This window comes from Brassica napus, chromosome A4 (genome assembly GCF_020379485.1).
Source record: "Brassica napus cultivar Da-Ae chromosome A4, Da-Ae, whole genome shotgun sequence".
In the NCBI taxonomy this organism is placed as follows: Eukaryota; Viridiplantae; Streptophyta; class Magnoliopsida; order Brassicales; family Brassicaceae; genus Brassica; species Brassica napus.
The window spans coordinates 11,109,327-11,177,432 of NC_063437.1; the positions used below are offsets into that span (position 1 = coordinate 11,109,327).

The following is a 68,106-nucleotide window of genomic DNA, read 5'->3' on the forward strand; positions in this document are numbered from 1 at the left end:
TTATTATATGTGTATATATACTACTAATTATAAAATTAACGAATAAGAAATAAAAATTAAGATAAACACAATTTATATATATTTACGTTAAATATATATAATTCGAAATATTTACAAAATCAAATTTAATTAAAAAACACTTTAGCAAATCATTTATTAAAACAAAATTATATATATTTACGTTAAATTATTTTTTATTACATTAATATATTAGAAGTTTCATTCATCTCTTAAAATATTATTGAAGATTATTTTTTCCTACCATGTAAACCAAATGCCGGGTCACACTTGATTGCATGTCTTTACGAAGTTTGCATGCTTTAAATTAACGAGTTTTTATTAAATCTAAACCAGCTTATGTACAAGTCATCGTGTTTACTGGTTCGACGACGGATCTAAACTTGATATAAAAGTATTGTTCTCATCTAATTGAAAATAATTTATTTTAAAATAATAGACGCACTGAGTCTGATCAATCCATATTTTTTTTTTTGTAAAAAGTAATCAAACGATTAAAAATATAATTACATGATAATAATTTTTTGTGACATAATAAATTTTGTAACATAATAATGTATAACAAGACTAAAATACTAATTCATATCATATATTTTTATCAACTGAAAAATAACCCGCGCTTTTAAGCGCGGGTCAAAATCTAGTTTATTTTATATTATTGTGTTAGAAAGTTGTATTATATCGGAAAAAAAAATTGTATAAAATTATATAATTTATGAATTAGTTTATTTAAATTTTTATATGTATACTCTAATGTAATGTTCTCTTAGACATAAGCATTTTACTCAGCTATAAAAGAATGCTTAGAAACCAACATGAAATACAAGTTTTGGTCCGGGATCGGGACAAAGTACCTATTGGATTTTTTGGACCCGTGGGTCGAGGTTCAAGTCCGGATATCCAAAGTATCTGAAATGTTTTGTGGATATTATGTATATTTGGGTATTTTAAATATGTTTTCAGTATTACATATATCTTAAGTTTCGGGTACACATTTTCGGTTATAGTTTCGAGTTTCAGGTAAAATTTCAAAATTTTGAAAATCTATTTCAGGTACTCGTATAAAACTGTGGATATTTTTGGTTCATCGAGTAAGATTCGAGTAAAATTTTGAGTTTTTTAAGTATTTGAATATTTTTGGATATTTGTTTGATTTTTCGGGTATTTTTTCGTATTTTGAATTTTTCGGTTCATTTATAATCCGTAAAAGACAAAAGAAACTTAAAACATGTTCATTAAATATTTCATTAGTACTATAGTTTAAATAACTTGTAAAACTAAAAGGTATTTTTATCTTGTACTATTTTTTTAACAGTATTGATGGTCGGTTGGTTACATGAAATATATCTTATATTGGTTCGGTCTAGACATAAACTTTAAGTTTAGTATATTATATATTTGGTATTGACAAATACGAATTTGAATTGTATAAAATGTAAATTTTGGTTTATACGTAACCGGTTCAGGTTACTTATAGATTGTCACTTGTGTATATTATTTGTAAATGAAGAAGATAAAAATGGTTTGACCAGATCAAAGGATATTCTGATAATTTGTATTCAAGCAAGAAGTGATAAAGTAGAAGTCATGTTATGATGATGGCGCTGTCGCAATCAGTCTTTCTCTTCCTGGTAGCAGAACGAATAGGAGATCCAACATGACTGTATTAAGCCTGTCGCACTGAAAATTGGAGAATTTCCTTTCCACTTCTTGAAGCAGAGAATGGACCGGTTTATAGTGGCATTTCTATCATTTCCATTATTTTCATCGTATGTACAAACCCTTTGTACTCCTGAAAAATGACCAACTAAACCGGCTTAATTAAATACAGTTCATATGATTTGTCTACACTCCTAGTCTCGTACATGTTTTAGGTGTTATAATAGAGAAGGTGAGAATTTGATTTTGATTTTCTTATGTAACTGTTACCGTGTTTTTAGGTAAAATTAGATGAAGACAAATCCATTAATAAACAGAAAAAAAAAGAATAATAAAAGGTAAGTTTATTAATTACTCCAATGGCATTCTATTGTAAATATTGTGCAAGTCTAAGGGGTTAGTCTAATTTTGTACAATTCTTTTAATAGATTAGATAGATTTTGTACTCAACCTAATGTAATTTTTTTTTTATTTATTTAAATATTTAAGGTGTTTATATTTTAACAATTGCATTTGAAATTTGGTTAGGTTTTTTCTGAAGTTTGAAAAATATTATCTTATTTTCATTTTAAATAATATTTTCTACATTTACATAGTTGTTAGTTGCTAATTTAAATTAGTTTATGTGTCTCGTCTTAACAACCACTTCTTAATCTTACCATCAAGTTTTTGTTTAAATTTTCCAAGAATTTAAAGTTGTATTTTCGAAGCACAAACAAATATTTCAATAAAAAAATCTGAATTAGAATTAAAAAAAAAAGCTGACTTAGAATTTAACCGGATTTGCGATGTATAACTATATCCGAACTGAAACTGAAAAAAATCCTGAACTAATTTAAACTGAAATTTAAAAGTTCATATGAATTTAAATTTCAGGTTTCCAAAAACAAAAGGACTCGATTAGACACCCAAACGCACATGCTAAGTCATAGCTACTAAATTAAAGCATTGTAATCTATTGGTAAAATCAACACTACTAAATTATTATATTTTAATTATATATAAACTCGTATATTATTTGCATGTAAGACATCTGATCCTGAATATTAAACAAAACTGTATTATTATAATTAAGAGTATCTAATATTTATTAATGAAATTTCTAAACTTTCCATTAATAAATGGAAAATTTGTCTCATAGAATAACAAAGTCCAATAACAAGATTGCAAATTGCAATTTGCAATCGGTAAAACGTCAAACAGTATAATGTTTATAGAAACCATTTTGACATTTTTTTAAATAAAGTGTTTTTTTACCAAACACTAAAATAAAATAAAAAAGTATCCTAAAAACTCGAAATAGTACGTGCCTTGAATGTTTAAAGAAACAAGAAAATATAATAAATTGATTTTAATATCTTACCAAAGCTGATCAAATTATGTTATGCACATAAAAGAAAAACCATCACAACATTAGCTACCAAAAACCATTTAAGATCTTGATTTTTTTACTGTGAAGCTGTACTATGTTTAGAAAAATCCATTACAACAATAATATGCCATCAACCTCAAAAACCATTGAAGTTTTTGATTTTTTTACCCACTCGAAAAAGTAACTTGCAAAAAGCTACAAGATGATAAAACCAATACTCCTGATTCCTGAAGACAAAATCCCAAGGGGAGCTTCTAAATTAACTGACAAAAAAAAGTATTCAGAGATCCTAACCTCATTTTTTTTCTTCTTTTTTTTTTGTGTTTCCCACGTCTTAGGGGCCGTTTGTTTCACCATTTGTCATTTCCATTCAAATGATTCATTTGTATGATCTATTCAAATGATCCATTCAGATTTTTGTGATTGTTTGTTTGTCCATCCACATAGCTCATCTAGATGAATCATCTAAATGGATCTTATGTTTGTTTCTTTATTTTCATTTCCATTCAAATGAGTTTAGCAAACAAATTACCAAAATACCTTTATGTTGATTTAATCATATGTTTGACATTAATTTTAACTATATTACATTTAATTATTTAATTTAATATATTTACATTAGAATTATTTCAAAATTAACGAGTTTTCTTTTTTGCGGTTTGAGCGGGAAAACAAGATTTTTCGGTTTTAGCGGAAAACAAGATTTTTCGGTTCTGGCGGGAAAACGAGATTTTCGGTTTTGGCGGGGAAATACAAATTTTCGGTTTTGGCGAGAAAACAAGTTTTTTGCGGTTTTGTCGGGAAACACGTTTTTGGCGAGAAAACACGTTTTTGCGGTTTTGGAGGGAACCACGTTTTTGCGATTTTGGCGAAAAAAACGCATTTTTGCGGTTTTGGCGGGAAAATGCGTTTTTGCAGTTTTGGCGGGAAAACGCGTTTTTGCGGTTTTGGCAGGAAAACATGTTTTTGGCGGGAAAACGTATTTTTACGATTTTGGCGGGAAAACATGCTTTTGATGTTTTGGCGGGAAAATGCGGTTTTGCGGTTTTGGCGGGAAAACGCAGTTTTAGCGGGAAAGCACATTTTTGCGGTTTTGGCGAGAAAACGCGTTCGGGAAAACACGTTTTTGCGATTTTGGCGGAAAACGTGTTTTTGCGATTTTGTCGGGAAAACACGTTTTTGGCGGGAACACATTTTTACGGTTTCGCGGGAAAACAAGATTTTTCGGTTTTGGCGGGAAAATACAAATTTTCGGTTTTGGCGAGAAAACACGTTTTTTGGTTTTGGCGGGAAAACATGTTTTTTGGTTTTGGCGGAAAAGTACGTTTTTGCAATTTTGGCGGGAAAGTACGTTTTTGCAATTTTGGCGGGAAAGTACGTTTTTGCAATTTTGGCGGGAAAACACGTTTTGCGACTTTGGCGGTAAAACATGTTTTTTTTGTGTTTTGGCGGAAAAATGTATTTTGGGGTGTTGGCGTGAAAACATTTTTTTTGTGATTTGTGCATGAAAACATGTTTTTCGATTTTTGCGGGAAAACACGTTTTTGCAATTTTGACGGGAAAATATTTTTGTGCAATTTTAGCGGGAAAATGCGTTTTGGGGTTTTGGCGTAAAAAATAGTTTTTAGCACGGGAAAAAGTGTTTGTAGTTTTGTCAGTTTTCGTTTGTGACAAAAATGATTTTATTTTTAGGTTTGTAATTTGTGAATTACATTAGGAGCATAATAGACTTTATACCATTTTGAATGAACCATCTCCATTCAAATGATCCAAATTGGTTCAGCTGAATGGACTTTAAAATTAATCCTAAATTTCCAAAAGTCATCCAGATGATCCATTTGAATGAATTGCACTTTTAGTGCCTAAACAAACAAAACTCTCATATTCATCCAGATGATCCATCTAAATGGAGAAACAAACAGGCCCGAGTACTTAGAAGTACTTCTCCAGCTTCTTAATGATCTGGTTTTGATGAAAAAAGCTAAGTAAGCTCCGAGTCAGAAGCATGACCAGTTTGTACTCTACGTCTCCTTGGACTTAGTGGACTCATTGGACTCAAAGGCAATCGACTATCCTTCCTCGTTTTTATGCTTCTTCCAAATGAACTCAAGGGTAATGCTTTTGGTGATGATCTTGTTTTTACAGGCGAAGTTCCGGTTGATCTCAACTTTGTTGACGACCCTGCGTTGATGATTTTAAGAGAAATGTAGTGTTATCTTATCTATCAACTTAATACAGAGTTGAAAAAACAGAGGTGGAATAAAAACAAACCTAAGCTTGGACTTTTTCTGAGCTTTACCAATTCGTCACTGTTCTTTGAAGCTGAGACCTTTTTGATGGGAGCTTCTGAGTAAACTGATCTTGTATCCGAGTATTCAGATATTGTATCTAAACACAAAGACTTTGTATCTCTTATTATCACGGCATTAGGTGGATCTTCAACTTCTGATTCGCTTGCCTCTGTACTACTGCTTTCTTTTGAGTTTGTTGGATTCATTTTCTCTCTTTCCAAAACTCGGTATGAGTATAGCTGGAAAGGGATCTGACTCACCGACGCCATGTGGGACCCTAACTCACCTGGGAACTTTCTCAAGTACCTTGCTTCCAAATCCCAACAGTCAACTAGTGGAATTTGAATCTGAGGGTGACCATGGTCCGGATTCACAACTAGGAACTTCTTGATGTAGCGTAGTATCCTGCAGATGGAAGAGAAGTTGGGACGCTGGCTCGGTTCTGAGTGCCAACACCGTTTGATCAGACTAACGAGGTACTTGGGTGAAGGGAAAGGGAAAAGAGGTCTCTCTCCCATTCTAATGTTGATAGCCATTTGCTCACCTTGAAGATGACTATCTTCAAAAGGTACTTTACCTGTTATCAGCTCAAAACAAACCATCCCAAAGCTGTACACATCAGCTTTATGCGTCAGCTTCGATTTCAGAGTTTTTGTTCCTTGCTCCATTTCTGCTAGAACTTCAGGTGCATACCATATCACAGGATCATGAGTGCTTGCTCTTGAGGATGAAGAAGACTGAGATTTGACCGAAGATAAACCAAAACAGGAGATTTTCGCGTGGAAATAACCTTCGGTGTGGCATCTCTCTTTCAATAGAATATTCGTCGGGTTTAAATCTCCATGGAAGATATCATTCCCATGGAGATACTCCATTCCTCTCGCAATCTGCATCATGATATCAACCACGACGGAAACAGAGAAGAGATATCTTCTTCTTGGTCCGCAATTCTCCTTCATGTAGCTCTGCAAATCTTTGTGCATTAACTCCATAACCAGAAAACATTCTTTCCTCTCTTCGTCATAGAATCCACACAGGTACTGATGTATATTCGGATGACAAAGCGCTAAAAGAGATGAAATCTCAGAACTCAACGGCTCAAGATCGTTGAAGAAGTGTCTCACAACAAAACTATCACCAAACCATTGAATCTCCTTGTAATGTCCGTCTCCATCTAACCTCCTTTTCACCTGGTAATCCTTTGAGACGACAAGTATCCAGCTCGGAAACAGTTTACCGTTAAACTGCTCCAAACCGGTTAGCTTCTTCAAAAGCAGATCAGCTAAGCGCTTCTCCGTCTTTCCGATCTCGTTGCTGTTTGATTTCCTCTTTTCTTGCAATGCCTCCACTAGTTTCCATCTGTCTTCTCTCCACGAATTCTCGAACCTGCTGCAGATATCCTTTGGAACCAGATACTGTTTCCCAAACCTCCATTGAAAGAGCTTAGGATCATTCCACTCTCTATCGTACTTTCTCGAGATCACAACTCTCCTTCTCTCCATCTCGCTCGGGTCGAGGCCCGAGATCTCTCCCGCAGCCTCGATCGCTTCGATGACCGCCGGGAAGTAGCAGAACAAGTTGTGTATGTGAAACTCAACACAGTCTTTGTTCTGATGAAGATTGATTACTTTGCCCCACCAGTCACTGTTGTCCATGCAATGCTTGACGTATAACTCTCCTTCTTTAAACACTCTGTAAAGCTCTCTTAACGGCTGTTCAAGGGCTTTCCATTTGGTGTGTTTCTCCTCGAGTTTTAGATTCTGTCTGATTTCTTCGGCAATGGTGGTGAAAGCTAAGCTGAAGATTTCTAACAGCAAACAACATTGTCTTTGGTTGATCAAGATATCGTCTTGTAATACCATGAGAGCATTTAGACTTCCAAGAACTTCGCCGATTTGTCTGAACTGCTCCATTAGACAAACGTTGTTGTAATAAAATCCTCTTTTATCTCAAAAACCCACAAGAAAATACTCCAGTAGGCTTGAGATTTTTTAACGCTGTAGAAAAATGATAAAGAGTTTGAATTACATCACACATTTACACAGCAGGTAAGAACAAAATGAGACCAATGAACATTTAGATATACAGATAAAAAGTACAAGGGTTTTGGGACTAAACCTGAAATGAAGTTCCTTTAATGTTCAAGGGTCGATTAATCAAGCATAAATAATCACATCATACAAGAAACGAATCATCATGGACAATCTTCGACCTGGTCATCCAAAAAAACAATCTCCAAAAGGAAAACCAACCGTTTATAAAATTTTGATAAAATGCTATAATCACCTTTAAAAAAACTCTATTCATACGAAGATTCAGAGGAGAAAAAGAAACTGAAGCAACCGAAGATATACAAAGGGAGATTATTTTCCCCTAATTTTTCTTCTCGTCTGCTAAGATAATCCCTGATTGTTTTCTTTCTGCAGCGGTTTCCGAGAAAATTTAAGGGAAAAAATTGCAGGAATATTTAGGAAATGTTCTTATTGTTTGGCAGGTTTGTATTTTTGATCGTTGAAAACATGTTAGCGTGTTCTCGGGAGTCCAAGATATGATAGTTTTGTTATACTAAATACAATATAGTTTTTGCGTTGTGGCCTTCACGTTGTGTAAATAGCCACCACGTCCGGTAGATTATTAAGCCGTGATTAGTATATGAATATTGATTAACGTGCCACGTAATTGGATTATTATGTTTTTTTTTTCTTCAACTCGTTGACGTCTATGAGGAAGTTTCTGTGTCCACGAGGACCAGGACTATACAAAGACTTAGTAAAAGTCAACTAATCAGCATTTGATACCTTCCGCCTTTTCCATCAATTAGTCTTCTCCAGAAGAAATCTTTGCAAGGACCAGGTACTCATGGCTTCTTCTGCTCTGACTTACTCAAGGAGAATCCACGTCTTCCCTAACTTCCATGGCCCAGATGTTCGTCGAACATTTCTCAGTCATTTACACAGAGAATTTGTGAGCAAAGGGATCGTGGCCTTCAAAGATAAGGAGATCGAAAGAGGCCACACGATCGGACCTGATCTCGTACAAGCGATTAGAGAATCGAGGGTCGCCATCGTTGTGCTCTCCAAGAATTATGCTTCATCTGGCTGGTGCTTAGATGAGCTGGTGGAAATCTTGAAGTGCAAAGAAGATCAAGGCCAGGTTGTGATAACTATTTTTTATGACGTTAACCCGTCTGATGTTCGAAAACAGCGTGGCGATTTCGGAAGAGCTTTCGAAACAACTTGTCAAGGAAAAACAGAGGAAGTGAAGCAGAGATGGAACAAGGCTTTGACTGATGTCGCTGACATAGCTGGAGAACACTATCTCAATTGGTTTGTCTTTTTTTCTTTTGGTTCAATGAATTATAATGCTTTGATCTTTCTATAGAATCAGACGCTTCTATGGCAGGGGGACTTTCTGAGCCTTAATAATTCATCATATTGGCATGGTTGGAAGACTATCTCAATTGGTTTGTCTTTTTTTTTTTCTTTAATTTATTAGGGAAGATGAAGGGGAGATGGTCGAAAAGATTGCCGCAGATGTTTCCAAGAAACTGAATCTCACACTCTCAAGAGATTTTGAGGGCATGGTTGGAATGGAAGCACACTTGAGGAAATTAGACTCTTTGTTGTGCCTAGAGTGCGATGAAGTGAAGATGATTGGAGTTTGGGGTCCTGCGGGTATTGGTAAGACCACCATTGCTAGAGCTTTATTCGATAAACTCTTTAGCCATTTCGGACTTAGTTGTTTTATGGGTAACCTCGAGGGAGGTCTCAAGAAGAGCATAAGGGGTGTCGATGACTATGCTTCCAAGTTGTGTTTACAAAGCCAATTTCTGTCCGAAATTTTGAACCAAAAAGATATGAAGATACGACATTTAGGTGCAGTAAAAGAATGGCTACAAGACCAAAAAGTGCTTATAGTTCTTGATGGTGTCGATGATCTAGAGCAATTAGTGGTTTTGGCTAACGAGCCTTCCTGGTTTGGTTCCGGAAGTCGGATCATCGTTACTACGGAAGATAAAAAGATTTTGACGGCACATGGTATAAATGTTATCTACAATGTTGATTTTCCATACGAAGAAGAAGCTCTTGAAATCTTCTGCCTATCTGCTTTCAAAAAAGCTTCTCCACAAGCTGGTTTTGAAAAGCTTGCAAAGAAAGCAGCAAAGATTTGCGGTAATCTCCCGTTAGGCCTTTGTGTTGTAGGCTCATCTTTGCGTTGTGCGACCAAATCCGAGTGGGAGCTTCAGTTATCTGGGATTGAAAATAGTCTTGATAAGAAAATTGAGGACGCATTAAAAGTGGGATATGACAGATTGTCGAAGAAACATCAAGCTATCTTTCTCCACATAGCATGCTTCTTCAACAATGAGAATGTTGATCACGTGACAACCATGCTCTCTGATAGTAACTTGGATTTCAGAAATGGGCTGAAGACCCTAGCCGATAAATCTCTGGTGTTTATATCAACTGATGGGAAGATAGTGATGCATTATCTACTCCAACAAATGGGTAGAGAGGAAGTTGTAAAGCACTCTGACGAGCCGGGGAAACGTCAGTTTCTAGTGGAAGCTCAAGATATTCTCAATGTGCTGGCAAATGGAACAGTACGTTCGTAGATACATAATACTCGATACATCATACATGTTGCCTATTTTGATAACAAATTAATTTTAGTCTATTTTTTTAATATATGCCAGGGTACTGAATCTGTTGTCGGCATATCCTTTGATACGTCCAAGATCGGGGAGTTGTTTATACATCGTAGAGCCTTTGAAAGAATGCATAATCTCCAATTTTTAAGAATTTTCATGAATCATTCCAATGAAAACTTAAGCTTGTGCACAATAGAGGGCATGGATTATCTTCCTCGTCTAGAAGACATGGAGTTTCTACCTCGTCTAAGATTATTAGATTGGAGTTCATACCCAGGAAAATGTCTTCCTCAATCACTTCGTCCTGAATTTCTCATCAAGCTTAATATGCCATCCGGAAAATTCGAGAAGCTATGGGGTGGAATCCAGGTTAGTATTTGATACTTATTCATAGAAAAATACCTTCAAATAGCACTGCATCCAGTTTTTGTTCAAAAACTGATACACAGAAGAAAAAAATTTCTATAATAGCATTAATTAATATATACATGAGTTTAAGGTTTAGTGATTAAAATGTAGGATTTAATATTTAGAAGATGATATTAGAGTTATGATTTAAGAGATAGAGTAATTTAGTGTTTTTTTTTCTTAATAAATGCTATTTTGGAATTTTTCTTTTTAAATATCTTTTTTGAGTTGTCAAAAAAAAAAAAAAAAATATCTTTTTTGACAAAAACTAAAAAAGTGATAGTTATGAAATTGCCCTTATCCAAAGTGATATTTCTCATTTGTTGTGGTGTTCGACTTGTAGCCCCTTGTAAATCTGAGGAAGGTGAATTTGAACTTTTGTTTCAAGTTGAAAGAGATCCCAAATCTTTCTAGAGCTACTAATCTCGAGACATTGACATTTATCCAATGCACGAACCTGGTGAAGTTTCCTTCCTCTATTGTGAATCTATACAAACTAACAACGGTGAGGATGTGGGGTTGCAAAAATCTACTGGTTGTTCCAACCGACACCAACTCACAGTATCGTAACCTGATGTGTACCTCAGTATTGAGAAGTTTTCCAGATATTACTAGGAACATCAATAATCTATGGTTCGGGAGTTCATCATTTGTTGGTCGAAACCGCAACAGAGACTTCAAGAGATTACCCCATGTTCCAGAAAGTGTATGGAATTATGAAGACCTAAGCAGAAGTGATATGGAGAGGCCACACACTTTTTTCAACGAAAACTGTACAAAACAAAGGCCTAATGTTGTTGGAAGAGAGCTCCAGAGATTCACAACTCATGTTCCACAAAGTTTATGCAAGATAGACCTAAGCGGCAGTGATATAGAGAGGATTCCAGATTACGTCAGCGGTCTCCATCGGTTACAAACTCTTTTCATCGAAAACTGTACAAAACTCATATCAGTGGAGGGTCTCCCCAGTTCTCTCAAGTTCTTGCATGCAAACGGTTGTGTTTCACTTGAGAGAGTGGAATTCTCAATGCTTTTACGAGATCCAGGTTCAATCAGAGATCTCATGTTTCGTGACTGTTGGAGACTTGATGAGGAAGCAAGAAGAGAAATCATAAATAGTAGGTTTGCCAAATATGTATGCTTACTCGGTATACAAGTCCCCGCGGAGTTCACTCACAAAGCTAGATCAAACTACATAACTATCTCTCCAGGGAATTTCTGCACTGCCTACTCAAGATTTAAGGCGTGCGTCCGGCTTGATTCAATCAAAGATAACACATTTTCTAGTGTAGATTGTTATATAAGAAGCAAAGAAGGTGTCATCATTAACCAAGTCAACTATCTGACTAAAATAAATCCAGGCCAGTCTCCTCAAATTCGAACACCTCATCTCTTTATAATTGGTGATAAATTGTCACACCAAAGAAACAAAAGCCGCTCTGAAGTGGATGTGGATACAAGCGAGATGATTTTTCAATTCACCAGCTCAGATAACCACACAATTAGGGAGTGTGGTGTACGGATCTTCAAGGAGAAGCCCTGCTTGGAAACCGGAGACAACAAAAACGACCGGACTTATGACCATGATATTGATGGAAACTGTGAACCTGAAGCTGTAGGCAACATTAGCAACCAAACAAATAAGGCGGAAGCTGTGGAGGTCTCTCAAGTTGATAATTTGGAAAGCAGTAAACACACAGGTCTTTGGGGGTTACTTAGGAAGCTTGGTCTAGGGAAGAACAGGAAGATGAAAAAGGCAGAAACTCCATTCTGTGCTTGACTCTGCTTGTAGTGAGGGTTGTGATAGTAAGTGGAAAGTTATCATCTGGAGATGAGAGATTGCATATTTTTACTAGTTCATTACTCAAACCTTTTGATAAATAAATAGAAATTCCTAGAGCCTGAGACCTGCACATAGGGATGTTACCGAATATACAGAATGAATGTTATTTTTAAGAAACTACGGTATAGGGATATGGTTTGGTATATAAACAGATCAAACCAAATAAATCGATCAGTTAAAATATAGTAGTATAATTATATGTAAATTATGTAATATAATATATGAATAATATATTCCTAATTTATTTTATTGATATGATCGTCATATTTATAATGTTTATTTTAGTAATTTTATATTATATTTTAAGTTAAAAACTATTCTTTTCATTTTTTATCAAATTAACAAAACATTTTTTTACTATTTTGTTGACAAATGGCTAATATTTAGTTATTTGTTGACAAATGGCTAATATTTAGTTATTTGTAATATTATGAATTACAATTTTTTCTTATTTTTATTCTGTAAAAACTATTATTATTAACTTAATAGGTTTACTAATTATTTTAACTGGTAAAAATATAGTCTATTTAAAACCAATATCTTCATGTTATGTTAAAGCCGATATCTAATCATATGGTATTTGGGTATAAAACCGAATAAACTGAAAATCGACGGTATATAAACCGAACTAAACCAAAGTAAATATAGTTTTAATATGGTAGTTATTTTTTAAAAACCGAAATACCGAAAAAACCATACTGAAACCGAACCAATATCTGAATTGAACACCTTTACATGCACATCAATATTACCTTTAATAATTTTTATATAATTAAAACCAAAAGTTTTATTAATAATATTAAATTTATCTGTTACTTTAGATAATTGATTATAAATTAATATAATTAAATTGTCAAAAATAAAAGCATATTTTTAAAAAAATAATATAAGATAATTATTATATATTGTTTTTATTATAAATTTTAAAAAATTAAGATGGTTAATGTCAATATTACCTTAATAAATTATTATATAATTATAAAAGAATTTTATGTTAATAAATAATAACATTAGATTTATATCTTATATTAGATCATTAAATTAATATGATAAATTTGTCAAAATAAAAACATATTAAAAAAAGATAATTCACATATATATATTTATATATTGTGTTTTTATTTGAAAATAATATTTTATACAATAAAAGTTAAAAAAATTTAGATACAAACTAATTTTAAATTTAATATTAATTATGTAAAAATTGTCAAAAATGGAAAAAAAATATTTTTAAAAATAAGGTAATTCTCAGATATATATATATATATTGTGTTATTATCTGGAAATAATATTTTCTACTATGAAAATTGAAAAAAAAAATTAAGAAGATTATGAACTGCAGGTCAAACACATCATAGTGTTCGATTTATTTTTATATAAGAATTGCAACGACGGTGGCTGGCTGGTTGTGGAGGAGAAAAATGAAAAGCCTTTTGGATTTGAAAAAGGCCCAAACATTTGATAATAGTCGGGCCTAAAATCCCAAATACCCAAGCGACGTAGTTTAACTTTAATGGCGAGAAAGAAAATTTAACAGGGAAAAAGAAAAGAAGCGATGCGAAGAGAATGAAGAAAGAGCTACCAAAAGTGAGACAACTCTCAGCGGTGAACAAGTGAAGAAGAAGAGAGAGAGGAATGGGTACTCCGTGGTACTTTGTCGCACTACTTCTCACTATTCTTACTAGCTCCCAGGTTTCAATTTGTTCGCTCCCTAAATTTTTGTTCTTGGCTATTTATGATTTGAATCTGGCTGATCTGTAACTAAGCTATATCGCCGGTCGCCAAAATCTATAGGAGTATACATTTGATTGTATCTCTGTTGTTGATCGAACACGGATTTATTTAAGCTCACCTTCCATGAATTGATTGGTTCAGTGAGAATGTGCTGTACTCATTGGTACTTTGTGGCACTATTAGACTTGAGATTCGTTTTCGATTTATTTATTGATCTTGGAATCTCCGCGGATCTATTAGTAGTTGAGCTTGTGATAATTGTCGCCAAATCGAATCATCTCGGGGGTTTAAAGCTTGTTAATGGATCGCATCTTTCATTATATTTTACACTGTGAACGTAACACTTAATGCTTGTTGTAGAGAAAAAAAAAATGATTGCTTCATCTGTATTAGCTGAACAGATTCGAAATCAGATGCTTTATTCCTCCTCTTCTCTCACTGTGTAAACCTTATGATACCTCAGGGAATTCTAACAACTCTATCTCAAAGTGATGAAGGAGGTTATAACTACGATTACGCTACTGTTCCCTTTCTTGCCGAAGTCTTCAAGGTTCCCTTTTTTACTTTCTTCTTCTCGTTGTGCTCAGCCCATTTCTCCTTACATCTCTTACTTAGCTTCTCAGTTTTTCTTTCGCTATGCAGCTGATCATTTCTGGCTTGTTTCTCTGGAGAGAGACGCGGTCATCCTCCTTAGCAACTGCGAAGATTACTACAGATTGGAGGAGTGTGCGCTTATTTGTTATCCCTTCTATTATCTATCTCATCCATAACAATGTCCAGTTTGCTACATTGACTTATGTCGACACATCCACTTATCAGATCATGGGTAATCTCAAGATCGTCACCACTGCCATTCTCTTTAGGTACTCTCTTTTCTTTCAAGCTCTCTAAATAAATTGATTCTATGTTCCCTCTCTCTGGAGTAAGAAATAATTGTAATTTATAGGTTGTTTTTGAAGAGAAAATTATCTAACCTTCAGTGGATGGCTATTGGTCTTTTAGCTGTTGGAACTACCACCAGCCAGGTGATGCTGCATACTCATTGTGCTTCTCAACATATTACTCATCTTAGCTGTTTTAGTTCAGGATGATTTCAACTATTCAGTTTGTCTTTGTTGTTTCAGGTTAAGGGTTGTGGAGAAGCTTCATGTGATTCCTTATTCACAGCACCTATACAAGGGTATTTGTTGGGTATTCTCTCAGCTGCTTTGTCCGCACTAGCCGGAATCTACACAGAGTTTCTGATGAAGAGAAACAATGACAGCTTATACTGGCAAAACTTGCAGTTGTATACGTAGGTATCTCTTCCTCTTCACATCACCAACACTTTCTCATGCCTCACATTACTTATTTAACTTACAAGGCTCTTCTTCATTGGGAAACAATGTTATATTCTTTCTTTCTTTCTCTACTTTTACTAGGTTTGGTTCACTTTTCAACGTTGCTCGGCTTATAGCAGATGATTTCAGACTCGGGTTTGAAAAGGGTCCTTGGTGGCAACGCATCTTTGATGGCTATAGCATCACCACTTGGTTGGTAGTTCTGAATCTCGGATCCACCGGCTTACTCGTCTCTTGGTTAATGAAGTACGCAGACAATATCGTCAAGGTAAAATATCAAAACTTGTATCGAGCATAAGAGTTAAGTAAAATAGCCACTTCTTAAACAACTCACATCCACATTTTCTTCTACTAGGTTTATTCTACTTCAATGGCGATGCTACTTACTATGGTAGCATCCATATACCTCTTCAGCTTCAAACCAACGGTCCAGGTTCGTTTGTATATGATTTATATCTCATATCTTCCTTCACGTATAATGTGTTTTGCCTAATTGTTGTGTCTTTCTTTGACTTAAAATCAAACAATGCAGCTTTTCTTGGGTATAATCATATGCATCATGTCACTTCATATGTACTTTGCTCCTCCACAAACGCTGGTGGACTTGCCCGTCACAAACGAAGCACATCCCAAAACCTTAAAGCAAGTTATCGTAGAAGAAAAGACAGATTCTTGATTTATTACAAAACAATGGACCATCTATCAAGATGGTCTTATAATTTTACGTTTTAGTAAATGATGTTCGTCTAGCTTCACCTTCTTGGTAAACAATGATCTTACTATAACAGCACGGTTAAAATTTACTTTTATGGTGTTATTATCTATTTGTTTGTGAATGGTTTTTTCAACTATTTTATATCATCATCAGATTTCCGCTAAACTATAATTTCGTGCAAGATTCCTTTGAATTTAAAATTGTAACCTTATTTATCTCTGAAATAATAACTAAAATTTTAATTATCTATAAACTATGGTTTTGATCGGTTAATGTTAACCAAAAAGTTTGAAACCGGCTAAACAAAAGATATTATTAAAAATATAAAATTTGATGAACTCCACGAGACCGGAGGAGAGGATAGGTCGGCGGCTTTTTAAGGTGTTGAGTGAATCGGGTTGTCGAAAGCGTTGTGCTTGGAAGTTTGTTTGTTCCCTTCGCTTAGAGCCGTTGCTGATATTTAAGGAGATGTTTAAATTACTAAATACTTATTTGGTGTAACATTAGTGATACTAGATCCGTGTCCGCGCTACGCGCGGATTCTATATTATAAACAATTTAACTTTTAAACTATTTTGAATATTTAAAATTATTTTGAATTAATTTAGAGAAAAAAAATCTTGAAATTTTTAAAGCAATAATGCAGGTGATTATAGATGAAATATTTCATTAAAATTTTTAAAAGGAAATTTTCATATTTACCACCTGGTACATTATTCATGTTTACCTTCAATAAAAAGACATTTAAAAAAAAAATTTCCATGTTTACTACATTATTGGTACCATTAATCATGTTTATTTTCATTAAATAGACATTTTCAAAAATACCTTCATCATTAAGAATCAAAAGACCTTGCTTTGTATATATAATAAATAATTATTTAAATAAATAAATAATTATTTAAATAAATAAAAAATTATGTTTTTGAATTATACTTTTTCAAATTCGAACTTTCTAATAATTTTTTTGAATTTGTTTTTTAATTATCTTTTGAAATTTTAAAATTCTTTTGGAAACTACTTTTTATTTTTCTAAATAATGATTCATTTATATATTTATTCGAATCCTAAATTTCATATTCCAAAAACCCAGTATTAAGAATGTGGTATTTTTGGTATTTCCCTTTTTAAAACATTGTTATATTGATAGATTTTGTATTTCAAAATTTTATTTATTTGTTTAATAATTTGATGTTTTTATTTTTTTTATTTTCAATATTTTCTCCATGTATCTTCTTTTCTCTTTCAATTTTATCAGGTTAATTATATTGACAAATATTATTTTATTTTGATATATTCAATTTCCGTATGTTTGACATAATCTATGATTCATTTAAAAATATTTCATGTTATTTCTTCAAAAATTTAGCATAGATATCAACTAATTTTAGATAGTATTTTCCTTTTCTAATTTACTTTTACATTGATTTTTTCTTTTTGATAAATATGACTATTTTAAAGTTGTGCTTTCCTTAGGAATGTTTAAAAAAAACTATTAGCTAAAGCTTTTCATGTTTCTTTTTCAAAGAGCTTCCATATCAAGTTAAATTTCTTATTGATGGTTTTTATTTGTTATTTATTCTAATTTAGTTTGGGAGTATGATTCTCATGTAATCTACCGTAAAATAAAACTTGTTAACATTGTTTTGTTGGACTCTTTTGAAGTTAGTTTCGATAAGTTAGTATATATATCTATTAATTTTTTAGATATTTTTTTTAGCAAAAAAAAAACTTTTAGATATTTTTCTTTTGATTTCTTTGGTAGCATATTTTGAGAGATTGTTTAAAATATCATTAATTAGATACTACTTTAAAGATGATTTTGTCAATGAATCATATTGTGAGAATGGTAGACTTGAACATGTCTTTGCTTGAGTGGTTGCATAGAAATTGGTGAGACTGTATAAGAAGTTTGGTTTCAGGCACGTGAGTAACAGTTGCCTTTCAAGACGTGGACAATGTTTGGGGTGGAAACTACGTTAGTTGTTAATGTGTTTATTATTTAGAGAGGGATGAAAGAGAGAAGTTGCATACATGTTTGTTGTTGCTGATATTATTAGAGCAAGATGAGTAAACCACTTTTGTTAATTCTGCATTTTTCATAAACAAATGACTCCCAAATCCAGTTTTTCATTGCATTAGTCTGATTTGACACCATTGAAAAAAATTGTTTGTCTCTTGATCTCACCTAAAAAGAATCCACAAAACCTTACTTGAGTGGTCATCTCCTTTGGCATCTTCATACGAGTGTGGATACTGTAAGCATATAATAAAACATCAAAACAACTATAACAGATACATATCATTAGCAACATGAGACAAACTACTTTAAACACTTCAAAATTAACCTGCGATTTATAATTTACAATGCATGTTATCGTAAGAGCCAGCTCATTGTTCTTAAGGTAAAATAAAATGCAACTTTATTTCAGAATAAAATATGTTGTTAAAGTGTTTTTGATTATCAAAAGTTATGTCATAAGAGATCTTACTACCTGGGGTTTGTGGTCGAAGAAAATCATGCAAGTAACTACCACCCATTTGCTTGACATTCGTGCTTCTTGTCTGTAGAGTATCGTCAATCTCGTAATAATCAACGAAAGCTGTGTCTTGTGTTTCCAGAGAAACCTAAATCCTCGATTTCTAAATTTACTAAACTATACCTTCAGGTCATCATTTGAGATACTCAGGCTTGTTCTGTCCACTTATAGACTCTTGCAAGGTTTTGCCTGCAAAAACAAAAGGTCCATCAGAAAGTGTCATGATAATATCATTACCAAAAATAGAGTCATGATAACATATGAAGCATCTCAAGGAATTTAAACACATACCAAAAATCATTTCAAGAACATTGTCACTAATTCATATCAATTGCAATTAAGGGGAACAAATTTATTGGTTTGAGAATATGAGGCTGTACCTTATCGTCAAGGAAGAGCAGCTCAACGCCAATGAGCGTCCCAAATTTCACTGGAAACTGCCGATGGAACTATGAAGGTTGATTTTGAAGCCATAAAATCTGGAATTTTTTTTGCTGGCCTATGGAATAGTGCAAGATCGAAAACCCTAGGAATATATATATAATAGAGCTGGGGAAATCGAAGGGGCATCTGACATTGGAATGTTTATTATTAAATAAGGCTTTCAGGAATCTAAGTGGTCGTTACGGAGCTGCTGAACGGTTGTCTTTAAGGTTTTTGGATTGTCTTTAGGAGTTATACCGGGAACGTTAGAGAAGGGAATGGATACAGATTTCATGAGGTTAGATGATGACATGTATATCTTGATGATGTGGCACTTTCATTGGATATAAATATTTTGGGTGATGTGGCATAGTCTATGAGTCTCAAATTTAGTTCCTTTTATATAGTAGGATTAGAGCATTTCCAACCCTCTGCTATTTTGTTCTATATGCTATAATAAAGTAAAATCTAATCCAATCTACTTCTATTTTTTCCGTTAAAGCGAAAAATAGCATTCTTCTATAATAGAAACAAACTTTTTTATTTACATATTAGTTCTTCAGTTTTTTTATAATTATAACTAAAATATATGTCTATACAGAAATACAATTTTTTTTTTATATATAACAACACAGTTTTTTATTACATAATAATTCTTAAATTTTTCACAATTATAAATAACATAAATAAGAAATATTGTTATTTTATCTAAAAAGAACATTTTTATTTAACAAATGATATTTATTTTTATATGTAGCTAAAATGAAAATTAAAATTTTCACATAGATTTTTCATATTTAAATTTAACATAAATATTAGTTAATACAACATGCTCCAACAACTTTGAAAAAGTCATCTCTCATTTTGGAATGCATTAATTAATCATTTATAGGAAAATATAGTAATATTGATGTTTAGATAATGTCTATTTTAAGTTATTATATTTTGTATCATGTATTTTTCTAGTAAAATGGTTAGTTTAAATAATATTGCAATTTTATGAAAAAAAATCAAAAATTACAATGAATGGATTAATTTTCAACAATTATAAGTAAAATGGGTTAATTGTAAAATAGAAAATGAATCTTGTAAGAATATTTTTTTTTAGAAAAAAAAAAGAGAAATACATTAGAGAACATTTCACCTTTATTATAGAATTTCTTTATTATAGAGAGAAAAATAGGAGAATACATTGGAGATGGTCTTAGAATATCAATAATCACAACGCGGCAAAGGTTTGACAAAATCATTTGAAATCTAGTTTTTCCTTGTTATTTTTGTAACTTTCTTGTCACTTGAAATAATCACAACCAAACTAATACCAAGCCTAATCATTGTCTAGTCCACAAATGGTTGTCTTAACAATGCATTTATCAATCTATAGACATAAGATTCTACTTAGGAATTTTGAAAGGTGAAAAAGATATATGTATATCAAATATTTAAAAACAAGCCATCATGATTTCTGTCTTCTGATATTGATCTTTCTGCACAATGCCTCCTGTGGTCTGTTTTTTATTTCTTAAGAAAATTCAAATTATTAGGTCTGTACTATTTGCACATGATGAAAATCAGTTTCACTTATTTAAGAAACAACATTTGCAATACACAGTTTATTAACTTAAAGTTTGAGAAACTCTTTAACATCAGATCCTCGAGGGTTTATGGTCATACTGGCAGTGCCGGTCCTGAGATATTCGAGGTCCAATACGAAACTAGAAAATGAGGCCCTTAAAATAATATAAAAAAAGAATTTAATTCATAAAAAAGCTCAAGTTTATTACATAAAACAATTTTAAAAAGAGAAATTTGTGAGTTGTATCGTGATGACAAGAACAAAGGCAAAATAAAATAAAAACATTTCAGACTATTGTACCTTTGGTATGAGAAGCGAAGCTAATCCAACAATTAAAACAAAATAACAAAGAAGTTGTAAAGAAATGCTTTTTTGTGCCCTTGAAATTCAGTAAAAGAGGCGTGAAAGACAATTAAATTGTGCAGAAAGTATGATTAAGCCTCGAAAGTAATTATTGATATATCAGTTATTTTCCTTTTGTATTCACCATCGTCTTAAATAACATTAAGGATATATACGATTTGATTGTGTTTACATTTTACAACAGGTAAAAATAGGCCCTAAAAATTTTAGAAAATCATGGGCCCCATACAAATGTTTGATAGATATCCCCTCAGAACCGGCTCTGCATACTGGATATCTCAAATGCATTTGATATTTGGAATTGCCTGCAAATATTAAGAAATCATCTCAGATATATATCAATAGGAATGATCAACGAATTAATTATTTAGCTTAAATAAATTATAACTAGCATTTAAATTACTTTTTTTTTTAAATTAACCATAGTGTCCGGCTGTCAAAACCAACCGATTATTCTGTGGATCCCGGCGATGCTGATATTTTTTAATCACCGGTGGCCAATGCAAATCGAACTGCAAGTTACCGTATTGGGTTTTCCCTCAAGCACCACTAGTCCAACTCGATTGGCTCATTTAAAATACTTTTACCTTTGTAAACAATTATTTTAAAAAATCTCACCAAAGTGATGAACTCAGTTTCTTCGAACTTTTTATAACTGCAACATAGACAACATGGCACAAATTGATCACTTGAATATCAATACTCAGTAATAAAAAGATAAGAGTTTTATAACGCTATACAACATCAAAATGGATAGGGATTTAGTATTATTTTTTTGTCTCTTAAAGATAGCTGAAGTTTTTCTTTACCAAATGCTTGAAACTTGAAGATCTCCAATATCAATGGCTTCACAAATAACATCTATAATTACCAAATATTAAAGATTAGCAAATCAATATAATTTTTTTTTAAACACTATAAATCTATTACAAACTAAAAAAAAATTGAATTTAGGCTTCCACTAATATAATTTCAAATGGTGTTAATGATAATAAAAAAACTATCGTCAAGTTTGAGAGATGAATTGGTGAGTGTGACTGAAGTATTGTTGGTGATTTCAAGCTTGTATTTATGGCTTGTAGTCTGTACTTCCCGGTTGCTGATGCAAGTGAGAATTCCTCAATAATCTTCCATACACCAACTTGAAAATGTTTCTTTACGTGAACCATAAAAGTCTTCAAATATTGTCTTGTTTTGTAGTTTTGGGGAATGTGGGTAAGTGGGTGTGATTAGAACCATAATTAGATTTTGTTAATTACAACAATATTAAATTGACAAAACTCATCAGAGATTAGAAAAACTGGAGATGTTTGACAAGAGGATTAATAGTCTCTATCACATTGATGGCTATGAATGCCTTGCTAATAAAGTTTTTATGGCGACGTTCGATCATTTACTAATCTTTAAATTTGTTTCTTTTTCACGTTGCATATGTAGTATGCACATCTGTATGTTGTATATTTTGTTTGATAAATTCTTTATTTGTTTGGTCATTTCAAAAGAGACAGGACCACGCCAAGTTGCACTGCCAGAAACAATAATGAACATGTGTTGCCATGGTGTGACAATGTAACTTTCTCAGAAGTAAGGCAACACAGCTCCATGTCAGAGGTAATGTAGGAAAGGGAACCTCTTCATCAAAACAGAAAGAAAGAAAAAACAAGCAAGTGTGAGCTTTATTGTGAGTGCAGAATGCAACGTGATTAATGCTTTAATAGTAAGCGGCGGTGAGTGGTTGGTATATAGTAACTGTTTAAAAATCAATTTTAAAGTTTTCTTTTAACATATGGGAGTGATATGCATAATGATATTACAAAACCTACACTTTTATGTACCCAACATGATAATTAATATTAATAAAACTAGTGTGGGTATTAATAGTAGCTTTATACATTACTTATGTCGTGTATATATAATTTACTTACTCTAAGTTAAGTTAGACATTAAAGGCCTTCAGGTCTTCGTGTGTCGTTGGTTCCTTTCGGGACTGAATACTTAAGGTCCTAGATATTTGAATCCAACTCGGTACGTATTTGGAAATTTTTGTTCGGGTTCAGGTCAGTTTATTTCGGATCCAAATATGTTTGGGTCTAGTTAAAATACGTGTAAACTACTTATAATTTTTGGGTCTGTAGCTGACTCGGATGGATTTTAGGTATTTAGGAACTGAAAAACTCGAAATACCAATTCCATCAAAATTTAACCAAAATATGTCATTTTTTCTAACATTTTGCAAAATAATTAAAAATAAACTATTAATAATTTAATTTAAAAAATTTTACACTCTAAATTTTACGTTCAAAGTTTCATATTACCTAAAAATAGTTACAAAATATAATGAAGATTGCTAATAAGAAGACATTTCAACTAAATCATAAACTTTAATATAGACAATAGATACATGAATCAGTTCTTATCGAATTAGGTTTATTCAGTCAGAATAAAGATTCGGGTCGACTCGGATTGTTTCTTTTTGGTTCTGGTTTTTGGGGTAAAAAAATTTTAAACCTAATTAAGTACTTACAATTTTTTGGTTTGGTTTCGTGTTAGGTATTTTCTGGTCAGTTCTGATTCGGGGTTTTGTATCCGGGTAAAATGCCCATGCGTATTGATGACCATGATATGTACTATAGTTGTTTTTTTCTTATTTTGGGTCCATTTCTAATACATAAATATCCAGCGATTTTGATTATTTAGTGAAACAATAAATACAATATTTTTTAAAACATATGAACTCTTTCTTCTAGATGAAACAAAAGTAAAATTAAAAAAAAGGATGAAATATCCAAAGTGAAATTCAAAACATCACATATAAATTAATTGACTTTTCGAGTGGAGTGAAAGTATTGGTTTTGTTGAACCGGATACTACAAATAAAACAAATTTAAACCCAAAAAAATTCCCTTATATAATAAGATGATCAGAGTGTTGAAACTTCTCTGTCATGATTCTTTTACAATATCCCACGGGTATTCACACTGATTCCTCGATAAGATCTATAAGTTACTTTTCTTATAATTTATGTCATGAACGTACCGGAGGCATACAGTTCAAGCATTTGCCTATTGGAGGGTTGTTGGATTACTCCTTCAGAAATACCAACTACTAATGTTGAGACCGCAGTTCGGAGTGCTGGAGGAGTGCCGGCACTCCGAACTGCGGTCTCAACATTGGTAGTTGATATTTCTGAAGGAGTCATCCAACAACCCTCCTATAGGCAAATGCTTGAACTGTACGGTTATGCCATCGGTACGTTCATGACAAGGGAGGAAGTTATAAATTATGTAACACATATGAGGATTTCCCAAGCTATTGTGGATCGAGTCTTCAGCCAATTCTTGGCATTCATGCCACCAGCTGCACGGCAAATGTATTTGACTGAGACCGGAGCCGGTCTTGAGGAGGAGGGAGAGGAAGAACGTCAACGAGATGAGTACCAAAGGGGATCAGGTCAGAACGTTGGCACAAGTGGAAGTGGAAGTGATCATCAGTGAGAAGGAAAAAAAATTAATATTCGGAAGTGATCATCCGTGTCTTGTGTTTTATCCGTGTGCTATGACCCTTGTTGATTATATTTTTGTGCGCTTAATAATGTTTTCTTTTTGATAAGTAAACAATCAAATGCGCTTAATAATGTGTGTTCACTTGTATTTTTTTCTTTCTTTGTGTGCTTAACTTGTGTTTAATTATGTTGTAATGTTTGTGTATAATTAATATAATGATGTTTATTATCCAATATTGTGATTCTTGTTTCATTTGAGAGAGAGCGAGAGAGAGATGTGGATTTGATTCATATGATAAAATGAGACCCCTTCACATCTGCATAACATTTTCTGTAAGTGGTTAGAAGAATCCTTGTCCACGATATCTTGAAGTAGCTAGTAATAGTTTTTTAGATTTGGAATATTATGCTATTGATCGATCATAGTTGATTGTGAAATGGAATTTAATTGTTACTGTTGATCGATCATGATTGCTTTTGAAATGGAATTGAATTGTTAGCTGACGTCATATATGTGAGTCTTGCCCTGTTCCGTAGAGTAACCTTTTGATCTGTGTGTTCTTAGTTTGAAAAAGAGTAATCTTTGATTCATCTGGTTGCTTGTATTACTATAGATAATATATATATACTAATAGGCTAATAGCTTCTATGCTTGTGAAATGCAACAAAATTTGATTTGCGGAATCACAAGTCCGTTTCAGTGTAAACTGAAAAAATCTGGAAAAGAGTAACCTTATCTGTTTTTGAGTTTGAAAAAGAGTAATCCTTGATTCTTGTGGTTGCTTGTATGCTTGTGAAATGCAACTGAATCTGCGGAATCACTAGTCGTTTCAGTATGAACCAAAACAAAACTTGAAAAGAGTAACCGTCGGATCTTTGTTTCTGAATTTGAAAGTTCAGGTAGTTATGAACTGTGATTTGTGAGCTTCTCCTTGAATCCCAAACGATTTGTGATTTGTTACTTGAGGATAGTAACTTTGCTTGGCTATAGTTTTGTTGTTATTTTGTATTTGGCGGTGTGTGGTACTAGCTTCCAAGGGCGTGTGCATTAGTTGATTATTCACAAGTTTTACGTTATTTCATCAGTAACACTTCTTTGTCTATTTGTTTTTAATGTTTATACAGAGGTATAGGATCAGGATATCATCACAGCACATGGCATCCACGGAAACAAATGGTCTGTAAGCGCTAAGCTCCTCCCAGGAAGAACAGATCATAATGATGCCCTGTCTGTTCAAGGAAAGAGCATAACTAATGTCCTGTCTACATAAAAATGGCAGAACAGATACATAGCGCCACCAAACTTGTGCTTCACGAAACACCAGAGAAAGAAATGCGCCTGCACCAAAAACGAAAGAGTAGAAATTAGTTTTGAATCTTGAGGCCCTGTGATGGCTGCTCCAAAACCCCGGCCTCCTCCTTGGCCTTCAAAAGCCTATCGAGAAAAAAGTATAATGTTCTCGTGCGCCTGCACCAAAAACGAAAGAGTAGAAATTAGTTTAGGAAGTGTTTTCAATTGGAATCATGCCACTACCAAATTTGGTTTAGGAATTATTCATCTAAACCTGGAGCTGTCCGAGTTCTCTTCTTTCGAAGTTTGCGGGTTTAATCACTTAAAAACCAAACTTTGGCGATCAGAAGAGACATGAAACCACTCAAGAATGACAATGAGACATCCAATAAAGATGTAATTAAATATTAGAATCAAATGCTAATGTAATTAGAATCATTTAGTTCCTCCAACAGGCCATGGTGCTGGTGAGCTCGGTCTGTTTTGGAAGCAGGAGCTGAACCTGAAAATATTAGAATCAAATGCTAATGTAATTGAAACAGTGATCGAATTTGAAGGAAAAAAGTTTTATGCATCATTTGTTCACGCTAGCACAAATAGGAATCTGAGAAACCTCCTATGGGATCAACTAGTCACTAAAAGCCTAGTCCGCGAAGAACCTTGGTGTATGACAGGGGACTTCAATAATATTCTTTGTGGAGATGAAAGAACAAGAGGAACAGACAGACCTGATGGCTCCTACTCCGATCTCAGAACCTTTTTCTCGGAGGGTGATTTGTTCGATTTACAACACTTGGGAGACCCTCTGTCGTGGAGAGGAAAAAGAGTTGATCACTGTTTCGATTACAGACATGAAACCATTTAAGTTTATTTAAAATCAATTTTTTACTTGAATTTTAAATGAACTTAAATATTTTTAAGAAACTTAACATCATAACAAATTAATTAACACTATAAATTAGTTAACTTACCACTATAGATGAAAGATGAAAAACTGTTCAAAAACAAAATTATTTTGTCATAATATATCTCCGGAGTAAGTGCAGAAAGAGGTTTGGTATTGTAAGTGTTTATATATTTTTCTAAAGAATAGAACTAACTACACTTTGGGATTTTTCTAACAATTGCAGAAAGAGGTTTGGTATTGTAAGCGTTTATATATTGGGCCACAATTAGGATATACATTGGACTCATTATGGCCCATTAACAATACAATATAATCAAACATGTGCGTCTTTCTTCCAATCTTTCACCCAAACCCCACACAAAGAGGGCAAAATCGCGAGAGGTGATGGCCTCCGGCAAAGATTCCGATCGTACCCTAGGGTACATGACCCGGAAAGACACCGAAGTCAAGCTCCCACGCCCGACCCGGGTCAAGAACAAGACTCCCGCCCCGGTTCAAATCACCGCGGAGCAGATCCTAAGGGAAGCTCGAGAGCGTCAAGAGGCCGAGATCCGCCCTCCCAAGCAGAAAATCACCGACTCCACCGAGCTCTCCGACTACCGCCTCCGCCGCCGCAAGGAGTTCGAGGACAAGATCCGCCGCGCGAGATGGAACATCCAGGTCTGGATGAAGTACGCCCAGTGGGAGGAGTCCCAGAAGGACTACGCCCGCGCTCGGAGCGTGTGGGAACGCGCCATCGAGGGCGATTACCGGAACCACACGCTGTGGCTCAAGTACGCCGAGTTCGAGATGAAGAACAAGTTCGTCAACAGCGCGAGAAACGTCTGGGACCGGGCCGTCACGCTCCTCCCGCGCGTGGACCAGCTCTGGTACAAGTACATCCACATGGAGGAGATTCTCGGCAACATCGCCGGCGCTAGGCAGATATTCGAGCGGTGGATGCAGTGGTCTCCCGACCAGCAAGGATGGCTCTCGTTCATCAAGTTCGAGCTTAGGTATAACGAAATCGAACGCGCTAGATCGATCTACGAGAGGTTCGTGCTTTGTCACCCTAAGGTTTCCGCTTATATTCGATTCGCTAAGTTTGAGATGAAGGGAGGAGAAGTCGCACGCGCGAGGCACGTGTACGAACGCGCCACGGAGAAGCTTGCGGATGACGAGGAGGCTGAGACGCTCTTTGTGGCGTTTGCTGAGTTTGAGGAGCGGTGCAAGGAGCCGGAGCGTGCTAGGTTTATCTACAAGTTTGCGCTTGATCATATTCCTAAAGGGAGGGCTGAGGATTTGTATAAGAAGTTTGTGGCGTTTGAGAAACAGTATGGTGATAGGGAAGGGATTGAGGATGCTATTGTTGGGAAGAGGAGGTTTCAGTATGAGGATGAAGTGAGGAAGAACCCTTTGAACTATGATTCTTGGTTTGATTACGTTAGGCTTGAGGAAACTGTAGGGAACAAAGATAGGATAAGAGAGATTTATGAGAGGGCTATTGCTAATATTCCACCTGCTGAAGAGAAACGTTACTGGCAAAGATACATCTACCTCTGGTGAGTTTGGTTTTTACTGATTTTGGTAAATATTGCAGAATCGATTTTAGTTGGAATTGGAATGTTGCCTTCTTATGTAAATCATGCTTTGGATAAGAAGGTCTGAGTTGTTAGAGTTTGATCATGGTTTGCACAAGTAGTTTCTTTAACAGTGAAAGTTTTTGTTGTTTGTCTTTTATCCGCATATTTGGTTCTGCGATTTTGACAATAATGAAGAATTGTTTTAGAATGGTGAATGTTGGGTTCATGGTTTGTGTAAGATGTCGATCATGCTACGGCGTACGAAGGTTAAGTTTAGCTTACATTAACTGGACTGTTTGGGTTTGGTTGTCTTAAGCAGATTGAGCTTTAAGCACATTCAGGTCACAAATTGATATATTGAAACAAATTGTTGCATTCTGTGGAAAGCTATTGTTGTTTGTTTGTCTTTTATTAGCATATTTGGTTCTGCGATTTACTGAAACACTGACACTCTGATGTAACTAATTGGTGTAGGATTAACTATGCATTGTATGAAGAGATTGAAACTGAAGATGTGGAGCGTACGCGAGATGTATACAGGTACGCTAAAGCCTACCTGTTCTGAAACTTGTGAAGTTACATTCATTTGCGTTTCACTCTGGCAGTTTATTCTGACTGTCTGTATTCGTCTTACCAAAACATTACAGAGAATGCCTCAAGCTTATCCCCCACTCCAAATTTTCCTTTGCCAAAATATGGTTGCTCGCTGCTCAGTTTGAAATCCGGCAACTGAATCTCGCCGGTGCTCGGCAGATATTAGGAAACGCTATTGGGAAAGCTCCAAAAGATAAGGTAAGCATGAATTTTGTTTGAACGTTATACGTTTCATTGCTCTCATTTAACATACTTACTTTTGGTTATCTTTTACTTCTGCTAACAGATATTTAAGAAATACATTGAGATTGAGCTCCAGCTGGGAAACATAGATAGGTGTAGAAAGCTCTATGAGCGTTACCTTGAGTGGTCTCCAGAGAATTGCTATGCTTGGAGCAAATATGCTGAGCTAGAGAGGTCTCTTGCTGAGACTGAACGAGCTAGAGCTATCTTTGAGCTGGCAATATCTCAGCCAGCTCTTGACATGCCCGAACTGCTATGGAAGGTAAAAAATATTCAGTCCAATACATTCCAAAGAAGTAAAATATTACTCAAGACTTTTGAATCGATGGATCATTGAAACTCTATATTTTTTGTGTGGCAGGCATACATAGATTTTGAGATAGCTGAAGGAGAATTAGAGAGGACACGAGCTTTATATGAGCGACTCTTGGACCGCACAAAGCATTACAAGGTGTGGGTTAGTTTTGCAAAGTTTGAAGCTTCTTCTGCAGAACAAGAAGAAGACGAGGAAGAGGAACCCCAAGAAGAAATAGATGCTACTGAACGCAAGAAAGAATGCATCAGACGCGCCAGAGGTAAAAAAACTACATGTTGTTGTTATATGAGTTTTGATGATTCCTTGCGAAATGTTTTAACTGTTTTTTTTTTGCTTCTGCTCAGAGATTTTCGAGAGAGCCAACAGCTACTACAAAGACTCTGCACCAGAGTTGAAAGAAGAAAGAGCTACACTCTTAGAGGATTGGCTTAACATGGAGACAAACTTTGGCAATCTCGGGGATGTGAGTGTGGTACAATCTAAGCTCCCGAAGAAGCTCAAGAAAAGAAAACCAATCACAAGAGAAGATGGCTCTACAGAGTACGTTTTGCATACATATATCATTTCTCAATTTTTTATATCTTTGGATTTTGATAATCGAAGGCTTAAATGTGAACATTTTGTTGGAATATTTGGCAGGTATGAAGAATACATTGATTATCTATACCCAGAAGAATCACAGACAACAAATCTTAAGATTCTTGAAGCTGCTTACAAGTGGAAGAAGCAGAAGCTTGCATCTTCTGAGGAGGATTACGATTAGCTGAAGTTTCTTTCGAGTTATATCAAAACTGTGAGTTGATGTTTTGTATTCTTTCTTAGTTCTCACTGTACATCGCCACTCATCCTTTATGATTTAGCAGTTATCTTTTTATTGTGTTAGTACAATCTGTTATTGTTTTTGTTCTTTTTGGTATTAGACCTTTCGGTTCACGTTTTCCGGTTTAGATGGGACAATCAGAGTCTGAATTCCGGTTTTTATTCTGATTTTCTGGGTTTGTGAGTGGTGAAACTTGAAGAGAAATGCACCCTCGAAGTCTAACTAGGAAAAAATACGAACACATAATCCAATATTAACCAAAAATTCAGTGTGATAAGAGGAATGCGTTTAAAGCTGGGGATTGCGGTTGTTGTAAATCTTCTTTTTACCATTCTTATAAAGTTTCATGAGCGTCTTTTTTTTCTTCCTGAGATAAGGTTTTAGATTATTTTTTGGGTTAATAGCTTTGATTTTATTTTATACTTTTGAGAAGAATTGTCTGATTGTAGGTATTTAAACAGCCTGATCTGGCTTCAAAACAAATAGACTTTGAGAGATTCTGCCTCTCCTCACTACTTATGTGCACCTAGACCACATGCACATATAAATAGATCCATAAATAGTATGACTTGTGGTGTATATATATATCGTATAATAGAATTGCGAATGATAAATCTTTGTTAATATAGTTATGATCATTGATCAAAGAAAGATGAAATGCAACCATACAAAGAAATTATTGGTGGAGGACAAGGCTGATAAACAGACATGCTATGTAATAGATGCACAAGAACGCAGTTAGAATCAGGTGGCAGAAAAAAGCTATAGGAAATTTATTTACACCCACCCTTAAAAGCATTTTACCACATTTGTTTTTTTACTGATGATGGCTAAATAAATACATTTTTTTTTTTTTGATCAAAAGCTAAATAACTACATTTAATCCAGTAAAAGCTCAGAAACTAAAAAGGCATTTTTTTCCTACATCGCTTCTAGGTTGTTTTTTTAACAATCCCTTCGTACCGACCGGCTTAATCTGAGTTATGCTTAAATGCAATTAGGACTTGGCTGTTTAATCTATAGAACCTTAAACGACTCCACCAAGATGCATCGCTTACCCATTAAACTCACCAACACTTTCTTCTTATAACTCAAGGACATTTAAACACTGTGCTAAGGAACATTTTATAAGTCAACATCTTAACATCAAAGAGCCACGAAAAACTACTAAAATATAACATTTTGAGACTGTTTTGTTTCATCATCAAAAGTATAAAACACATCTCAGTCTCCAACGTAGCAACATTTACTTCCTAAATTGTTTTTCAGAAACAGAATAAAAGATAGCTTGAAAAAGCTCTCTATTGTCTCCTTCTCTTGTTGTGGTTGTGCGGAGCTTCTCTCTTCTCACGCTCATCTGTATCGAATTCCCACGCTCGCAGGCACCACACAACGTCAGTGAGTGTCATATTTCCACCGCACATGGAGCTTACAATACCATCAAACCTTGAGAGCAAGCTGCAACATATCTTACGGATGACTTCCTCATCAGAAATGTCAGACCCATAGAACTTAAGCTGATTCACAACCTCCATCAGCTTTTTAGTATAAACAGCAACGCTTTCCTCCTCCTCCATCATCATTCCTCTAAACTTGGTCCTAAGATTCCCCGTTTTCCTAAGCCGGATCTTATGGGTCTCTCCAAATTCTTCCTTGAGAATCTCCCACGCTTGCTTTGACGATGTGGCTCTTGCTATCCGGAGAAAAAGAGAGTCTGTTACCGACATTTGCAGCATATGAAGAGCCCTCATGTCCTTGGTTTTCAGATTTTTCTCTACAGAGACTCCACTCTCTACAACATCCCACAGGTCACGAGCCATCAAAAGAGTCCTCATCTTTATGCTCCAAATCTCATGGTTGTCTCCATCAAAAACCGGAATTTGCATCACCTCCATACCTGCAAAGATGAAGGCAACAACTTTCTCGAGTTCAGAACCAAATCTTAAAACTCCTAACTAACTATATGTAAACGAACAATCCTTTGAACCCTAAGAAACTCGAAAGTCCAACTCTTTTTTAAGTTTTAAAAATCTTCAACAATGGGTCAGATTCGAGATCAAAAACTGAAAATTGCTTCTTTTTTTTGTGCGTCCAAAATGTACCTTAGAGATTTCCAGTAAACGAGGTAAGATTTGGCAAATTAGAATTTGGTTTCGGTAGAAAAGGAAAAAAAAGATTTACCTGACCTCGTAGGAGATACCAAGAAGAGATAAAAGTTCCGTTTTAAAAAAAAAAAAAAATGTTTTTCTTGCTTTTACTGATCGATCTCGATGCTCCTACAAGTATTAAATGAAACGCTTATTAGGTCTGTCAACCCGGGCTATTAAGGATATGGTGTTTCCCTATTGGGTCAATTCAGCCCATCGAATTATTTTGTCTATGAGAAAAACAAGTAGTCATCGACTAGTAGTGAAAACACTAAATATGATGTGACTCAAATATTATTCAATTCCAAGTTTAGACATGACTAATCCTCTTTATTAATCACAAAGCACTGCCAACATGTTTCGTAGCCACGTGTCATCACGAGAAGTTGGTCCATATAAACATATACTATGATTTTTATTAAACTAACTATCAAAATGATTAGTACTATACAAAAGAATATTTTCAATTATATCTTTAAATAAAAGTTATGGAATTACCTAATATGATTAATATATATATATGATAATTAATGATTATGAATAATACATATTAGATAAAGAAATTTTTTGTAGCATCTCATTTTTTTGTTTAATTTTATATTATTAAAAGAAATTAAACAATCACATTAAGCATATAATAATTTTTTTTCATATATATTATATTTTGAATTTTAAAAAACAACTATAAATTACTAAAGGTGGTAAGATTCCCACATTGAAAATTTTGTGATCTTTTTTTTGTTCAAGCAATGATCATATATTGTAGGGGTGGGCTTTTAGATACCCGTTCGTATCAAGTATTCAAAATTTTTGGGTATTTCAGTATAAAGATATAGAAACCGTTCGGGTATTTCTACACTTCGGGTTGGGTTCGGGTATTTTATGTATGGTTTCAGATATTTTGGGCCTGGTTCATATATTGAAATTTTGAAGAAAAAATAAATAAATTATTCATTGTTTAAATTTTATATTTAAAATATACTTTTAACTTAACTATTTTCTAATTTTTAAAAGATTAAACTATTAATAGGTTTATAAAACTTTTAAAATAGAAAGACACTAATTTAGTTGTTGTTTTGAAATTTTAGATGTAACTTTTGTTAATGCAAGAAACAAGAGCTTCATATGTATTTTAAGTGAGTGGCAAATGATTTTGCCCATAATTATATGTATACTAGATTCTTTAACCGCGCTAGGTTTATATTTTATATTATTTTTTGCATTTATTTTTAAAAATTCGTTAACTTTATGTAATTTTATTTATTGAACTCAATTGTTTTGTCCTACAATTTTACGTGTTACTTGTAATTTTAAAATTTATAACTTTGCATATTTATCTATTCTTTTAAAATAGTGATCTGTTATTTGGATCATTGTGATCTGACAATTTTTCTATTATTTGAACATATTATTTCATATACTACGTGGGCATTTACACGCGAATGATATGGTATAATTTGGTAAAACTTGTCATTTTTGTATGTATATTTTTGCATTCTAGATTGTATTTAGTGTAAATTTAGAATTTATTCTTGTTTGACACATTTAAATCGAATGTCTTTTACTATGTTCTGCATATATTTTGTAGTACAGAGTTTTCTATTTTTATTTTTTATTTTTGAAAAAGACTTAAGTTTTTATTTTTAGTTTCTCAAATGTATCATGGATTATGTGTTGTAAAATAGGTTTCCATCATACGAAACCAAAAAGAATAACATGATTAACACAATAAAGATGAGAATGTAGTGTATGGTTATTTTATTTCGTTTTGTAAACTAAATATTACATCTAAAATTTAGCAGGATTTTATTAGAAGTGATACATTTTCCTAAGATTCAGCGAAAGAGTTATAAAGAGAGAAACAACGGAAGTTGAAACGTCATCGTCTCTCATCTTGCAAGGGTCAACGAAGGGAATTAAGTTTTAAAAAATGGAGGTTCTTAAATGTAGAATAACGATAATTTCAGAGACTTCAATAAGAACAATAAAGATGAAGTGTTTTATTGGATTTAATAAATAGTGACATGGCAAAAAATCATATTTCATTGGCTGATTTAATTTGCTGAGGTGGATAGGTTCAATGGAGCTTATATTCCCCTTTTAATAGAGTAAAGTTATCTAATTTTGAGCAATGTGCATTATTAATATAAATATTTTGAATAAAATGAGAGAAGTAAACTAGAAATATAGGGTTAAGTATACTTATGTTTGGTTATCTTTGGATATCCATTCGGGTTCGGATATTCAATATCTCTGAATTCAATAAGCTTTCTGGTATTTTGCTACTTCGATTCAGATTCAGATACGGGTTCGGGTCGAGTAAAATGCTCAGTCTTAATAAATCGTATGAATATGAAGTCTCATTAATATATATATATGTGTGTATATCATTATCATTTGAAATAAATTATATACTATTTAAAAATATAAAAATAAGTTAATTTCCAAATTGCAGTGAAACATTATTGAGATCTTAATATTTTAATTTTGAAATTTGTATTGAAAAATCTCGCATTAAAAATTTTGTGATTAACCGTTTAAATTTTTGTTACAGCAAATATACAAATGTTAAAAAATCATATGAGTAGGAAGTGTATCAATAATAAATACTTATATTAAAATATACTATGTATCTATGTAAATATCACTAAATTTTAATTTATTCCATATAAAGTAAATAAAATAATTGTTTTGATTTATTTACCAAAAACGTGATTATAAATTAACAAAAAAATATTGGTTTTGATTTATGTGCTTACTCTAATGTATATACTTTTATGCATACAAATTATTTTAAATATGTGGTTTCTAATATCTTATTTGATCTTCACAATCCCAAAAACACATTTCTTCAAATCGAAGTGATTTTTAATATTGGAAGCACTATATATATTATTTCATTCATATTAAATAATTGAGTTTTGATTTTTATTCCTAAATTTTATTTAATAAAAAAACATGACAAGATTCCAATCACCTCATTTGAGTTTATTCGAACAATAAGAGACTTGATCATTCGTCTAATATTTGTTTCTTCCTAATACATCTAGCTATTATAATTGTAAGCATGAGAGATTTGAATTACTTATCATACGTTTTCTGGTTTATCAATTAATAAATCAAACAATTCTTAGTTTATAAATAGTTTACATATACTAGAGTAGTAAAGTATATATATATATATATTTTTTATTTGTATACTTTTAAGTAACTAAACCTCAAAACCGTAGACTAATAAAATAAGTAATTTGTTTTGTTGTTACAGAATTAGATGATTTTTAGACCGAACTGGTGAATATATACTAGACAGACATTTATATTTTGAGTATGCACTTATATTCTATAACAGCTTGATATACTAACCTGTTAATAGATTTTGCCGGTGATTTTCTTCAAAATTTTGATTCTTAGATATATATCTAGAGTGGAACTAATTTTTTTCAAATGTCTATTTTTTTTAAATTGACACTTATGTAATTTACCGAATTCATAGAAGAAGTTTAAAAAAAAACTAAACTCATATCAATGAAACAGAAACGAGAACGGAAACATTTTATAAATGTAGAAAATGAAACACTTATAGAAAGTCAATAGTTAAAAAAGTCGAGAGCAGGAAACCTAATCCTCTTTCGTCATTATACAATCAATGTTGCCTATTTGGTTTTGGTAATTTGTATCAGCTGCAAAAATTAATTTCATTTTGTGCGTATGAAGTCTTAAAAATAATTAAAATGAGATGTAATACGTTAACTCTTCAACAACGATGATACATTTAAGAAAGCAACATTTGTATTCGTCATTTTACAATCGATAAAGATTATAGTATTGCAAAATGTTAAAACCATTTAATGAACAAATATTATTATAAAAACTGACTCCACCCATGCTCGCGGGTTATCATCTAGTGCAATACTTAAACAAATCATCTTTAGTTACCACAGTTTCAATCTCAGTTCGTTCGTGTTAAATCGTGTGGTTCTCCAAATAAAAACTTACTAAATTGTTATGTTTTTGAATTCATATGATTTGTCTGTCATATTATAAAGTCTGGTGTATATTCTAATCATATATATATATATATATATATATATATATTTTGGTAACTAAAATGATTTATTCAACCTAATATTGCATTAACCATATCATCAAGTTTAGAGTTGCTTGTTGGAGTTGGCTGGTTTTAAAGTATGATATGGTAAAGGTGACACTACAAAAAAAATGTATTATCACTTAAATAGCATCAAAAAATAATGATATTAGTTTAAATTGCTAATATTCCACCTTCTGAAGAGAAACGATACTGGCAAAGATACATCTATCTCTGGTGAGTTTATTCTTTTTCAGTTTGGCTTTTACTGATTTTGGCAATAATGCAGAAACGATTTAGATAGAATTGGAATGTTGCCTTCTTATGTGAAATCATGCTTTGGATAAGTAGGTTAGGTTTAGTTTCTTTAACTGAGTTGTTAAGAGTTTGATCATGGTTTGCATAAGTAGTTTCTTTAACAGTTAAAGTTATTGTTGTTTGTCTTTTAGCATATTTGGTTCTGCGATTTTGACAATAATGCAGAATCGTTTTAGAATGGTGAATGGGGTTCATGGTTTGCGTACGATGTTTGGGTATGGGTTTGGTTGTCTTGAGCAGATTGAGCTTTAAGCACATTCAGGTCACAAATTGATATATTGAAACAGATTGTTGCATTCTGTGGAAAGCTATTTTTGTTTGTTTGTCTTTTATTAGTATATTTGGTTCTGCGATTTACTGAAACACTGACACTCTAATGTAACTAATTGGTGTAGGATTAACTATGCATTGTATGAAAAGATTGAAACTGAAGATGTGGAGCGTACACGAGATGTATACAGGTATGCTAAAGCCTACCTACTTTGAAACTTGTGAAGTTACATTTGTTTGCGTTTCACTCTGGCAGTTTAGTCTGACTGTCTGTATTCGTCTTACCAAACATATACAGAGAATGCCTGAGGCTTATTCCCCACTCCAAATTTTACTTTGCCAAAATATGGTTGCTTGCTGCTCAGTTTGAAATCCGTCAACTGAATCTCGGCAACTGAATCTCGCCGGTGCTAGGCAGATATTAGGAAATGCGATAGGAAAAGCTCCAAAAGATAAGGTAAGCATGAAATATGTTTCAACGTTATATGTTTCTTTGCTCTCATTTAATCACACACATGTGGTGTACTTACATTTTGTTATCTTTTTCATTCTACTAACAGATATTTAAGAAATACATCGAGATTGAACTCCAGATGGGGAACATAGATAGGTGTAGAAAGCTTTATGAGCGTTACCTTGAGTGGTCTCCAGAGAATTGCTATGCTTGGAGCAAATATGCTGAGCTAGAGAGGTCTCTCGCTGAGACTGAACGAGCTAGAGCTATCTTTGAGCTTGCTATATCTCAGCCAGCTCTTGACATGCCCGAACTGCTATGGAAGGTAAAATATATACATTCAAAAGAAGTATTACTCCTCAAGACTTTTGGATCGATTGGATCATTGAAACTCTATATTTGTGTGTGGCAGGCATACATAGATTTTGAGATAGCAGAAGGAGAATTAGAGAGGACATGGGCTTCATATGAGCGACTCTTGGATCGCACAAAGCATTACAAGGTGTGGGTTAGTTTTGCAAAGTTTGAAGCTTCTGCTGCAGAACAAGAAGAAGACGAGAAAGAGGAAGAAGAAATAGATGCTATTGAACGCAAGAAAGAGTGCATCAGACGTACCAGAGGGAACTTTGAACTACATGTTGTTACATGAGTTTTGATGATTACTTACTTCCACTTGAAGCTGCTTACAAGTGGAAGAAGCAGAATCTTGCTGGTTCTGAGGAGGATTACGACTAACTAAAGGGTCTTTGAGTTATATCAAAACTGTGAGTTGATGTTTTGTATTCTTTCTTAGTTCTATGTACATCAACACCATCCTTTATGATTTAGCAGTTAGCTTTTTATTTTGTTAGCAACAAAACAACCCCATCTGTTATTGTTTTTGTTCTTCTGGGTATTAGACATTTCGGCGTTTTCCGGTTTAGAAAATGTGGACAATCCGGAGTCTAAATTCCGGTTATTATTTCTAACTTTTTCGAGAAGATAGCTTGAGCTGGGATGAGTGGATACTGAACCAATGACGTCCCTTTGGCCAAAATATACGAAAATGGGGCCTAATTACTTGTTTTCATCCTAATCCCTTTTGATAACTGCTAATTAGTTGGAAAGCTTTCCTCTGGTAAAAAGGATTTGATGAAGACAACTGGTTTCAAATTTTGTTAACCGTACTTTTATTCTAAAGGATCATGACGTTTTGTGAGTTTGTTACTTGTTGAAGATTGTGTTACTTGTTTCTCTGTGTTTTCTTTTTTCTTTCCCTGACTAGAGTTTCTTTTAGCTTTTGCTGCTGCTCTTTCTGTGTTTTATCTCTTACAATTTCTAACCTCAGTTACAAAAATGTTAATGTTGCATCCTTATTATTTTGCCACTTCTAGCTAATTAATTTGAAAGATTTCTTGTGGTACAAGGAATTGATCAAGATTCCACTTTGTTCTCAAAGCATTGATATTAAAGGATCATGTTGTTTCTTTAAAAAGAATTGCTACTACGTTGCTTTACTCTGTTACTATGTTTGTTTGTATGTAATAACTTGAATTTTGTTTTATTTTGTATTTTCTCGGAGTTTCTTTTACCGGTTTCTCGCTTCTCTTTCTGTGATTAAACTCCTGTATATGTGGAAGTTGTGAATGCCGATACAAACAGAGTAGCCGAGAAGATCGCTGCCAGTGTTACTAAAGATGGACGGTTTCAATCTTATATAGCTCGTGGAGGTCCAAGTTGGCTCAATGATATCATTCTTGCAGAGGCTTCCAATTCTCCATCTTCATACCAAAGATAAGGCTGCAACGGTCTCTCTTAAGGAAGTATGAAGCTTTGGTTTCTACACTTTTCACCCTTTATAGGGTTTTTTTTTTCTTCAAGCACCTATTGGTGTACGCTTTGATTTGTTTTCGTCTTCTGCTGTTTTCTTTTCTCCGACAATGAGTTTGGAGATCAAACATTGAATTTATTTCAAGGATAAAAAAAAAAACTCCTGTATTTTAAATTAAAAGAAGAAACATGTCGCACATGGAGGACGCCAAAGTACTCTGCTTACAGTGCTCATTGGTTTAAACTCACTAACAGTTTCTTCTTCTTTCTGAATTAAATTCTCATACTTCATCCCAACAAACACTGTGCTACGGACACATTTTATTAGTCAAGGACAACATCTTAATATCTAAGAGCCAACAAAAAGTACCAAAATAGAAAATTTGTGAGTGTTTTGTTTCATCATCAAAAGGAAAACACATCTCACTTTCCAAAGCAGCAACACTTAATTCCTAAATTGTTTTTCAACAACAAAAAAAAAAGATACATTGAACAAGCTCTCTATTTCCTCCTTCTCTTGTTGTGGTTGTGCGAAGCTTCTCTCTTCGCATGGTCATCGAGGCCGCATTCAGCCTCTCGCAGGCACCAAACAGCTTTAATGAGTGTCAAATTTCCAGCGCACAAGGATCTTGCAATACCATCAAACCTTGAGGTCAAGCTGCAAGATATCTTACGGATGACTTCCTCATCAGAAGTGTCAGACCCGTAGAACTTAAGCTGATGCACAACCTCCATCAACTTTTTAGTATAATCAACAACGCTTTCCTCCTTCTCCATCATCATTCCACTAAACTTGGTCCAAAGATTGCTAGCTTTCCTACTCCGCATGTCAGCGGTCTCTCCAAATTCTTCCTTGAGAATCTCCCACGCTTGCTTTGACGATGTGGCTCTTGCTATCCGGATGAAAAGAGAGTCTGTTACCGACATTTGCAGCATATGAAGAGCCGTCATGTCCTTGATTTTCAGAGTTTTCTCTACAGAGGCTCCACTCTCTACAACATCCCACAGGTCACGAGCCATCAAAAGAGTCCTCATCTTTATACTCCAAATCTCATAGTTGTCTCCATCAAAAACCGGAATTTGCATCATCTCCATACCTGCAAAGATGAAGGCAACAACTTTCTCGAGTTCAGAACCAAATCTTAAAACCCTAAGTCATACAAACCCTAAACTCCTAAGTAACAAACCGTAGATCTTCAAATCGAGAATATGTAAACGAACAATCCTTTAAACCCTAAGAAACTCAAAATTTCAACTCTTTTAAGTTGTGAAAGTCTTCAACAATGGGTCAGATTCTAAAACTCAAAATCGCGTTATTGCTCGTCCAAAAAGTGCCTTAGAGATTTCCAGTAAACGTTGTAAGATTCAGCAAACTAGAATTTGGTTTCAGTGAAAAAAAAAAGATTTACCTGACCTCGTTAACCCTAGCAAGAATAGGTGAATACCAAGAAGAGTTCTGTTAGATTCCTACAACTTTGGTTGAGCTGTTTATCTCCAAAAGCCAAAGTTCTTTATTAATCAAATCAAAACTGAATACAACTTTAGACTTAGATGTCTATTTATAATAAATCTTTAAATCTATGAAAACCCTAATCTTAATTAAAATAGGAAAACTATTAAAATATAGAAAATACAATAAAAAAATAATTAGCCATGTAAACTAATAAATAATAGCCAGACCTAATGCAGCAAGATATTTGGAAATTATCCAAATATCTTTAGTACTCATAAGTTTCAATTGATAATTACCTTTTATTTGTATTTTTAATATTTTAATAGTTTTTCTATTTTAGTTAAGATTAGGATTTTTTAAGTTTTATTATAAATAGGCATTTAAGCTTAAAGTTGTATTCAGTTTGATTTGATTAATAAAAGAGCTTTAGTTTTTGGGAGAATGATATTATCTATCTCTTGTTTTGATTTGATTAGATCCATCAATCAAGAAGCATGTTCCAAGCGATAATTCCCTAAAATCTCTTGGTTGAGCCAGCAGGTCCCAAACATGGTTCCATAAACCCTTTTGTTTTATGTTTTTCTTCCTTTATTTACCGATCGATATTGGTGCTCCTATTTATGCTAAGTATTAACTATAACGCTTATTAGGTCTGCCCAACCCGGGCCATTATGGATTTGTTGTTTCTCCAATTGGGTCAATTCGGTCCATCTAGTTCTTTTATTTTTCTAAAAAAGAATCAGGTAGCCATCGAAGAGTGCATTAGATCTAAATGAAAATCTTTATACTACTCATAAGTGAAAATGTCTTATGATTAGCTTTAAAATGTGAGTTCACAAAAGTGATATGTATTGATGACTCAAATATGATACAATTCAACATAGGATAAGACTTTCTAAACTTGATGATATAGAATGCGAGATTAGCTTACATTAACACATTTTCAAACTTGGTTTGTGTTAAATCGTGTGGTTTTCCTAATCAAACTCGTTAGATGATTATATTATTCTTTTGAATTCATTTGATTTGCATGTCATATCAACAGGTTTGATGTATATTTTAATCATATATATACATAGAATTCGGTAATTTTTGTGTCTACTTTACATATATAGGGTTTATGTGCAACATATATAGTTTGGATATACAATTTCGATTCGATCAAATTCAGATGATTTTCCAGTTATATGGTATGATTTTGAAATCATACATTAAGTCCCTACGTAATTCTTTACACTATATATGATTCACTATCATATTACCTAGTCAATTGTTTACAGTTTATTAATTAAGTAGGTAAACATGTAAGGTTTAGTTTTAGCAATGTTATTAAATCTGATATGGACACTAGACCGGACTACTTCACGGATCACATAATTATTGGATTGATCAGAGGCGAACCATGGATCAGTAGATCAATTAGTTTTAATATAAAACTATATATATCAACTACTGGAAAATACAAGAAAACATCAGATTTAGAAAATAGTTGAATATTTAAATTTTACTTATCTCCGGGTAAAATTAAACATTTTCCATATTTCAAGATATGGAAAAAATATAACCTAATTCTTGACTACAGTAGCCTATAAAAGAGATTCTTAAACCCTAAAATAGGAGGTCGACTATTTTACACTTCGCTATAAAGATAGACGGTTAGAACTATGGTTACTAGACCTATATGTTGTAATTCATAGCTAAAAATCTAAACAGTTAGTCAATTGTTGGGATTGGATTTTCTGGGATATTTGAATTCATATGGTTATATTTTTCGATGTGGATAATTAAACATTATTTAACTATATGGTAAAGATTAAGTTTCAAAACAACATATAATATACTATTGTATCAAATAATTTAAATGTATAGTTCATAAATAAAACTTAAACATATTAGTATTATTTTATGGTATAACTAAATATATTTGTATGTAACACATAATATATTATTGTACCAAACAATTTTATGTTAATATTATATATTATGGTATAGTTAGATGTGATTTAAATATGATATATTCTATACATGTATTAGATTGGTAATATATGCTATTATTTATATGATCCAATAATTTTTCTAATAAAATACTATTGATGAATAATTTAAATCAATATTAAAATCAGTGGCATATCTTGTATAAACACATCAACTACAAGTTTCTCAAAAAAGATTTTATTTTAATAGATTACTAGATTTTGACTCGCGCTTTCAAAGCGCGAGTTTATTATTATTTTTTTCAATCGACAAATATTTAGTAAATGTCGTATTTTCATATATTTGTATTTTATTTTATAAAAGACTTACACTTTTTATCTTTATTTCGTATTTCATTTTAAATGACTATTTATGTTAAAAAAATTAAACTTTATTTTTTTAATGAATTAAGTTGGTATAACTCTCATAAATTAATTTTATTATGTGGTTAATATTTTAATAAAAAAATTATATACTTGTAATAAAGATTTATACTTTTCAATGAAAAAAATCAATTTTTTTATGAATGCTTAAATTATATTAAGAAAAAAATAATAATTAAGAATAGTTAAAAAAATTATTTGAACTTGGACTCAATGGTCCAAAGGAAAAATAATGTGAGAATTGGATCTGATTTGTTAATCGATCCAAATGACCCAAGAGAGATCTGATGTGGACTGGATCCGAAAAAAATGACCCAATATAGATGTGTTATTAATATTACTTGATTGCCTATAATGAAACATGCAATGTTAGTAAAGAAAATGGTGAATTAAAGTAAAAAAGACAATATGATCATGCTTTAATAATATAGATATTAAATGTACGTTTAGTGAAAAATACTCCAACACAATTGCTAAAAGTTTGAAGGAGTGAAATATAACACAATTGCTAAAAGTTGTATAAAAACATGACTCTAAATTAATAGATACTATAGATTTGAAAATTAAAGTGATTGCATATAATATATTTGTTTCTCCAACAAAAAAAAAGGCAGGAAATGTGCTTGTGGTGAGGCGTTAATCATGAGCTAATCCAACATGACCGCATTATAAATGCATGCATTGCAATTGCAATTGCATGCCCCCTGGAAAGAAAGAAAAAAGAAAAAAAGAGAAGTGGCAGAAGCGTAAATAATAGGTACAAGAGTCAAATGACAGTTTGACCGCGATGACGAGAATTTGAAGAAGCAAAGAAATCGCCTTTAAGTGGCAGAAAGCGTAATAATCCAATAATGAAAAGAGCCTTTGTGGAAGACCCATTTTCCACCCAAACAAAAAAAGAAAAAAAAGAAAAAAATAAGATTCTCTCTCTCTCTCTCTCTTATTCGTCTTCTCAAAATTGAAGAAAACAAAAATTTCTCTGCTCATAATTGGTCTCTCCTCTCCCCCACACATAAGTCCAAAACCAAATCACTTTTCTTTTTTTTTTTTGCTTCAAACTCTCTCCCTCGCTTCACTTTTTCAATTTCGTAATTTCGTCATCGTTGAAACACATTTTCTTCTCATCTCCGGAGCTTCGAATACTAGGTTAGAAATGATTTGGTAGTTTCGATTTCTCCGCGATTGTTTTATTTGATTCTTCCACTGGATTTTAGTTCAAGCTTTTGATTACATATATAGTAGAATGATGGAACTGATCATCAACATATTTTTCTATGTCGATGATGATGCTTTTTTGTCATTGTTCCCTTGATTTCTTCTTTTTCAAACTGTTGACGACGTTGAGGTTTTGATCATTTCACATCTGATTATTTGCAGTCTTCATCCATTATTCGTTAATCTGATTTTATTCAATAAAGTAGTGATAGAGAATTCATAAGGTAAAATCAAGGCCGTTGTTAGAGATGATTAAATAGTGTTAGATGTTAGTAGATATTTGTCATTAAGCTTCCCATCAATGATCAGCTTTTTCTCTTTTCCATACAGGCCAAAACTCCTTTGAATCGATTCTGGGGAGCGAGCTCAAAGGAAGTTTTGGGATAAAAGGGTAAGAGAGTCTAGAAACTCCTCCCTGTATTTTTACCCTTTTTACCAGTACTAATTTTTCTGTACTATGCTAAATTTAGATTAGATCGGATCGAGATCGGTTTAGTTGAAACTTTATTACTATTATTTATGTCATTTGGTTAGAGTAACATAAGAACAAAAAGTAACAACTCACATTTTCTGAATATGATAGCTATCTCGTTTCTAGAGGTATGTGCGTTTTCCAAACTTTTGCTTAGCTGGCTCCACATGACATTTCTTGTTTCACCAAATACCATGCGTTACCAACTTAGACCTGGTAAAAGGGATTAGAGTTAAATCAAACTTGTTTTATTCTTCTTCATTTGCATTTACATTTACATTTTTTTTTTTGTATCTTATTAACACTATCACTTGGTAAGAAATACACAATGATGCAGGGCTTTTGGATCTTATGAGATCTACCGATGTTCTTTGCGGGTCCCTCTAATTACATTATTGTCTGTATACCTTGTCTGTGTTCTATTATTATTATATTATCGCTCTGCTGAAAACCAAGATGCGAACCTATGATCTGAAAGCCAAATTTATTATTAGTTTAGTAATGTTTTAGTTAGTAGTAGTATAATACTACTAGTATTATATATTAACGAGTATGAATGTGAAATGGATGGTACCTCTTTTTCTAATTAAATAATCAATAATGCCATTTATTTTGAACGTAAGTTAGTGTTGCTGTTGCACAAAAAAAAAGTTAGTGTTGCTAGTCATAACGTTTCTTCTGATATGTTTCTCTTGTGTTTTGTCCAAAGACAGATCGTGTTTGATGGAGTTTCACAGATGAAAGAATATTGGGTTCTCAAAACCTCTTGTTGTTGAGTTGCCTCGATAAATGATATTTGGTTAGTAAATCCAGAAGAAAAGAAGATATGAGAAAGCATCGGTTTAGAGAGACCTTGAAGTCTTTCTTTGAGCCTCATTTTGATCATGAGAAAGGCGAAATGCTCAAAGGAACAAAATCTGGTAATTTTCCTACAATACTAAGTTTTTTTTGTTTCACATATCCAATGAAAACCGTAGCTCTTGTTTTAGTAAAAATTAAAAATATTCTCATCATCTAATGCAGAAATGGATGAAAAGGTGAAGAAAATCTTGGGAATGGTTGAGAGTGGAGACATAGATGAAGATAAATCTAAAAGACAAGTGGTTTCAGAGTTAGTGAATGAATTCTACATCGCGTACCAGACTCTATATCGCAAGTACGATGATCTAACAGGAGAGATTAAGAAAAAGGTACACGGGAAAGGAGAAAGCTCTTCATCGTCGAGCTCAGACTCGGATTCTGACGATTCTTCGAAGAAGAAGACCAAGAGAAACGGAAAAGTAGAGAAAGATGTAGTAGAGTCTGTAACAGATGGACAAACCGAAGCTGCTAATCTTGAAATTGCTGATCTGAAAAAGAAGTTGACAAAGAGTGTTGAAGAAAAAGAAGCAGTAGATTCTGAGCTTGAAGCAGCTTTGGTGAAGTTAAAAGAATCAGAAGAGATCATCAGAAATTTGAAACTTGAAACTGAGAAGTTAGAGGGCGAAAAGACAACAGCTCTGAGTGATAGCAGAGAACTACATCAGAAACTGGATGTTGCGGGAAAAACAGAAACTGATCTGAGCCAGACGTTAGAAGATGTGAAAAAGGAAAGAGATCAACTGCAAACTGAGATAGACAATGGTATCCAAAGATTTCAAGAAGCTGAAAAGATTGCAGAAGACTGGAAAACAACGAGTGGTCAGCTCAAAGATGAAGTTGCTAATTTCAAGCAGCAGGTAGAAGCATCAGAGAAGCGAGTTTTGGAGATTTCAGGTGAGATCCAACAGGCACAGAACACCATACAAGAACTCACTTCCGAACTGGGAGAGATGAAAGAAAAATACAAGGCAAAAGAGAGTGAGCATTCTAGTTTGGTGGAGTTACATGAGACCCATGAGAAAGAATCATCGAGCCAAGTGAAAGAGTTAGAAGCACGAGTAGAATCATCAGAGAAAATGATTGGAGATTTGAACCAAAACCTGAATAATGCAGAGGAAGAGAAGAAACTGCTCTCGCAGAGAATCTCAGAAATCTCTAACGAGATAAAAGAAGCACAAAGTACCATACAAGAACTCATGTCTGAGTCTGAACAGTTGAAAGAGAGCCACAGTGTGAAAGACAGAGAAATGTTCGGTTTGAGGGACATCCATGAGACTCATCAGAGAGAATCATCCACTCGCACGAGTGAATTAGAAGCTCAACTGGAATCCTCAGAGAAGAGGGTCTCAGACTTGAATGCGAGTCTGAAGGCTGCAGAGGAAGAAAACAAAGCCATCTTCTCGAAAAATGTGGAAACTCTAGACAAGCTAGAACAGGCACAGATGACCATACAAGAACTCATGTCTGAATCTGGACAGTTGAAAGAGAGCCACAGTGAGAAAGAGAGAGAACTTTCTAGTTTGAGGGACATCCACGAGACTCATCAGAGAGAATCATCCACTCGCACGAGTGAGTTAGAAGTTCAGCTGAAATCATCGAAACAGCGGGTCTCAGAGTTGAGTGCGAGTCTGAATGTTGCAGAGGAAGAAAGCAAGTCCATGTCCTCGAAGATCTTGGAAACTACAGACAAGCTAGAGGAGGCACAGAACAAGGTACAAGAACTAATGGCTGAATTGGCAGAATCGAAAGATATACACATACATAAAGAGAGTGAGCTTTCTAGTTTGGTGAAATCATCAGAGCAACGAGTTAAAGATTTGAACCAGAGCCTGAACAGTGCTGAGGAGGAGAAGAAGCTGTTATCTCAACAAATTTCAGATATGTCGAATGAGATCAAGCAGGCGGAGAACACCATACAAGAACTCATGTCTGAGTCTGGACAGTTAAAAGAGAGCCACAATGAGAAAGACAAGGAACTTCTCGGTTTGAGGGATATCCATGAGAATCATCAGAGAGATTCATCCACTCAACTAAGAGATTTAGAAGCGCAACTGAAGTCATCTGAACAAAGGGTTTCGGATCTGAGTGAAAGTCTGAAGATTGCAGAGGAAGAAAACAAATCCATGTCCACTAAAATCTCAGATACTTCAGGGGAGCTCGAAAGAGTACAGATCACATTACAGGAACTCACAGTTGAGTCAAGCAAACTGAAAGAGAAGCTTGCTGAGAAAGAAGCAGAACTTTTACATCTAACAGAGAAGGAAAGCAAATCACAGTTGCAGATAAAAGAACTAGAAGCAACAGTAGCGACCCTTGAGTTGGAGCTACAGTCAGTTCATGCCCGTACATTAGATCTCGAGACAGAAATTGCAGGCAAGACCACTGAAGTTGAGCAAGTGGAATCGCAAAACAGAGAAATGGTTGCTAGAATCTCGGAACTTGAGAAGACAATGGACGAGAGAGGAACTGAACTCTCTGCTTTAACCCAAAAACTTGAGGATAAGGAGAAGCAATCATCGTCCACAGTTGAGAGTTTGACAGCTGAGATCGATGGCCTAAGAGCAGGACTAGATTCAGTGTCTGCTCAAAAAGAAGAGTTAGAGAAGGTAATGGAGAGCAAAGGCGATGAAGCTTCAATGCAGATTAAGGGTTTGGAGGATGAGATCGATGGTCTGGGCCAGAAAATGGTCTCACTTGAAAGCCAGAAAGCAGAACTAGAGATCCAACTTGAGAGGAAGTCCGAGGAGAGCTCTGAATATATGAGTCAGATTACAAATCTAAGAGAGGAGATCACAAGCAAAGTCAAAGATCACGATAATATTCTAGAGGAAAGAAATGGTTTATCTGAGAAAATCAAGGGTCTTGAAGTTGAGATAGAGACTCTACAGAAACAGAGAAGTGAGCTTGACGAGGAGCTAAGAACTAAAACACAAGAGATCCTTCAAATGCAGGATAAGATAAACAAAGCCTCTGCTGATACAGTGGCGTTAACAGAACAGATCAACAATATGCAGCATGAACTTGAATCTCTGCAGGTGAAGAAGAGTGAAACCGAATCAGAGCTTGATAGAGAGAAGCAAGAGAAATCAGATTTGTCTAATCAGATCATCGATATTAAAAAAGCATTGGTAGAGCAAGAAGCTGCTTACAATACGCTGGGAGAGGAAAACAAACAGATCAACCAACTGTTAAAAGAATGTGAGGCAACACTTAATAAGCTAACAGAGGATCACAAAGAAGCACAAAGGTTACTGGAGGAGACAGGTAATGAAGTATCATCCAGAGATTCTGCAATCGCAGGTCATGAAGAGACAATGGAGAGTTTACGTAACGAGCTGGAAATCAAAGGAGAAGAGATAGAAACTCTGATGGAGAAGATCAGTAACATCGAGGTTAAGCTACGTTTATCGAACCAGAAACTGAGGGTAACGGAACAGGTGCTAACAGAGAAAGAGGAAGCTTTCAGGAGAGAAGAAGCTAAACACTTGGAGGAACAAGCAGTGCTTGAGAAAAGCCTCAAGGTGACTCATGAGGCTTATCAAGGTATGATGAAAGAGATAGCAGAGAAAGTGAACACAACACTAGATGGGTTTCAGTCAATGTCGGGAAAATTCACGGAGAAGCAGGGGAAGTACGAGAAAACGGTAATGGAGGCTTCTAAATTGCTGTGGACTGCTACGAATTGGGTGATAGAGAGGAATCACGAGAAGGAGAAGATGAAGAAAGAGATGGAGAGGAAAGTAGAGGAAATAAAGAAGCTTGGAGAGAAAGTAAGAGAAGATGAAAAAGAGAAGGAGAGGAAAGAGGAGGAAATAAAGAAGCTTGGAGAGAAAGTAAGAGAAGATGAAAAGGAGAAGGAGAGGAAAGAAGAGGAAATAAAGAAGCTTGGAGAAAAAGTAAGAGAGGATGAAAAGGAGAAGGAGAAAAAAGAAGAGGAGATAAAGAAGCTTGGAGAAAAATTAAGGGAAGATGAAAAGGAGAAGGAGAGGATGAAGGAGACTTTGGTTGGACTTGGAGAAGAGAAAAGAGAAGCAATAAGGCAATTATGTGTGTGGATCGATCACCACAGAGGTCGCTGTGAATATCTTGAAGAGGTTTTGTCTAAGACTGTTGTGGGTCGAGGGCAAAGACCGTCGCAGCGAGCCTAAGAGCTAGCGCCATCATCGGAGACAGTATGGTACGTTGTTGTTTTTCTTTCTCACCTCACATGAATGCAAACAATGTATTATATGGTTCTTAGGTTTTGTGTTTTGGTCATTCAGGAAGAAGCTGGACTTCCGGAAAACTCCTGGCTGAGAGGATATTTTTGGTCAACTACTTTTGTGTCTGTTGTGTTAGGTGTGATTGTATTGCATTATTCATCTCCCCTGTATTTTGTTTTTGCTGTTGTTTTAAAGTCAAATTGGGTTATATCGTGGGCAAAGTTTGGTGGTGGGATTAAATGGGAATAATGGGCATCCTGCAAATGAATTTGATATTATATTTTTGGAGGGTGTGATTGTACAGAACAATTAATCAATGTTGTCGGTATAGTGTTTTTGAGTCTTTGGTATTTGTTAAATACAATTGATTTTTGTTCTTTGTAAAAATAATGGGTATACGACTGGAAGCATCAGAACGCATCGACGAAGGAGGCACAGGGTGGAGATATTTAATGAGATTGAGGATCACATAGAGCGCATGAAGGAGAGAGGACTGGTGGAACGTGATGATATTAAGTTGTGGAGAGGAGATAAATACAAATCAACTTTCAGCTCTAAGGAAACTTGGAAACTGAAAAGAGTGCCTCGAGCAAAGGTGAATTGGAGCAATGGGATCTGGTTTGCTTTTAATACACTTAAATACTCTTACATAGCTTGGCTTGCAATCCTCAATAGACTTGCAACAGGAGACATGATTCAACAATGGAACACTCAACACACCAGCTTTTGTGTGTTCTGCAATGATCCGATGGAGTGAAGAGATCATCTTTTCTTTGTATGCAAATTTTCAGAGGAGGTTTGGAAATGTTTAACCCAGAAGCTGTTAGCTATGCGCTATACCTGCCAATGGGACCAAGTTATACCACTGCTGTTTGATCAAAACAGAGACAAAACAGAGCTTTTTATTGTGAGATATGTGCTCTAATCAACTTTGTATGTTATATGGAGGGAATGCAATCAACGTAAGCATGGAGAAGGACCAATGGCACCAGGATATGTAATAAAAATGGTGGACAAGAACGTTTGGAACAGGCTCTCTTCCATTCGTGATAAGGTGCACACGGGTGGTTTATCCCTTTGATTTGGAACAAGATAGCTCCTGAAGTTAAGCCTGATTTTATAAAAATTTATATACCACTATAACACAAAGTGCAAAACAGCTTTTTTGTTTGAACTAATTTAACATTCTTTCAAAAAAAAAAAAATAATAATAATACACATCACTTTGAATCATATGAATCATTTCTTGATCTCCAAGTTATGATCTCTTTAAATGATATGTACTTGGTGGAACTATGATTTCAAAATGTTATGTACTTGGTAGAACAAATGTTATATCATATGAAAGGGGTACAGTTGAGCATAAACAAGTTTTGGTACTTAAAGGAAGATCTAGATCTGTAATTTGTAAATTCTCATATGTTAGATCATTGCTTACAGATATTTTTGGTGTGATTAATAGTTGACAGTTATAAAATAAAGAAATAGGGAAGAAACTGAAGTGATAAATAAAGGTTCCTATTGGTATATTTATTCTATTAAATTATGAACACGACCGGTTGATATATGTTTAGTCCAACTAATTATTCTCATGTTTTATTCTTTCAAAATGAAATATAACTACTTATTTTATGCAATAATATTCTGGTTTTAATGTTAAAAAACCGTAACTCCTTATTAGCTGTAAAAAAGACGTAATTCTCTATTTCTTTGCGTAATGGACGATTTAATAACCACATGTTACTTCTAAAATCAACATTAATTATATTAAAACTGTTTTTTTTTTGCTTTTTGACAGTTTTTACACGAGCCTAATAATAATAGTATATATAATTTATATTAAAATATTTGAAAATGATATTTATATTATATTACTCTATTTAAATGCGTTCATATGTATGATTTAAATATGTTTACATTGATATAAAATCATTTCAACCCATATATATATTTAACAGAATATATTTAAAATTATTTTTTCAAACATTTTTCAAAAGATTTGTTCGGTTTGGATTGGATTTGATATTGGTTTTCGGATATAACACTTTAAGAACCGTTCGAGTATATAGGCCAGATCTAATGGAGTATGATCAGGGGCGAAGCTAGACTTCTTTTTGACTGGGTGCAAAATAGTTTTCAAAAATAGGGTTGTGGGATTTGAACCCAAGTTCTTGGAAATCAAAGGGTGCAACTTTACCAACTTGGCTACTGACATCGTGCTTGTCTAATGTAAAATGTCAAATATTTAAAATTTATTGGGTGCATGCACCCATAAAATATTTAAAATTTAAAATATTATGATACTTTGATTTTCGGATCGATTCTGAGTCGGGTTTTTTTGTACGAATATTCTTGACTAATTATGTTAGGTAACTATTAAAAAAATATATAATATGTTGCAAATTTTAGAAATATAGTTTAAAAATAATTTATTAAATGCATATGACACAAGTGTATAGTTATGCAACTTCACATATTTAATATAGTTACCAAAAGTTATATTATTATTTTTTAGTCAGAAACAAACAACAGACTTTGCATATTAAATTAAATTAATATTATACACAAATCTGATTACAAAAAATAACGTAAATATAAAAATTAAATTTCTCTAAAAAAGCTCAACTCTTTATCTGTGAAATTTTTAAAATTCTTGACCAATAGCCAAAAGTATAAACTAACAATATAAAGTGGAAAACATGAAAAGTAAAGAAGGAATCCTAATAATTATAAACAAAATAAGTAAAAGAGATAACAATACGGAAACAAATCTTTTATTACATACATCCCGAATAAAGGGGGAAATGCATATTATGACTTCTTTCCCCACTCGGACAGGTTGTTTTCTATCTTTAAAAAGAACCAACGAAATACATATTCCTGTCTCCTGTGTTAGCAATTAGTATAAACCATCTCACCAGCTAAAATGCACTACCACTTCTACGTTGTTGTTGTTGTTTATCATCATTCACCCCCAAGAATCACTTTCTTTTAAAAATTCCAAAATCCATCATCAATGGCGGATCCTCCAAGATCCGAAGTCTTTCCTTCTTCCCGGCTCGATAACGACGCGGGAGCTCTCTTCGTCCTCCAATCGAAAGGTAATTCACTGGACTGCTTATCCGATTCCTGGAAACTTTTCTCCACAAATTGATTCTTGTAATCTCAGGCGAGTGGTGGCACGCCGGATTTCATCTGACGACGGCGATCGTGGGGCCGACGATATTGACGTTACCATACGCGTTCAGGGGGTTGGGATGGTGGTTAGGGTTTGTGTGCCTGACGACGATGGGACTCGTCACTTTCTACGCTTACTACCTCATGTCCAAGGTTCTTGATCACTGTGAAAAATCCGGCCGCCGTCATATCCGATTCCGGGAACTCGCCGCCGACGTTCTCGGTACAATACAAAATAAATCTTTTTCAGAATTAAATCTCTTTTGCTATTTTTGGGTAAATCCGTATAGGGTGGATCGAGTTTCAGTGTAGATACTTTGACCTTATTCGTCTGTTAGATTTCCTGATCGCACACGTGCTTCCATTTTGACTTTTGGTTGTATTGAAGTGATCCTTACCGGATCTCAATAACCGGTTCTCGGTTTCGTGTAGGAATTAATTTCCTCAGCTTATTGGTTGAGTTCAGAGAGTTCTTAACAATTTGGAACCAAAGAACTTTTGGTTTGAGTTTCCGAGAAAAAACTAATTGGGTTTGGTTTTTAAAGCTGACCCGAAAAATATATTTTTATAGGTTTAGATCAGTGTGCAGTCTCTTTGATTTTGTTTCTGTCTGCTGGAATTTCGACTTGGTTTTGGTTTTGGATAGGAGTTCTTTTGGGTATTGTAGCTGATTGGTTCTGGTATACCGGTAAATTTTAGTTTTTGAACCGGTTATTGTAATGTGGTGCAGGATCAGGATGGATGTTTTATGTAGTGATATTCATTCAAACAGCTATCAACACTGGAATCGGGATTGGCGCCATTCTACTCGCAGGCCAATGCCTTGAAGTAAAAATAAAAATTACAAAAGTTTTAGTTACTTGCCACTATAATATATGTACGGATCAGATTGTTCCATCAAATGTATTTTTTTCTGTGACACACAGATAATGTACTCGAGTCTTTTCCCACAAGGAACCTTGAAGCTCTACGAGTTCATTGCTATGGTGACAGCCGTGATGGTTGTTCTGTCACAGCTCCCAAGTTTTCACTCTCTTAGACACATTAATTGTGTTTCTCTTCTTCTCAGCTTAGGCTACACCTTCCTCGTTGTTGCCGCTTGTATCAACCTAGGTACGGTCATTTTTATTATTTATTATTATTAGTTTAGCGAAAAACGACAACTAAGGGTAAAGTTAGAGACTAAATATCTTTGTTTTGGTTCTGAAGGCTTGTCTAAACACGCTCCTAAACGTGAGTATTCACTAGAGCCTTCGGACTCAGGGAGAGTATTTAGTGCCTTCACATCCATTTCGATCATTGCTGCTATTTTCGGAAATGGAATTTTGCCTGAAATACAGGTGAAATATGCTGAAAACAATCATAACATATCATTAGTGAGTTTGAGATTTATGTTACGCTTATATACAAATGCAGGCAACTCTTGCTCCACCAGCTACAGGGAAGATGTTGAAAGGACTATTGTTGTGTTATAGCGTGATCTTCTTCACGTTTTACTCGGCTGCAATTTCTGGTTATTGGGTATTTGGTAATAGTTCGAGCTCTAATATTCTCAAGAACCTAATGCCTGACCAAGGACCGACTCTGGCTCCTATTGTCGTCATTGGCCTAGCGGTCATCTTTGTTCTTCTTCAGCTCTTCGCCATTGGCCTCGTAAGTTTAAAAATAGTCAAATGATCATATTGACGGTTACTTGGATAGCAAGATAACATATCTTGCAGTGAGATGAGTGGCTAATGTTTAGAGGGTTTTTTTGGTAGGTGTATTCTCAAGTTGCGTATGAGATCATGGAGAAGAAATCGGCGGATACAACAAAAGGGATGTTCTCAAGACGCAACCTGGTGCCGCGTTTGATTCTAAGAACGCTATATATGGCGTTTTGTGGATTCATGGCAGCGATGCTGCCCTTCTTTGGGGATATAAACGCGGTGGTAGGAGCGATTGGGTTTATCCCACTCGATTTCGTGCTGCCAATGCTTCTGTACAACATGACATACAAGCCTACGAGAAAGAGCTTCACGTATTGGATAAACATGACGATAATGGTTGTGTTCACTTGTGCGGGACTCATGGGAGCTTTCTCCTCTGTTAGGAAACTTGTTCTTGATGCTAATAAGTTCAAGTTGTTTAGTAGTGAAGTTGTTGATTAGATGCTTTATCATAGAGCATATTGATGATACATAGACGCACTTTTTGTGTACATGATTTTTTTTTGGGGTTAACGTCCTTAAAGAGTTTTTCCGGTGGTTGACCAAAAGAGGTTTGCGGTGATTTTTAGTTGAAAAATATTAAATTTTCTTACGGAAAACACTAATCAATCTCTGAGATTTTTTTGGGACAAGACTTGGGTTCACCCCCTGTGGTGAATTCTGTAATTCACCTCAACCTTCTAAACCAATTAAAATGCCATGTAGGACTTAAGTAAAAAAAATTTAGAAAAAAAAAAGAAAAACAGTTGGAAAAATAAAAGACGTCGGCTACTTCTTCATCCCCACATAAAAGATATGAAGCTTCATTTGTCAAGCTTTGAGTCTTTTATTATGTGTTTTCAGATACAATTCTATACCCTAAATCAAAATCTTATACCCTAAACCCAAACTGTGAATCTTAAACCCAAACTCAAACCCAAAACCAAAACCAAACCCAAATTGTAAACCCTAAACCCAAACTCAATTATAAACTCTAAACCGAAACCTAATACATCTAAACAAAAGTTTAGAGTTTACGATTTGAATTTAGGATTTAGGGTTTAGAAATTGATGCAGATTATTGTTTATCTATCTCATAAGAGAACATGATTTTATTAGATTTCGAGAAGATAAAGTCAAAATTAGATTTGAAAGCACATAATTGGAGACTTAAACTTGACAAATAAAGCTTCATATCTTCTCTGTGAGGATGAAGAAGAAAAAGGCAGAGACAATAGATATCACGTTCTCTTCTTTGACAACGACGTCTTTTATAGAGATGGCATTTTGACCGCAGCCCGCGGGCCTGGCCCGTACAAGACCCATGCGGGGCGGATTTGGGTAAAGGTAATCGAAGCCCATTTAAAAGCGGGTCTCGCGGGTAAGTGTCATGCGGGTTTGGGCTTTTGCGGTCTAGGCTCAGCGGGTCTTGCGGGGTCGACATAACCCGCGACCACTTCCTCATTTGCTGTCTTTACACCTGAAAAAAAAGAGTCAAGAGACGAAAATGGCGATCAGGGTTCTCTACAGCACGACTCCACCAACGAGCACCAGAGGAGCAGCACCACCAACCGATTCTTCTTCTCCTCGACTAAGACCACCATCAGAGCTTCTCTCCATCTTCTTTCCACCACCACTGGAGCTTCTCTCCTTCCTCGAGCTTCCACTGGAACTCTCCATCTCCTCGTCCGAAGCAAGTTGCACCGTGCAACAACAACAACAACAACATCTTCTCAAGCTCACCCCAATGAAACATCATGTTTTGCATACCCGCGGGCCAGCCCGCAATGTCCTATGTAGTAAGCGGGGCGGGTTTGGGCAGAGGTTTAAGTACCGCGGGTCACGGCGGGCTTACCCGCAAAGAACCGCCGGAGAGAGAGACCGCAGCGGGGCGGGCCAATGCGGGGCGGGTGGTACCAAATGCCATCTCTAGTCTTTTATATTTTTTTCACATATTTTCTTTGTTTTTTTTTTAATTTTATTTCCTTTTAATTAATTTTATATGGCATTTTAATTGGTGTAGAGAGTTGAGGTGAATTTAAGAGTTCACCACAGGGGGTGAACCCAAGTTTTGTTCATTTTTTTGTGTGTTTGGTTTGTGATAATTACGTAGCTTCTGCTCTAAGAGGAAATAAATATCCCAAAAGACAATAGACTAATCTTTCTCAAACCCCCAAGCTAGTAATACTAAGACCATTGACATATTAATAAACCATATAAATATGAATTTAGTTGATTAGTCTAAACCCCTTAATCCCCTTAATCCATTAGAGACATATCGCAAGAAATTTTTTTTTAAACGTCCGGTTAATTATGCTATTATAACGATGAAAAATATTATATTAACGATTATACACTTGACAATTCTACCAACTTATGAAAGTACACGTCTGATTGCGCCACACCGAATCGTCCTATGAAATTCATGTTTGATGATACATCATGCACCATGTTAAATATATCTTGTAACATTTTTCTCCGTAATCGGTATAATTTGTATTTGCTGGACCTCTGTATGTAAAAATATTAATGAATCCTTAGTCTAGTGATTTGACTGAACTAAGAGGCTTCCACAATTCTTTTTTTTCTAAAATTTTAATTTTTTATACGTACAAAAATTAATTATTCACCAAATTTTGAATCTTTTGTTGATCAAAAGAGAAGAGGTTTTTTTTTAAATATTTAATGTTATAAATTATAAAATCTGAACACAACATTCTAAATTTTGATTGGCATCGTCAATTTTGTAACATGCATCAATTGTACGTAATTTTATTTTTCAGTCAAGATTTAGAATTATACCAAGATAAATTGTTTGAAACACCATAATTTAAAAATCAATTTTGAAAAATACTCTAACATTTGAGTTTACAGTTTAGTGATTATTGTTTAAGGTGTAATATTTAGAGAGTTTGGTTGAGTTTATAAACTTTTATAAATAATTATTACTGATTTAGAATGTTAGTTTAATATTTTTATCACCTGGTTCAAAAGAAGTGTAATGAAAAAATGGCAAAAGAAGAAGACTAGTTTCCTTCTAACATTTTCTGAGCTTATGTAAATTAATTTTGTTACCCAAAAAAAAAAAAAGAGAGCTAACATATTGAAACCTAAAAAGGCCCTATATACGTTACAAGCTCAGCCCGTTAAAAGTATCAAAGTCGTCACTCTCACTTGCGCCGTTATAGTCTGTGTTGAGTCAATCCCGCAGAAACCCTAATCTCTCTCAATCTCTCGCCATGGAAGAAGTCTGCGAAGGAAAGGAGTTCTCATTTCCCCGCGAGGAAGAGAATGTACTCTCTTTCTGGACTCAAATCGATGCCTTCAAGACTCAGCTCAAGCGAACCGAGCACCTCCCCGAGTACATCTTCTACGACGGGCCTCCTTTCGCCACCGGTCTCCCTCACTACGGCCACATCCTCGCCGGTACCATCAAGGACATCGTGACGCGGTACCAGACCATGACCGGCCACCACGTCACGCGTCGATTCGGCTGGGACTGCCACGGCCTCCCCGTCGAGAACGAGATCGATAAGAAGCTCGATATCAAGAGGAGGGATCAGGTGCTTCAGATGGGGATTGATAAGTACAACGAAGAGTGTAGGAGCATCGTGACTCGATACGTGGAGGAGTGGGAGAAGGTGATTACTAGAACTGGCCGTTGGATTGATTTCAGGAACGATTATAAGACGATGGATCTGCCCTTTATGGAGAGTGTTTGGTGGGTTTTTGCTCAGCTTTTTGATAAGAATCTTGTCTACAAAGGCTTCAAGGTTTGTTTGGCTTTCTCTCCATTTGTTTCTTTATCTGCTTTGATTGAAATCTGGTGAATTGATTTATGTTTTTGGTGCAGGTTATGCCTTATAGTACTGGTTGTAAGACACCGTTATCTAATTTCGAAGCGGGTCAGAACTACAAGGACGTTCCAGATCCTGAGATTATGGTGACGTTCCCAGTCATTGGTGATCAAGATAATGCTGCTTTTGTGGCATGGACTACTACTCCATGGACTCTTCCTAGCAATCTTGCTTTGTGTGTCAATGCCAAGTTTGTTTATGTCAAGGTTCGGAACAAGAACACTGGGAAAGTCTACGTGGTTGCTGAATCTCGCTTGTCAGCCCTTCCCGCTGATAAGCCCAAGGCTAATGCGGATACAAAGAAAGCAAATCCTAAAGCCAAAGGTGGTGCTAAACCTGACAGTGTGGCTGATTCGTATGAAGTTTTGGAGAAGTTTAATGGAGATTCCCTGGTTGGGAAGAAGTACGAACCTTTGTTTGAGTACTTTAGTGATTTCTCAAGTGAGGCCTTCCGAGTAGTAGCAGATAGTTATGTCACTGATGACAGTGGTACTGGTATTGTCCACTGTGCTCCTGCTTTTGGTGAAGACGATTACCGTGTTTGTCTCGAGAACAACATCATTAAAAAGGTTAGGTTTTGACTACATTATCCTTATCAACCCCTTACGTCAGACATGACTAGAAAAGTTGGGGTTAGTTGATATTTGATTTTGGGTTGGTAACTCCTGGGATTTATTTGGAGTTCAAGGGACTAAATGTATTATTTATTTGTTTAGGAAGAGATCCTCATTAGTAGTTTCTCTCTTTCTTGTTTAGGCTTACAGTATGTTTAAGGACCAATGCTCGTCTCTTTTCTACTGAGCTCCTTTTATCTCATAACGGTAAATGTTTTATATGTTTTGATACTCTCTTTCAGGGTGAGAATCTAGTTGTGGCTGTTGATGACGATGGGTTGTTCACTGAGAGAATTACCCATTTCAGTGGCCGGTATGTCAAAGATGCAGACAAGGATATAATTGAAGCCGTGAAGGTAATTATTGATGCCTAACTTCTAATAGGCCTGGATAATTTTTCAAGTGTCTGAGGATCTAAGTGCATTTTGGACCATTGGATTGTTAATTTTAGGCGGCTTCTTATTGTCAAATAATATTTCTTGTTATCTCAGGCCAAAGGCAGGCTTGTTAAAACGGGGAGCTTTGTTCACTCATATCCATTTTGCTGGCGATCAGACACTCCTCTCATATATAGAGCCGTTCCCAGTTGGTATGCTTCTTGCTTCATATGAGCTTGAGCTAAGGTCTTAGTTGTTGCATCATTCAGTGCTAGTTCCAGTGAGGCACTTTAACTGCTTTGTTTGTGTTTGTCCTGTTAGGTTTGTGCGGGTGGAGCTGTTGAAGGAACAGTTGTTAGAAAACAATAAACAGACACACTGGGTACCTGATTATGTGAAGGTCAGTGAAGAAAGATCGATACTCTATATATATTACGAGTATAGCAGTTTTAGATAATGACGTGAATACATTTTTCTGATACCCTCTTCTTGATTGACCTGCAACTCAGGATAAACGGTTTCACAATTGGCTTGAAAACGCAAGGGATTGGGCTGTTAGCCGAAGTAGATTTTGGGGCACGCCTCTACCGATATGGATCAGTGATGATGGTGAGGAAATTGTTGTCATGGATTCGGTCGAGAAGCTTGAAAAGCTCTCTGGTGTCAAGGTCTCTTGTTCTGATTTTGCATTTTGTTTGTCTATCTTTCTGTTGCAACTACTTGTCAAAAAGGCCTGGTGCTCATTTTGTTTTTCTGATGATTTTTGGTTCAGGTCTTTGATCTACATCGTCACCATATTGATCACATTACAATCCCATCCAGTCGTGGTCCTGAGTTTGGTGTGCTCCATCGTGTAGAAGATGTAAGATTGATCCCGTGTTCTTTCATTTTATCTATAATCCTTTGTTATCTAGAGTGTGATCTCACACTTATGCTTATATTACCTCTTCAGGTTTTTGATTGTTGGTTTGAGAGTGGGTCAATGCCTTACGCGTACATCCATTATCCTTTTGAAAACAAGGAGCTTTTTGAGAAGAATTTCCCTGGTCATTTTGTTGCTGAAGGGCTTGATCAAACTCGTGGATGGTATGTTCAAGTTGCATATGTAAAATTATCTATTACTATATCTCTGGGGTTGCTCCCTCCCTTTAATGTATTGGATGGTCTAGTTCTTACTACAGTACTTAAATTAAGTAATGAGTCAGAGGCTAATGGAAGGTGTTATTAATTTAGTATATAGCAAATGTGATAGTGTATTGAAAAAGCAATATTGTTTTTCTGCTTAGTAGGCAATTAATAACATCTTAACTGCTGGCTTGGCATATACAGGTTTTATACTCTTATGGTGCTGTCGACTGCACTATTTGGAAAGCCAGCATTTCGAAATCTGATTTGCAATGGCCTTGTGCTTGCTGAGGATGGTAAAAAGATGAGTAAGAAATTACGGAACTATCCACCTCCGTTGGAAGTCATAGATGAGTATGGAGCTGTAAGTTGTCCCTGTAATATGCTCTTATACTGCGTATTCAGTTTTTTATTTCTCTTCTCTGTTCTATTAGTTATGGAAATCTTGGCAGTTGTGAACACGTCATTAATTAGTAACTTTACGTGAACGCTGACAGGATGCTGTGCGATTGTACATCATAAATTCTCCGGTCGTACGTGCTGAGCCACTACGCTTCAAAAAGGAAGGAGTACTTGGTGTTGTGAGTAATCTTGGTTGTTGATTTTATTGCTGCTTATTTGAGTAGATCTATTGTTTTCCTGAACTGTTTTGGTCACTGTATTGGGGGTCTCTAGGTCAAAGATGTATTTCTTCCATGGTACAATGCGTATCGGTTCCTTGTTCAGAATGCAAAGAGACTTGAGATTGAGGGCTCTGGACCATTTGTTCCTACTAATCTAGCAACTTTACGGTCATCAAACGTTCTCGATCAATGGATTCACTCAGCTACGCAGAGTCTTGTTTATTTTGTCCGCCAGGAGATGGATGGATATCGGCTTTACACTGTAAGCTATTTACATGTCTTTTTCAGCATGATGTGGTGTTTGTACTAGAAAACAAACGATCACTGTCTCGTGGTATTTATCATATCTTTCTTTTCCTTTTCAGGTTGTTCCTTATCTCTTGAAGTTCCTCGACAATCTCACTAACATATATGTTAGATTCAACCGCAAGAGGCTAAAAGGCCGCACAGGAGAAGATGACTGTCACATTGCTCTTTCAACCCTATACAATGTATAGTAAATAGTTGTGAGAATATTATTGTTTTCATGGTGACTATTATTTGAACAAATGTAATGACTAATAATCATCTGGATTTTCAGGTGCTCCTCACTTCTTGCAAAGTGATGACCCCTTTTACACCTTTCTTCACTGAGACGTTATACCAGAATCTGCGGAAAGCATGTGAAGGTTCTGAGGAAAGCATTCATTACTGCAGTTTCCCAGAAGCGGAAGGAACGGTAAAATACTGAAGTCCATATCTCTATACGCAAGGATAACATTATAATTGTCTGAATTTTTACTTATTTATATTTTAACAGAGAGATGAGAGGATTGAGCAAAGTGTTACAAGGATGATAACAATCATCGATCTTGCTCGGAACATTCGTGAGCGTCACAAGCTACCCTTGAAAACTCCTCTAAAGTGAGCTTTGTACTTGATCACTATTCTGGCTTGCAGCCATCTGTTTTGGTAGCCTATACTGAACAAAAAAAAAAGTAACACATAATTATCCTTGTTGTATCAGGGAAATCACTGTAGTTCATCCAGATGCAGAATTCTTGGATGACATAACTGGAAAACTAAGAGAGGTATGTGGTGTTCGTGTATCTTCTTGAAGTTTTTTTATTAAGTATCTAACAAGGAAATTTTGAGGTTGTTCGTGAAATCAGAAAAACATGTCTCTACAGCTATACTGTTTCACTTGATATTCAAAGAACCAATACTATAAGCTCATTCATTTTGTTTTTCCCTTGCAGTATGTCTTGGAAGAACTTAATGTAAGATCTCTAGTGCCATGCAATGATACTCTGAAGTATGCGTCTCTAAAAGCAGAACCAGATTTCAGGTTGGTCAACTTTTCTTCCTGCGATTTGCTTTTAACCTTTTGTGCTCAATGTAGAAAGCGATTTGACTTGTTCATCCCTATAGTGCATTGGGAAAACGGCTTGGAAAGTCAATGGGACTTGTTGCCAAAGAAGTTAAAGCAATGTCTCAGCAAGATATCTTAAGATTCGAGGAGGCCGAGAAAGTTACTATTGCTGGACACACGCTGGAGCTAACAGATATCAAGGTATCTCATCCTATGCTTTTTTCTTGTGGGATAGAAAATAAAGAATATGCTGTAAATAGCTAAATTCTGACACTTTTCGTTCAGATTGTCAGGGTTTTCAAACGCCCGGATGGTTTGAAGGAAACAGAGATTGATGCAAATGGAGATGGTAGGGAGCATAACTGATTACCTTCTCTATTATTAATTTTGTTTGAATCTTTAATCGATTACGGGTACTCTACGATTAATGATAACTTGCAATATTTTCTTTCGTTCATGATGCAGGTGATGTTTTGGTGATTTTGGATCTACGAGCAGATGATTCGTTGTATGAAGCAGGTGTTGCTCGTGAGGTAAATAGATATTCCGTAATATGCCACACGGCTGTTTAGATGAAACCGTAGGAATACATTTTCGTATAAGAATTTGTATATGATTTTCTGTATCTTATCATTTTTCTTCCGATGCGGTGCTCATGAGCTATTCGTTCCCTGTGTTATATAGATTGTGAATAGGATCCAAAAACTAAGGAAGAAATCAGGTCTGGAACCAACAGACTTTGTGGAAGTGTACATGGAATCATTGGACAAAGATGTATCTGCGTTGCAACAAGTTATGAACTCTCAGGTAACTGCGTTTGTTTTGTAATTCTCTTCCTGACTTAAGCCCTATCTATCCGATGTGATGATTTCCTTTTGAGACACTCTCATATGCTTGAACTTTTGTCAAGTGCATTATTATAAGAGAATTATTTTATCGTTCATCTTTCTTTTCTTTTTTTGTGGGCAGGAACAATACATAAAAGATACAATTGGTTCCTCTTTGCTTCTGTCGACGTTGATGCCATCACATGCAGTAAGTCATCATCATCATCAGCAACACTCCTTCCACGCCTGCTACGTTTGCTTCACCCCAGTCAGAAGCGTAATGAATGATCTGGTGTCTGTTATTTTGTAGGTGGTATTATCTGAAGAGAGTTTTCAAAACGTTTCAAAGATGTCCTTTAAGATAAGCTTGGCTAGACCAGCTTTGAAGTTCAATGAAGAAGCTATTATTGCTTTGTATTCAGGTGAGTCACCATCTCATCATAATAATAATAAATGCTTGTTGATTCTCTCTCTCTATGTTTTAACGAATGCATCTAATATGGTTTTCAGGAGATGTGAAATTTGCAAGCGGGCTCCAAGCGTACTTGTTATCGCGGGACCATTCTAATTTGAAATCAGAATTCCAAGAAGGAAATGGCAAGGTAAATGCTAATTGTTAATTAAAGCTTTTGATGAACCCTAAAGATTTGTGGTGTGCCTAAACCCTTTTTTTTGTTGTTGGATGAGCAGATAACTGTAAGCTGCATTGAGAAGCTGCCAGCGGTGACTGTGGTCCTTGGAGACCATCTTCATTTGACAGTCGGGGACTACTTCTTGAGCACGACCAACTCTTGAGGACCCTGGCTTTTTACGGATCTCATTTACTACTTAAGAGTAATGTTTTACGACGATTGCACAAATTATTTCTCGATATTTTCTTTCTACAGAAATAAATATACTAGAAACTGTTGTCATCATGATTTTCTTGGAATTTTTTTTCTTTTCTGTATTGGATAAAAAGGAAACATTGCTAGTGAGATGAACGAACAATACAACCACTTTAACGATCAGAAGGCAGAACGGTACAGGCTGGCTGGAAGGAGATGCATGCTATCTTCCATACACCAACGTGTTCATCGCCAATCAATTATTTCTCTGTGATTTTTTTTTTTTTGGTTACCAAGTTTTTTCTAATATAAAACTCTATAATAAAAAGAATACTCGAATAATTGGTGGCATTTTACGAGATTAATAAGAACCAAAACCAGTTATTTGAACTATCTGCAGGAACGAAAACCATAACCTCGTACAACTTTATTTAAATATATTGATAGTTTTAGCCAAACTTTTTTGTTACATAATCCAAAGTAATTTTTGCATTAGTTGAATATTGCGTAATCTAATAATACATACTTTTTTTTATTATTGGTTGAATTTAGCTACTAAATGCTAGTTTTTCAAAAGTTATAATTTTTTCGATATTAACACTTTTAACTAAAACTACTTATATATCGAAACAGAAAATATAGCAATTATTAATTTATTATTTTAGTGGACCATGTATTTATTTCTGAGATATTTAGAAATTTATTATTTTCTGAAATTTTATATTGATTTAACTTGGGACTAAAAAAATTATTAATTTATCAATATTAATATTAATTTATAGCGTATGCTGTATTCTAAACATTAATGGGCCCAAATAAGTAAAGCCCGTTATAAAGTGTCCCGCCTAATTTTACCCTAATTGGCTCCTCTTTCCCGCCATTTCCACAATCCCTAAAAATGTTTCAGTAATCGTCGACTGTGTTTCTCTCTTGTTTTGTTTCTGTGAATCTCTACTTTGCAAAGTTGGATTTTGTTTTTTGGGTTTAATTGTTGCGGGAAAGAAAGATGACGAGAGAAGAGATCGAAAGCAGAGAAGATGAATCGATGATGGACGCACCACAGATCAACAAGCCGAAACCAGAAGAGTTCTTCAATGTTAATTACCTCCGAATTTACTACGGCAAGAGTCCTTTCTCTTTCTTCACAACATTTTTGATTTCTCTTCGCAAATCAGATCTCTTAATTATGCTTTAATTATTGAATGCAGGAACTCTATTTCCTTACAGTGATATTCACAAATGGCTTTCTTACGGACACGGTAGGCTACTTTTTGTTTTTCTTTTGTTTGCTTTCTCTTACTATACTCGTTTACTTGAATGATAATAATAAATAAATATATATAATAGATGGGAAACATCCTGGTTGCGATGAATACTACTTTGGTCGAAGAGAGTTCTCTTTCACCCTTGAGAACGACGTTTATCTCCGCTACAAGTCCTTCAAAAATGCTTCATCCATGGAAGACGCTATCAGATCCCATTTCCCTTACAAGATTGATATTGGCGCCGTCTATAGCGTTGACGTAAGCCCTCAAAATCAGTTTCTGTCTGCTCAAGAAACCATTTTTAATTGAGTTTTTCTTTTCTTTTGTTGCAGCCGGATAAGAGGCATGCCTATTCACAAACTGGCTCCAATGTGTTTACTCCTGTGGAGAGGGAGTTGGTCTTTGATATTGTCAGTTTTTTCATTTTCTCATCTTTGAAATTTTCTTTGTTTTTTTTTTTTTAATTTCTTATTCCTAAGTGTGTTTTTTTTCAGGATATAACAGATTATGACGATGTTAGATACTGTTGCTCTGGAGCTGATGTTTGCTCCAAATGTTGGCCTTTGATGACTGTTGCTATCAAAGTCATTCATACTTCCCTCACTGGTACCACCACCCCTACAACTTTAGTGTTTGGTCTTATCATAGGAAGTCACTTATATTTTTGGTCTTTGCCAATTTTTGCAGAGGATTTCGGATTCAAACACATCCTCTGGGTGTTCAGTGGACGTCGTGGAGTTCACTGTTGGGTCTGTGATCCTAAAGCTCGCAGGTAAAAACAATTACTCAACGCTCACTACTAACACTGTTGAACACTAGTTCCTAAGTGTGTATGATATGAATCACTTTCTGCATTCTGCAGGATGACCAATGAACAAAGGTCAGCAGTTGCTGAATACTTCCGTGTTTATAAGGTTGCCTTCTCAATTGTGCTTTTGTTTTGGTTGCTTTCTGGCATTTACGAAGTTCTCTAAAAGTTTAATAACTGAATACAGGGGAATGAGAACAATGCAAGAAAAGTTGCTCTTATGGGTTATTCTCTTCATCCCTTCCTTGCGTAAGTGTTCCTCCATCACCTTTGCCTTTCTTATTTCAAAATCAATCCCTCTGCCACTAATTTAATCTGTATTTTTCTACAGGAGATCTTATGTGGATTATCTAAAGGGTTTCTTTGAGGGTGAGTTACAAGCAACTCAAAGCATATTCTCTACCAAAGACAAGTATGAGAAGATACTTGCGATGATTTCAGATGAAGGTATGGAAAGTGATGATGATGTATTTTATTGCACCTTACACGTCGTCCTCGTAACCTTATTTTGGTGACTTACAATGGTGTACATCTTCATAACAGATATTCAATCAGAGCTAAGAGGAAAGTGGGAGAATTCAGCTAGATCATCTCTATCAGAAGAAGCCATCAGCCTTGTAAGGTGGGAGCAGCTTAAAAACACTCTCCAATCCAAGAAACACAAGGTTTGTAGTAGTGTTGTGAAATGTTTACTTGACTCCCACAGATCTGTTCATTATCTGGTACCCAATGTCTCAGGCTCCAACACTGCGTATGTGCGTTGAAGAAATCGTCTTCACCTTTACCTATCCTCGAATTGATTTGGAGGTCTCAAAACAAATGAACCATTTGCTTAAGGCACCTTTCTGTGTCCATCCCAAAACAGGTCCCTTCTTGAATTTCAATATATATTAATCACACCAATAGATACAGAGTCATGTTCATATATACCTTAAGAAGAAATGTCTTGTGAATTTTCAGGTCGTGTATGTGTTCCTATCGACCCAAACAACTGCGATGACTTTGATCCATTGGCAGTTCCAACACTTTCACAGGTACTAAAATAATAGACTGTTACATCTGAATTAGCTCTGTTCTTCAAGCTTATATTATACTCTTTTTTTTCAGCTAATCGAAGAAATCAACTCAGGAGGCTCAAGAATGGATGTGGATGATGATGATGGTACGTTTTTAAATTACAGGAAATGTTGATTTGATACAAATTAGCCTTTGAATAATATCATTTTGTATTTAACACCTGCCAGATTCAGATACAAGTTTACTTGGGAAATCCATCAAGTTCTTCAGATCCTCATTCCTAGAACCCTTACTGAAATCATGCAAGGTATATTACTCCCATTCTTATTATTAAATGAAAATATATAAAAGGCTCTTTGAAAAGTGATATGATATGTTTAATGAAATGTCTGCAGGAAGAAATAGAGAGTTCATACAAAACCAAAATTGGCAAGTCTAAGGATTCACTTAGCTGGTAACTGAGAGTTATTGAGTTTTTATTTTGTGGTTTACAGTCTGGTCTAAGTTTCTATTTCAGTTTGGTTTTAGTTTGTAATGTACGATCTTCACTAAGCTTGAGAATCTATCAGTTGAGTAGGAGTCTCTACATCTTGTTGTTATGTTTCTTAAGAAAATTATTATACCTTTATTAGCGAGTGATCAATCTGGCATGACATGTGATTTGAGTATATTTATATGGATATGAATTACACTAAAGATTACATTGATAATGAAAGATGGTTAAGGTAACGAATGTT

The 68,106-nt window shown here is 34.7% G+C and overlaps 10 protein-coding genes across 16 annotated transcripts; 7 read left to right on the plus strand and 3 right to left on the minus strand.

Moving 5' to 3' along the window:
• Positions 1-4,640: 4,640 nt before the first annotated feature.
• On the minus strand, positions 4,641-7,874 carry LOC106448424 (probable serine/threonine-protein kinase DDB_G0268876). The gene is made up of 2 exons (XM_013890311.3): positions 5,321-7,874; positions 4,641-5,230 (listed from the first exon to the last, which is right to left on the minus strand). The coding sequence occupies exons 1-2, from the start codon at positions 7,251-7,253 to the stop codon at positions 5,031-5,033; spliced, it is 2,133 nt and encodes a 710-aa protein (XP_013745765.2). The 5' UTR covers positions 7,254-7,874; the 3' UTR covers positions 4,641-5,030.
• Positions 7,875-8,100: 226 nt separating this feature from the next.
• Positions 8,101-12,362, plus strand: LOC106446313 (disease resistance protein RML1A). Its single transcript, XM_013888011.3, has 4 exons — positions 8,101-8,666; positions 8,836-9,943; positions 10,037-10,360; positions 10,743-12,362. Exons 1-4 carry the CDS (start codon positions 8,200-8,202, stop codon positions 12,177-12,179), a joined length of 3,336 nt encoding a protein of 1,111 aa, XP_013743465.2. The 5' UTR covers positions 8,101-8,199; the 3' UTR covers positions 12,180-12,362.
• A 1,352-nt stretch (positions 12,363-13,714) lies between these two features.
• LOC106446314 (CMP-sialic acid transporter 1) lies at positions 13,715-16,196 on the plus strand. Its single transcript, XM_013888012.3, has 8 exons — positions 13,715-13,934; positions 14,440-14,526; positions 14,619-14,839; positions 14,923-15,001; positions 15,101-15,270; positions 15,398-15,584; positions 15,672-15,749; positions 15,849-16,196. The coding sequence occupies exons 1-8, from the start codon at positions 13,878-13,880 to the stop codon at positions 15,990-15,992; spliced, it is 1,023 nt and encodes a 340-aa protein (XP_013743466.2). The 5' UTR covers positions 13,715-13,877; the 3' UTR covers positions 15,993-16,196.
• A 10,697-nt stretch (positions 16,197-26,893) lies between these two features.
• LOC106446317 (crooked neck-like protein 1) lies at positions 26,894-38,108 on the plus strand. Of its 3 annotated transcripts, XM_013888014.3 has the most exons (7): positions 26,894-28,174; positions 28,670-28,735; positions 28,843-28,987; positions 29,076-29,294; positions 29,394-29,607; positions 29,693-29,888; positions 29,988-30,281. In XM_013888014.3, the coding sequence occupies exons 1-7, from the start codon at positions 27,018-27,020 to the stop codon at positions 30,109-30,111; spliced, it is 2,121 nt and encodes a 706-aa protein (XP_013743468.1). In that variant the 5' UTR covers positions 26,894-27,017; the 3' UTR covers positions 30,112-30,281. The 3 variants fall into 3 exon arrangements, with proteins under 3 accessions (XP_013743468.1, XP_048633497.1, XP_048633498.1); XM_048777540.1 differs by lacking the exons at positions 29,394-29,607; positions 29,693-29,888; positions 29,988-30,281 and adding an exon at positions 37,857-38,108; XM_048777541.1 differs by lacking the exons at positions 29,076-29,294; positions 29,394-29,607; positions 29,693-29,888; positions 29,988-30,281 and adding exons at positions 37,551-37,769; positions 37,857-38,108.
• Positions 31,309-32,437, minus strand: BNAUNNG00310D. 2 transcript variants are annotated; one of them, XM_048777542.1, is made up of 2 exons: positions 32,350-32,437; positions 31,309-32,065 (listed from the first exon to the last, which is right to left on the minus strand). In XM_048777542.1, the coding sequence occupies exon 2, from the start codon at positions 32,061-32,063 to the stop codon at positions 31,470-31,472; it is 594 nt and encodes a 197-aa protein (XP_048633499.1). In that variant the 5' UTR covers positions 32,064-32,065; positions 32,350-32,437; the 3' UTR covers positions 31,309-31,469. The 2 variants fall into 2 exon arrangements, with proteins under 2 accessions (XP_048633499.1, XP_048633500.1); XM_048777543.1 differs by having other exon boundaries at positions 32,271-32,364.
• Positions 38,109-39,462: 1,354 nt separating the features above from the next.
• Positions 39,463-42,004, minus strand: LOC111215361. Of its 2 annotated transcripts, none has more exons than XM_022718823.2 (2): positions 40,668-42,004; positions 39,463-40,350 (listed from the first exon to the last, which is right to left on the minus strand). In XM_022718823.2, exon 2 carries the CDS (start codon positions 40,346-40,348, stop codon positions 39,755-39,757), a length of 594 nt encoding a protein of 197 aa, XP_022574544.1. In that variant the 5' UTR covers positions 40,349-40,350; positions 40,668-42,004; the 3' UTR covers positions 39,463-39,754. The 2 variants fall into 2 exon arrangements, with proteins under 2 accessions (XP_022574544.1, XP_022574543.1); XM_022718822.2 differs by having other exon boundaries at positions 40,663-42,004.
• Positions 42,005-43,849: 1,845 nt separating this feature from the next.
• Positions 43,850-50,156, plus strand: LOC106446319 (COP1-interactive protein 1). Of its 3 annotated transcripts, none has more exons than XM_013888018.3 (5): positions 43,850-44,209; positions 44,609-44,669; positions 45,464-45,670; positions 45,774-49,788; positions 49,874-50,156. In XM_013888018.3, exons 3-4 carry the CDS (start codon positions 45,577-45,579, stop codon positions 49,757-49,759), a joined length of 4,080 nt encoding a protein of 1,359 aa, XP_013743472.2. In that variant the 5' UTR covers positions 43,850-44,209; positions 44,609-44,669; positions 45,464-45,576; the 3' UTR covers positions 49,760-49,788; positions 49,874-50,156. The 3 variants fall into 3 exon arrangements, with proteins under 3 accessions (XP_013743472.2, XP_048633501.1, XP_013743471.2); XM_013888017.3 differs by having other exon boundaries at positions 43,851-44,209; positions 45,460-45,670; XM_048777544.1 differs by lacking the exon at positions 44,609-44,669 and having other exon boundaries at positions 45,460-45,670.
• A 2,448-nt stretch (positions 50,157-52,604) lies between these two features.
• Positions 52,605-55,227, plus strand: LOC106449722 (probable GABA transporter 2). The gene is made up of 7 exons (XM_013891432.3): positions 52,605-52,914; positions 52,983-53,213; positions 53,721-53,818; positions 53,917-54,103; positions 54,200-54,330; positions 54,407-54,643; positions 54,751-55,227. Exons 1-7 carry the CDS (start codon positions 52,830-52,832, stop codon positions 55,138-55,140), a joined length of 1,359 nt encoding a protein of 452 aa, XP_013746886.2. The 5' UTR covers positions 52,605-52,829; the 3' UTR covers positions 55,141-55,227.
• Positions 55,228-57,827: 2,600 nt separating this feature from the next.
• LOC106446320 (isoleucine--tRNA ligase, cytoplasmic) lies at positions 57,828-64,429 on the plus strand. Its single transcript, XM_048777545.1, has 24 exons — positions 57,828-58,451; positions 58,532-59,104; positions 59,392-59,505; positions 59,641-59,738; positions 59,848-59,926; positions 60,036-60,194; positions 60,299-60,388; positions 60,479-60,612; positions 60,856-61,015; positions 61,149-61,232; positions 61,327-61,536; positions 61,640-61,765; positions 61,855-61,992; positions 62,074-62,177; positions 62,281-62,344; positions 62,513-62,601; positions 62,685-62,826; positions 62,911-62,974; positions 63,091-63,158; positions 63,310-63,432; positions 63,595-63,660; positions 63,763-63,874; positions 63,963-64,054; positions 64,143-64,429. Exons 1-24 carry the CDS (start codon positions 57,918-57,920, stop codon positions 64,245-64,247), a joined length of 3,528 nt encoding a protein of 1,175 aa, XP_048633502.1. The 5' UTR covers positions 57,828-57,917; the 3' UTR covers positions 64,248-64,429.
• A 731-nt stretch (positions 64,430-65,160) lies between these two features.
• On the plus strand, positions 65,161-67,997 carry LOC106446323 (DNA primase small subunit-like). Its single transcript, XM_013888024.3, has 15 exons — positions 65,161-65,400; positions 65,488-65,538; positions 65,627-65,802; positions 65,877-65,954; positions 66,039-66,150; positions 66,232-66,316; positions 66,407-66,458; positions 66,540-66,601; positions 66,684-66,799; positions 66,896-67,017; positions 67,091-67,217; positions 67,313-67,386; positions 67,460-67,514; positions 67,597-67,676; positions 67,765-67,997. The coding sequence occupies exons 1-15, from the start codon at positions 65,286-65,288 to the stop codon at positions 67,825-67,827; spliced, it is 1,368 nt and encodes a 455-aa protein (XP_013743478.1). The 5' UTR covers positions 65,161-65,285; the 3' UTR covers positions 67,828-67,997.
• Positions 67,998-68,106: the final 109 nt, after the last annotated feature.

What these genes read in the sequence shown, in the direction of transcription:
- LOC106448424 (XM_013890311.3), bottom strand. Translation starts at nt 7,253, where the DNA reads ATGGAGCAGTTCAGACAAATCGGCGAAGTTCTTGGAAGTCTAAATGCT. An exon ending in CAGAAAAAGTCCAAGCTTAG is followed by an intron (nt 5,231 to 5,320) that starts GTTTGTTTTTAT and finishes TCATCAACGCAG; the next exon opens with GGTCGTCAACAAAGTTGAGA.
- LOC106446313 (XM_013888011.3), top strand. Translation starts at nt 8,200, where the DNA reads ATGGCTTCTTCTGCTCTGACTTACTCAAGGAGAATCCACGTCTTCCCT. An exon ending in GGAGAACACTATCTCAATTG is followed by an intron (nt 8,667 to 8,835) that starts GTTTGTCTTTTT and finishes TTAATTTATTAG; the next exon opens with GGAAGATGAAGGGGAGATGG. An exon ending in ATGTGCTGGCAAATGGAACA is followed by an intron (nt 9,944 to 10,036) that starts GTACGTTCGTAG and finishes AATATATGCCAG; the next exon opens with GGTACTGAATCTGTTGTCGG.
- LOC106446314 (XM_013888012.3), top strand. Translation starts at nt 13,878, where the DNA reads ATGGGTACTCCGTGGTACTTTGTCGCACTACTTCTCACTATTCTTACT. An exon ending in ACCACTGCCATTCTCTTTAG is followed by an intron (nt 14,840 to 14,922) that starts GTACTCTCTTTT and finishes TGTAATTTATAG; the next exon opens with GTTGTTTTTGAAGAGAAAAT. An exon ending in TTGGAACTACCACCAGCCAG is followed by an intron (nt 15,002 to 15,100) that starts GTGATGCTGCAT and finishes TTGTTGTTTCAG; the next exon opens with GTTAAGGGTTGTGGAGAAGC.
- LOC106446317 (XM_013888014.3), top strand. Translation starts at nt 27,018, where the DNA reads ATGGCCTCCGGCAAAGATTCCGATCGTACCCTAGGGTACATGACCCGG. An exon ending in CAAAGATACATCTACCTCTG is followed by an intron (nt 28,175 to 28,669) that starts GTGAGTTTGGTT and finishes TAATTGGTGTAG; the next exon opens with GATTAACTATGCATTGTATG. An exon ending in GGAAAGCTCCAAAAGATAAG is followed by an intron (nt 28,988 to 29,075) that starts GTAAGCATGAAT and finishes TTCTGCTAACAG; the next exon opens with ATATTTAAGAAATACATTGA.
- BNAUNNG00310D (XM_048777542.1), bottom strand. Translation starts at nt 32,063, where the DNA reads ATGGAGGTGATGCAAATTCCGGTTTTTGATGGAGACAACCATGAGATT.
- LOC111215361 (XM_022718823.2), bottom strand. Translation starts at nt 40,348, where the DNA reads ATGGAGATGATGCAAATTCCGGTTTTTGATGGAGACAACTATGAGATT.
- LOC106446319 (XM_013888018.3), top strand. Translation starts at nt 45,577, where the DNA reads ATGAGAAAGCATCGGTTTAGAGAGACCTTGAAGTCTTTCTTTGAGCCT. An exon ending in GCTCAAAGGAACAAAATCTG is followed by an intron (nt 45,671 to 45,773) that starts GTAATTTTCCTA and finishes CATCTAATGCAG; the next exon opens with AAATGGATGAAAAGGTGAAG.
- LOC106449722 (XM_013891432.3), top strand. Translation starts at nt 52,830, where the DNA reads ATGGCGGATCCTCCAAGATCCGAAGTCTTTCCTTCTTCCCGGCTCGAT. An exon ending in CTTCGTCCTCCAATCGAAAG is followed by an intron (nt 52,915 to 52,982) that starts GTAATTCACTGG and finishes TTGTAATCTCAG; the next exon opens with GCGAGTGGTGGCACGCCGGA. An exon ending in AGCTCTTCGCCATTGGCCTC is followed by an intron (nt 54,644 to 54,750) that starts GTAAGTTTAAAA and finishes TTTTTTTGGTAG; the next exon opens with GTGTATTCTCAAGTTGCGTA.
- LOC106446320 (XM_048777545.1), top strand. Translation starts at nt 57,918, where the DNA reads ATGGAAGAAGTCTGCGAAGGAAAGGAGTTCTCATTTCCCCGCGAGGAA. An exon ending in TGCTCCATCGTGTAGAAGAT is followed by an intron (nt 60,389 to 60,478) that starts GTAAGATTGATC and finishes TTACCTCTTCAG; the next exon opens with GTTTTTGATTGTTGGTTTGA. An exon ending in CTCTTTCAACCCTATACAAT is followed by an intron (nt 61,766 to 61,854) that starts GTATAGTAAATA and finishes CTGGATTTTCAG; the next exon opens with GTGCTCCTCACTTCTTGCAA.
- LOC106446323 (XM_013888024.3), top strand. Translation starts at nt 65,286, where the DNA reads ATGACGAGAGAAGAGATCGAAAGCAGAGAAGATGAATCGATGATGGAC. An exon ending in GCGCCGTCTATAGCGTTGAC is followed by an intron (nt 65,803 to 65,876) that starts GTAAGCCCTCAA and finishes CTTTTGTTGCAG; the next exon opens with CCGGATAAGAGGCATGCCTA. An exon ending in CATTCATACTTCCCTCACTG is followed by an intron (nt 66,151 to 66,231) that starts GTACCACCACCC and finishes CAATTTTTGCAG; the next exon opens with AGGATTTCGGATTCAAACAC.